The 72,089-nt window shown below is 40.0% G+C and overlaps 3 protein-coding genes across 4 annotated transcripts in view; all 3 read right to left on the reverse strand.

Annotated features, from left to right (window-relative positions):
• Positions 1-14,828: 14,828 nt before the first annotated feature.
• LOC149447847 (vomeronasal type-2 receptor 26-like) lies at positions 14,829-21,929 on the reverse strand. Its single transcript, XM_089651898.1, has 4 exons — positions 21,120-21,929; positions 18,520-18,573; positions 17,406-17,535; positions 14,829-15,730 (listed from the first exon to the last, which is right to left on the reverse strand). The coding sequence occupies exons 1-4, from the start codon at positions 21,927-21,929 to the stop codon at positions 14,829-14,831; spliced, it is 1,896 nt and encodes a 631-aa protein (XP_089508024.1).
• Positions 21,930-30,339: 8,410 nt separating this feature from the next.
• Positions 30,340-52,054, reverse strand: LOC149447848 (vomeronasal type-2 receptor 26-like). Its single transcript, XM_089651910.1, has 6 exons — positions 51,834-52,054; positions 51,411-51,702; positions 47,555-48,365; positions 43,830-43,891; positions 35,925-36,048; positions 30,340-33,173 (listed from the first exon to the last, which is right to left on the reverse strand). The coding sequence occupies exons 1-6, from the start codon at positions 52,052-52,054 to the stop codon at positions 32,272-32,274; spliced, it is 2,412 nt and encodes an 803-aa protein (XP_089508036.1). The 3' UTR covers positions 30,340-32,271.
• A 16,853-nt stretch (positions 52,055-68,907) lies between these two features.
• LOC149447849 (uncharacterized) overlaps positions 68,908-72,089 on the reverse strand; it is a 25,698-nt gene continuing 22,516 nt past the window's right edge. For both annotated transcript variants that reach the window (XM_089651954.1, XM_089651953.1), the window contains exon 8: positions 68,908-71,446. In XM_089651954.1, coding sequence (XP_089508080.1) covers positions 70,581-71,446 — 866 coding nt within the window. In that variant the 3' untranslated portion in view covers positions 68,908-70,580. The remainder of the gene's footprint in view (positions 71,447-72,089) is intronic.

A 72,089-nucleotide genomic window follows, 5' to 3' on the forward strand; every position in this document is an offset into this window, starting at 1 on the left:
CTTCGGGTGCGCGAATCGGATTTTTCCCGATCAGCCGGCAAAAGTGTCCCTGCAGAGAGCTCCGCTATTTCTGACAGTTCTCTGACAGTTCCTTCACATGTACAGCGGTTGAAACATTGTATCTATTTGTTTCCATTTAGGATACAGATGTTTTTATTCGGAAATAGATACAATGTTTCAACCGCTGTAAATGTGAAGGAACTGTCAGAGAACTGTCAGAAATAGCGGAGCTCTCTGCAGATACACTTTTTGCTGTACTGGAATACTTCTTCTTTTCATTCTTCTTTTCATTCTTCTTCTCATTCTTCTTTTCATTCTTCTTCTTCTTTTCATTCTTCTCATTCTTCTTTTCTTCTTCATGAGAAGAAGAATGAAAAGAAGAATGAAAAGAAGAAGAAGAATGAAAAGAAGAAGAAGAAGAATGAAAAGAAGAATGAGAAGAAGAATGAAAAGAAGAAGAATGAAAAGAAGAAGAAGAATCTTTTCATTCTTCTCATTCTTCTTTTCATTCTTCTCATTCTTCTTTTCATTCTTCTCATTCTTCTTTTCATTCTTCTTCTTCTTTTCATTCTTCTTCTTCTTTTCATTCTTCTTCTTCTTTTCATCTTTTCATTCTTCTTCTTCTTCTTTTCATTCTTCTTCTTCTTTTCATTCTTCTTTTCATTCTTCTTTTCATTCTTCTTCTTCTTCTTTTCATTCTTCTTCTTCTTCTTTTCATTATTCTCATTCTTCTTTTCATTCTTCTTCCTCTTTTCATTCTTCTTCTTCTTCTTTTCATTATTCTCATTCTTCTTTTCATTCTTCTTCTTTCTTTTCATTCTTCTTCTTTCTTTTCATTCTTCTTCTTTCTTTTCATTCTTCTTTTCATTCTTCTTCTTCTTCTTTTCATTCTTCTTCTTCTTCTTTTCATTCTTCTTCTTCTTCTTCTTCTTTTCATTGTTCTTTTCATTCTTCTTCTTCTTTTCATTGTTCTTTTCATTCTTCTTCTCATTCTTCTTCTCATTGTTCTTTTCATTCTTCTTTTCATTCTTCTCATTCTTCTTTTCTTCTTCATGAAAAGAAGAATGAAAAGAAGAATGAAAAAAAGAATGAAGAGAAGAAGAAGAAGAATCTTTTCATTCTTCTCATTCTTCTTTTCATTCTTCTTTTCATTCTTCTTCTTCTTTTCATTCTTCTTCTTCTTTTCATTCTTCTTTTCCTTCTTCTTCTTCTTTTCATTCTTCTTCTGAGGATGAAGAAGAAGAAGAAGAAGAAGAAGAAGTAGGATGAAAATAAGAAGACTTCCAAGCCGGCAAAAAGTGTATCTGCAGAGCTCCTCTATTTCTGACAGTTCTCTGACATTCACATTTACAGCGGTTGAAACATTGTATCTATTTGTTTCCATTTAGGATACAGATGTTTTTATTCGGAAATAGATACAATGTTTCAACCGCTGTATGGAGTGAATGTCAGAGAACTGTCAGAAATAGCGGAGCTCTGCAGATACACTTAGCGGAGCTCTGCAGATACACTATTTGCCGGCTTGGAATTCTTCTTATTTTCATCCTACTTCTTCTTCTTCTTCATCCTCATCCTCAGAAGAAGAAGATGAGGATGAGGATGAAGAAGAAGAAGAAGAGGAAGAAGAAGTAGGATGAAAATAAGAATTCCAAGCCGGCAAAAAGTGTATCTGCAGAGCTCCGCTAAGTGTATCTGCAGAGCTCTGCTAAGAAATAGCGGAGCTCTGCAGATACACTTTTTGCCGGCTTGGAATTCTCCTTCTTCTCATCCTTCTCCTTCTTCTCATCCTTCTCCTTCTTCTTCTCATCCTTCTCCTTCTTCTTCTCATCCTTCTCCTTCTTCTTCTCATCCTTCTCCTTCTTCTTCTCATCCTTCTCCTTCTTCTTCTCATCCTTCTCCTTCTTCTTCTCATCCTTCTCCTTCTTCTTCTCATCCTTCTCCTTCTTCTTCTCATCCTTCTCCTTCTTCTTCTCATCCTTCTCCTTCTTCTTCTCATCCTTCTCCTTCTTCTTCTCATCCTTCTCCTCATCCTTCTTCTCATCCTTCTCCTCATCCTTCTTCTCATCCTTCTCCTCATCCTTCTCCTCATCCTTCTTCTCATCCTTCTTCTCATCCTTCTTCTCATCCTTCTTCTCATCCTTCTTCTCATCCTTCTTCTCATCCTTCTTCTCATCCTTCTTCTCATCCTTCTTCTCATCCTTCTTCTCATCCTTCTTCTCATCCTTCTTCTCCTTCTCATCCTTCTTCTCATCCTTCTTCTCCTTCTCATCCTTCTTCTCATCCTTCTTCTCCTTCTCATCCTTCTTCTCATCCTTCTTCTCCTTCTCATCCTTCTTCTCATCCTTCTTCTCCTTCTCATCCTTCTTCTCATCCTTCTTCTCCTTCTCATCCTTCTTCTCATCCTTCTTCTCCTTCTCATCCTTCTTCTCATCCTTCTTCTCCTTCTCATCCTTCTTCTCATCCTTCTCCTTCTTCTCATCCTTCTTCTCATCCTTCTCCTTCTTCTCATCCTTCTCCTTCTTCTCATCCTTCTCCTTCTTCTCATCCTTCTCCTTCTTCTCATCCTTCTCATCCTTCTCCTTCTTCTCATCCTTCTCATCCTTCTCCTTCTTCTCATCCTTCTCATCCTTCTCCTTCTTCTCATCCTTCTCATCCTTCTCCTTCTTCTCATCCTTCTCATCCTTCTCCTTCTTCTCATCCTTCTCATCCTTCTCCTTCTTCTCATCCTTCTCATCCTTCTCCTTCTTCTCATCCTTCTCATCCTTCTCCTTCTTCTCATCCTTCTCATCCTTCTCCTTCTTCTCATCCTTCTCATCCTTCTCCTTCTTCTCATCCTTCTCATCCTTCTCCTTCTTCTCCTTCTTCTCATCCTTCTCATCCTTCTCCTTCTTCTCATCCTTCTCCTTCCTCATCTCCAAGGGCATTTAAATTAAAGGTACAGTGTTCTGCACTAATATAAAGGCTCTCTGAAGCCTAGAAACCCTTTTTATAAGTTAAATTCGCAGCGAATAAATTCGCATCGAATCGAATTTCTTCCTCAAATTCGGCGAATCAGCCGAATCGAATTTTTGAATAATTCGCTCATCTCTAGCTGTGACCATAAACCTCTATATTGGCCTCGTCACTCCAGATTACAGTGGTGCTAGAAGCTGTGAGGAGTGTCAAGGTGTTGTCAGGCATATTGTAACCATGCTTTTTTGTGGCATTGGTGTACTAAAGACTTCTTTCTGGCAACTCAACCATGCAGCTAATTTTTGTTCAAGTATCTTCATTGTAAGGCAATTCCAGTAGGGCGACTGGTGCATAGATGTGCATATGCGCATAGCATCTCTCATAGAATTGAGCATAGGTGCATGCATGCATGAGCACAGGGATGCACGTGCACGTTGGAGCATGTCCACAGTTCCTGGCGCCAGATGGGCTATTTAAGGGATGCTGTTCTCACTGTCCGTGCTGACTGGCCTTTAGCTTTTCCTGTGTCTTGAGTGTATCCTGTATCTGATTTCCGTTGATAACCCAGCCTGTTACTGACCTGATCCTGGATTCTGCTTGTACCTCTGCCTGCCTGTTCCTGACCCCGCTTTTGCCTATAATTCTGTACTGACCGTCTGCTACTGACCTTGGCTACCTTTGTGACCTTGCTCCTGTCTCTTACCTGGCTTCATACTACTGCTGAGTGCCTGCTTCCTGTTATCCTATTATCAGCTCCAGTCATCGCAGTATGTTACTGCCTAAACCCTGCTGAGAGCCTCACCACGCCACATATCCAGAACCTGTAGTACATGCAGAGTAGCCCTTTAACCTTGGCTTATCAAGCTTGCATCACCTGTGCTTCTGGCCTGATGTCCTGCCTGACCTCTCTAGCTTGCATCTCCTTCTGCAAGTTCTGCTATCAGTTCCTGCCAACACTCGTGTTCCTCTTATCCCTTGTCACCAGTTATTACGCCTTCAATGAGGCCTGGGCTGGAGATACAAAAGAGGCCAACCTCATCAATTCAGTCTCGTACCAAGTATGTGATATTCTGCTCCTTGAAACAACCACCGCATCTTTTCCAGAGCCTGTATTTCTCTCTTGTTTACCTGTGAGTTTTTCTTTGCATCCTAAACAATTATTCTGGCTGTTGCAACTGCGATCTTTTTCGGTCTACCTAACCTTGGCTTGGTATTAAGAGATCCCCAAATTTTCCGCTTCTTAATAAGTGATTGATCAGTACTGACTGGCATATTCAAAGCTTTGGATATCTTTTTATATCATTTTCCGTCTTTATAAAGCTCCATTACCTTGTTATGCAGGTCTTTTGACAATTCTTTTCTGCTCCCTATGGCTCAGTATTTAGCCTGCTCTGTGCATCCACGTGACAGCTAACAAACTCATTGACTATTTATACACTGACACTAATTGAAATTTAAAAAGTCACAGATGTGGGAAATTAACCTTTAAGTGCCATTTTACCTTTTTGTATGCCTTCAAAATCCCAATTAGTGCTTAAAATAAAAAAACTAGGGAAATTTCCACTAACTTTTTATCCCATTGACAATGGTTTCACTAGACAGGAAGCAAGTGAGAAATCTGCAATGGGCATAGACACAAACTTAACAGGGGTTCTGGTTTTCCTCTGCTAAAATAAAGCATTTTTATACTTCCTTTATCTATGTTGATGTTTGAGAGTTCTTCCCACAGTCTGTCTGGTAAAAAGCTGGCAGGAGGAACGGAAGTAAGGGTATATCTCTCTAATCCCCAGGTAGCACTAAAAACGGGTTTGCAAGAAAAAGTTTGGGCTGGACATACAGTTAAAAAGAAGTGGTGCTGATTTTTTATGCATTTGTGAGACTCTCAGTGGTGGCACAGTAATTAAAGTACATTTTGTGGCTACAAGGACTGTGGTCTATGTGTACTATGTATACAGCAAATAGGCTATGGTTCCAATTAACATATTTAGTGGGTATAAGTGTAGGGATCTGCAGCCCTCTACTGTTGGCTGCTAATATCACAGTGTTATGTAGGATTCTGTATTAGCACTTCCTGTCTCCGGGGTTTTTCTTCATCTGTGAGACTCTCACTGGTGGCACAGTAATTAACCACGTGACCTCCGGGCAGTTTTACCCCCTTCATGACCAGACCAGGGCATTTTTTTCTATTCAACACTGTTTTACTTTAAATGGCCATTGTGTGGTCATGCAATCCTGTACCCAAATGAAATTTATATCATTTTTTTTCACACAAATAGAGCTTTATTTTGGTGGTATTTGATCACCACCTTTATTCTATTACATAAATGGAAAAAGGCTGAAAATTTAAAAAAAATACAGTATTTTCTACATATCCCCCCAAAAAATAAAACAACATTTCTTCAAAAATGTATTTGGTAAAAAAAATCCCAATCTGTGTATATTAAACAGTTTCCCTGAAAGTTATAGCATCCGCAAACTATGGTATATATATTTGAAAATTGATCAGTCCTGATGTACTGAAGGTCTATCTCATTTCTTGAGACTCTAAAATGCCAGGACAATACTATACCCCCTAAATGACCCCTTTTTGGAAAGAAGACAGTCCAAGGTATTTAGTAAGAGACATGGCAAATTTTTTGAAGTTGTAATTTTTTTGTCACAACTTTTTGGAAAAAGAAATTAAATAAAATGTGGGGGTTTTTTTCACAATTTATTTTACATACTGCTAGTACCAGTGCAATAAAGCTACTTTATATGACTGGTGTGGCAGTTATCAGGGATACTGACTGGCGAGAGTATGTAAAAAAAAAATTAACACATTTTTTATTTAATTATTTAAAAACCTTATTTTAACATTATTTTTTTTTCTTATTACTATATTTTTTACATCATAGTGACACTGTACAAATCTGGGGTGATTAGGGATTTTTATTTTTTACACTGTTTACACTGAAGTTCACTATTACAAGGAAATGTTTTATCTGTCATTAATGGGTTAGTATTCATGACAGTTTAGTTGTTGACATGCTGTGGTACCATGTGATAGCAGTGAGCCAATCACAGCATCACAACACTAATCAAGTAGTCATGAATGGAAACCATTCATGTCTGTTTGTTTGCATTGCAATCATGCGATCGCTATGACCAACCCTAACAATCACATGATACCCAGTACCCAGTTACCAGTAATTGTAATCAGCTGTGTCTGGTGTTAACAGTGACAGTGGTCACAAGAGTGGCATGCTGTGCACCCTAACCCTGAACAGGCTGGATGACATACATGTAAATGTCCTGTGGGTGGGCGGCAACTGGTTAAAGTACATCTTGTGGCTACAAGGACTGTGGACTATGTGTGCTATGTATAGAGCAAGTAGGCTGTGGTGCCAATTCAAGTGGTTGCAAAGACTCAAGGTTTTTTACCTTCATGCATTTTTTGCATGAAGGTAAAAAATTTTCTGTGTACAGCAGCCCCATTGCAATCTAGCGATGTGCACAAGGACTCTCTCTCCTCATTGACTGAGACAGCAGTGGAAGCCGTTGGATTCCTCTGTGGTTAATCACACCCAGTAAGCCAATGAGGAGAGAGAGGGGGCAGAGCCAAGCTATGGCTCTGTGTGTGAATAGACATGCAGAGCAGCAGCTCAGGAGCAAGCCATCTCAGGTGTCCCCATAGCAATCTTCTTTTTTTGCGTTATGGCACTGCGTTACTTTAACTGACAATTGCGCAGTCATGCATTGCTGCACCCAAATGAAATTTACGTCCTTTTTTTCCCATGAATTGAGCTTTCTTTCAGTGGTAATTGATCGTCTGTGCGTTTTTTTTATTTTTTGCGCTATAAAAAAAAAGACTGACAATTTTGAGAAAAAAAACAATATTTTTTACTTTTTGCTAGTAAATATGTCCAGTAAAAAAATGTTTTAAAAATCTAATTTCATCATAAATTCACGCAAAAATGTATTCTGCTACATGTCTGCTAAAAAAAATCCCAATATTTGTAAATTGGTTTTTGTGAAAGTTATAATATTTACAAATGGTGGTATAGATACTGGAATTTTTCTTTTCTTACTAATAATAGCAGCGATCAGCAACTTATAGCCGGACTGTGGTGAACATTTTGACACTGGGGGGAACTGACTTAGTGTCACTGACATCCCCAGTGACACTAATACAGTGATCAGTGCTGAAAAAAAGCACTCACTGACACTGTATTAATGGCACTGGGCAAGAAGGGGTTAACATGAGGGGCGATCAAAGGGTTAACTGTGTGCAGAGTGTGTTTTATTAGGGGGCTGTGTCTGTGTGCTTCACTGTAAGCACACTGCTCTGGATGGCTGTGCTGTGTCTTATCAACATTAAACCTCATTTGCCACATCGTTGCCCAACGATGCTTGTAAATTGGAGATATCCTGTAAGGACGTTATTCCACTGCACAGCTTGGTGTCATCTGCAAATACTGAAATGGTATTTATAATCCCAGACCCTATATTGTTTATAAATATTTTAAAAAGTAAGTGTCCCCACACTGAACCTTGGGGTACACCACTCACAACCCTAGAGAATTCAGAGTATGAATCATTAACCACTACTCTCTGAATACGATCTTTTACCCAGTTTTCTATCCATTTACATATGGATTTTTCCTTGCCTGTAGACTTTACCTTACACATTAGCCGTGTGTGGGGGAACTGTGTCAAACGCTTTTGCAAAATCCAAGTATACTACGTCCACCGTCACCCTTCTGTCCAAGGTTTTTCTCACCTCCTCATAAAAAGAAATCCGATTTGTTGGACAACTTCTGTCTTTCATGAATCCATGCTGTCTGTTGCTTAAAATATTTTTTTCCAGCAAGAAGTCATCTATGTGATCTTTTAATACACTCTCCAGCATCTTCCCAACTATAGAACTTAAACTAACAGGTCTATAATTACTTGGTAAAGATTTTGTTCCTTTTTTAAATATTGGCACCACATTGGCCTTACGCCAATCCAGTGGTACTATGCCAGTCATTAAAGAGTCCCTAAAAATTAGAAACAATGGCTTAGAAATGACAGAGCTCAATCGTTTAAGGATCCGTGGGTGTATGCCATCTGGTCCAGGTGCTTTATTCACCTTTATTCTGTCTAAATATTTTTGGATCATATCAGTTGTGAGCCAATGTAGATCATCTTGAGCTGTCTTAATACCATACCCATTATGGACAAGAGCTCCCCCATGCTCCTTTGTATACACAGAGCTGAAGAAGGTATTTAATACATTTGCCTTCTCTTTGTCCCCAGTCACTCACTCTAGATTATTTTGTAAAGGGCCTACATGCTCGGACCAGACCTTTTTATTATTAATATATTTGAAGAATTTTTGGGGGTTGGTCCTGCTATCTTTTGCAATCTGTCGTTCATTTTCAATTTTTGGGGCCTTGATTTCTTTGTTACATATTCCGTTATATTCTTTGTAATGCTTAAATGATGATTGCGTTCCTTCATTTTTATATTTAATAAAAGATCTTTTTTTATTATTTATAGTGTTTTTAACTTTGGTCGTAAGCCACATAGGTCTGATTTTTAGCCTTTTAATCTTGTGCCCATGGGAATATATTTTTCAGAGTGTTCACATACAGTCTTTTTGAAGAACTCCCATTTCTGTGTTTCACTGCTGACAGAAAGGGGTGAAGGGAGTCAATCAAGGATACTCAGCAGGTGCCTGATGCCCTCTTTCTTAATCAATGACATGATTGTTTAATAGAACTCTGACAGCCTGACTACACAGTGCCCAAGGTTGTAATGTTGCACAATGAAAACCTGTGGCTTTGTGTAACTAAAAAGCAGGCTTGATCCACCCGCTGGCTTGTACACAATTTTTGGGCAATTTGGGGCAATTTTTAAGCTTTTTGCCAAAGACATGCCTAGGCACACTGCTTGAAAAAAGTCTGTCCCTATTATTTATATATACCCAGGTATATGTGCACAGTTCCACCAGGACTCCTATCAGGCACTTTGCTGAGAATATCTGTTTGAATATTCGATATATGTACTAATATTAAAGTGGTTGTAACGGCTCAAGGCTTTTTGCCGTCATGCAAAGAATGCATGATGGCAAAAAAACCTTCTGTGTACAGCAGTGCCCCTCAATACTTACCTGAGCCCCATTGCAATCAGTGATGCGCATGACTGCCCGGGTCTCTGCCTTCTCAATGGCTGAGACAGCAAGCGGGAACCATTGGCTCCTGCTGCTGTCAATCACATCCAGTCAACCAATGAGGAGAGGAAAGGGGAGGGGCCAACCAACGGCTCCGTGCATGAGTGGACACACAGAGCAGCTGGCTATGGGGGCATCCGGGAGAAAGGCGGAGCCAAGAGAGCCTGTGGGGGACCTGAGAAGAAGAGGATCCAGGTTGCCCTGTGCAAAACCAATGCACACAGCAGGGAAGTATAACATGTTTGTTATTTTACAAAAAAAAATGAACCTTTAGTATTGCTTTAATCTTTTCTTATATAAAGCTTGTGTTAGTTCCATGCTGGTGTGAATCTATATACAGTACTTATGATTAATGTTATTTGCTGCTTGCAGTAGTTCTTCTGCTCCCAATTGCTTTGTTTAGATTACTGGATAATTTCCCAGGAAGAGAACCCCCTCTGTTCACACATGTCCTGTCCAGAGTGGAGGCACTGACAACTTTTTTTTATCAAACCCACTTAGTGCAATATCCTGTTTGCGGAGGGTCATTTTCATAATGCCCAACATTATAACTCGAGAATGAGGAATAATTCAGGGGGATGGTGACCTGTGGCACACATAGCATGCTGCGGCAAAACAAGGGTATGACCAAAATGTTAACAGTAAGGGGCATGGTTAAATAAAACCTTGCATTCCTTGTACCCTTAAAATATGCTTTGACTGTTGTGCCAAAAGCAAAATTCTCACAGATACATTAATAAACCCCAGCAGAATCATAAATTTAAAAAAAGCAATGCTCTCATTACAGTGTAGTGTAGGTTTTGTGTACACTGAAAATAAACTAACACTTTGAAAACAAGTGGGCTAAAAGAACGCAGAGAAAAGTGGTTACTTTACAGAACCATGCAGTTTTACAAAATGTTCATTTATCATGAATCAGTACGAAAAGATGTATAAAACAACTCCACCTTTTCACCAATTAAAAGATGAGAACATTTGGGTGTTTCGATTGCGGCGGAGGATTGGCGTAGGGCCTAGGGGATGGTGGCGAAATGTTCATTCAATACAGTCACTCTTGAGGCAGCCTACAAAGTTCTACTGCGGTGGTGCTGGGTCCCGGCTCGGACTGCTCACTTTAATCCGACTGGCGGAGACAGGTGTTTCCGCAACTGTGGTCTACGCGGGGACGGTTTGCACATTTGGTGGTCGTGCCCGCGATTGTTAGGCTTCTGGTCTAGGGTTTTTGGTTTGCTACAAATGCTATTTCATATTACGGCCCATAGGGATGCAAAGGTGGCCCTCCTGCCTTGCCCAATTTTGGGTCTGTCTAGGTCTCAGCAGATATTGGCATCCTACCTATTCATTTCGGCCAAACGTGCTATAGCTCAAGCTTGGAGAACCCCTTCGGTAGCCTTCCAGGGGGTGAAGACCCCGATGAATGCTATGTTGTTCAATGAACAGATGTCTAGCATTCTTCATGATTCTCATCCGAGATTCCTTAGGGTTTGGGAACCTTGTATACGTTATTCCTTACCATCCCTGCCTCCTACTATTTATGGCCTCCTATAGTCGCCTGTGATAGCCCCGGATCCGTGATCCCTCTAGTTTCCCTTCTTTCATGTTTTCTTTCTGATTCTCTTTTGTTTTATTTTCTTTTTCTTTTCTTCTAACCTTTCTTCTTTTCCTTTTTTTCCGATATTATGTTGGATTACTGCTGCTATTTGGCTCAGTTTTTTGCTGTCCCTTCTTGATGTCATTGGACATTTCGTTATTTGACTAATACAAGTCAGCAGAATGTCTCTGTTTATATGTTATTGTTCTGCTCTTCCCCAGCGAGGGCGTATTTTGAGCTGGTTATATTCTTAAAAACAAAACTTTCCTAATAAAAATATTGAAACCGAAAAGATGACAACATTGTCATATGCGCTGGAAGCAGCTGCTTGTCAGACCGCCTAACGTACATGTATGTTGCCAGATACAGGCATCGTCCTGATATTGTTTTTGTCAGGAGGCAGACAGCTTTTTTGTAAAAGCCATCCTAGCGCCTAATTAACTGCTGGATTACAATTACAGGTGGCGGGAGGGGTCGCCCCTCCCACCGCCTGCCAGTGCCTCTCCACGTTCTCTGTTCCGCTGTAGAACCTGGAACTTAAGCCTACGGTACCATAGTGCTTTCTGAGAGCCAGAAGGTCCCCGATCAGCATTATGGTATAAGAAATTGGAAGCAACTAGTATTTTGTCACTTCCATTTTTCCTGAATGTAAACAGCGCCATTTTTAAATTGGGAAAGTATCTGATCATACTGATCTTGATGTGATTAGATGCTTTTGAGGGCAGAGGAAACATCTGGGGTCTAATAGGCCCCAAATCTCTCTTTAAAGAGTACCTGTCATTACCTGTTGCTGTCACAAGGGAAAAAAAGAAATAAAATAAAATTTTAAATAATAATAAAAAAATAATTAAAGAAAAAAAAATTAAAGCACCCGTCTTCCCATGCTTGCATGCAAAGGCGAAAGCACTTCTTCGTTCCACGTGCATATGTGATCTGTAATTGCACCGCACATCTGAGATATTGCCCCAAATGTCAGAGTGGGAACAATATTTCTAGCACCAGACCTCCTGTGTAAATATAAACTGGTAACCTGTAAAGGCTTTTAAACCATTGCCTGTTGAGATTTTTAAATACTGTAGTTTGATGCCATTCCGCGAGTGTGCAATTTTAAAGCATGACATGTTAGATACCTATTTACTTGACTTAACAGCATCTTTTATGTTTTACCAAAAAATTAACTATTATATTGTGTTTGTGTGCATTAAAAAAGTTTGTGTTTATTAAAGTATATTTTTTCCAAATAATTTGCGTTAAAAAAACTGCTGCTCAAATACTGAGTGACATAAAAAATTGCAAAAGTCACCATTCATACTCCAGGGCCTCTGCTAAAAAATATGATGTTTGGGGGTTCTAACAAATTTTCTACTGATTTTTACATGAAAGCAAACAGAGGGAGATTAACTAAAACTAGTGCACTTTGAATCTGGTGCAGCTGTACATGCTAGCCAATCAGCTTCTAACTTCAGCTTGTTCTATTTAGCTTTGACAATAAAATCTAGAAGCTGACTGGTTACTCTGCACAGCTGTGTGCACCAATTTTAGTAAATTTCCAAAATGTCAGAAAAGGCCTGGTCTTAAAGTGGTTATTTCGTGAAAAGGTGGAGGTGGTTTATATATCTTTTTGAACTGATTCCTAAACTTTGGAAAATATGTAGTTTGTCAAATTGCATGGTCCTGTGAAGTAACCACTTTCTTTTGAGCTCTTTTTAGCTCGTTTTGTTTTGTAATATATTTTATAAGTTACATGGACTGCACCAGCACATTCTGGTGAGTCAGTGGGAATATGAATGTGGTAAGGTTTTCGAAGTATACCCCTTTACCATTAATAAGAAGGCCCCTATATTTTTATTATTGTTTAATTTGTAACACTTTGTCTGAGCTTACCTTAAAAAGAGCTTCATTAAAATCGTCTAGGTGGGGCAGGTGTCCTGGGTGCTCTTACCAGCTGGGATCTGTCCTGGAACTGGGCTATGAGACCTCAGCCTGGATTTGTGGACTGCTGAGATTTAGTTGAAATCTCAGGATGGTCCCACCAAATCCAGGACAGTTGGGAGGCAGGCCCCTCCCTGTGCACACTGCCCTCTCCTGCATGTATTACCTCCCTCTCAGTGCACACTGCCCACCCCAGTGCACATTACCCACTCTCCTTGTACTCAATGCCACCTCCTATGCACATTACCCTCCTTTCATGTACACACTGCCCCTCCTGTGCACATTAAACCCCTCCATGCGCACACTGCCCACCCCTGTGCACATGACCCTATTCCCTGTACACACTGCCCCCTCCTGCGCACATTGCCCCACTCCCTGTACACACTGCCCCCTCTATGCACATTACTCCCTTTCCTGTAGATACTTCTCCTCCTGCGAACATTACCCTCTCCATATACACACTGCCCCCTCCTTTGCACATTAACCACCTCCCTGTACACACTGCCCCCTCCTGCGCACATTACCTCCCTCCCTATACACATTGGCTCCCATCACCCTCCACAATGCTATTCTTTCTCCTGTCCCTGGAAATCTGAGACATCTTATTGCTGAGACGCTGCACTAATTATTGCTCAGCCTGGCAAGGATTAAAGCTGATGCTAAGAGACAGCTAAGAAAGCTCTAATTCTAAGAAATCTCTATTTCAGCTACTCTCTGCTCGCATTCCTAAGATTGAAGACCAACCTACCAACCTGTCCCACTGCAGCTCCCGGAGTACACACCCAGGACACAAGAGCAGTTGCAGTGTCACCTAGTTCGAAAGAACAGCTGATTGGCTGCGGCAAGCTAGTCTCATTGGAAGCTTCCTGGACAGTAGTCTATGGTATACGTGGGGCAGTTGACATTCACAGAGGGAGCAATTGTGCTTCTGTTCCACAGAGCGGCAGCAGGTCTAGTATAAAGTATTTGTATTGGATTTGCACCTGCTGCCCATGTGACATGCTGAAATGTGGGACAAAGCCCAGATCTGGGGGACACTAAGAATATGTTTCAATTTTGAGACAGTCCCATCAAGACCGCGGCCTGAGTTGGATCCAGAGCGCTGAGGTCAGGGGTGCTGACAGCCAGAGTCACCTGGGTGAAGAGCAAAGAGTGGACTAATCACTGTGTGCTGCTGTGGGGATTTATTATTTGCTGCTAGAGAGATTGAGCCTTTTAGGAACTGACCATACAGCCATCTAGTATACTTATTGTTGCCTGCAAGGTTGACTTTTCTAACATGCACTAACAGTACAACTGGGCCCCAATGCTAGCTGGCAGAAGAGTTAGGACTAAAAACTGTCCTTTTATAGCTTCTACACAGAGACCTTCACCTTTTGCTTATGCTAAGTAGTACCTCTCAGGGGACATTGCACCATATCCTAGCCATCCTCCTAGAATGCACTCTAGACTAGTTATAGTATTATTATTCCCACTGCAGTAAATGCTTATATGCATTGTTTATTGTTGACTTCTCTGATTCCTGAGTTAATCCTAGTCTAATGGTACAGAACTCTATTTTAAGTTACCTTGGCATAGTGATTACACTGTCTAGATGACTGTGTTTGAACCTACCTGTGTGTTCATTTATGATCAAACTACCATTTATTCTAACCCATACAATACATTGAGGTCATTTACCACTAAACAGTTTTGTATATATTTCCTGGTTCTAATTCACAGAGTTAAAGCTATCTATACTATTGTTCATATAAGTGCTATCAGTAACTTCCATTCAAACAGGTGTATCAGAGGAGCTGAGGTTGTTCTTGGAGTTGTTCTTGGAGTCAAGGCACAGAACAGAGAACCCAAATTACAAAGCCGTTCATGCGGGGGTAGTGCTACACTAAAATGTGCTGGTCTGTATCACAATGGTATCTGCACTGGTGGAACAACAGTAGGTCTGGCATAACACCACTGTCATGAGAATCGCTTTGTTGTCTTCATTGTTAGCAAGGAAGCAAGACAAGATTTTATTGTCAGAGAGATGATCAGTGAGGTCATGTTTAAAACAATTCAGTTTTTCAATGGGCAATGAGGTCACATATTGCAGTTTTATCAATTATAATATTTATTAGGTTTCTTGATTATTTATTACGTTTCTTAACAATTATAATCACACTATAGTGATCCTTTCAGTACAAAGTTTTTCATGTTTTTCTGAGGTTTTATTAAAATTATATAACATTTAGGAACAAATATGGAGCCCAACATGCCAGAACTCGAGGCCAAGATGGCAAATACCTCAACTGCCACTGTAGAGGTCCCTTTGGCGCTGAGGTATGTTGGGATGAAGAATACCCAAACAGTAAAGAAGACCAGCATACTAAAAGTAATCAGTTTAGTGTCATTAAAAGTGTCAGGTAATTTTCTTGCAAAAAATGCAACAACAAAGCATACAGAAGCCAAAATACCCAAATATCCCAGTATCACATAGAAAGCAATAGCTGATCCTTTATCACATTCTAGGATGATCTTTGTAATTTCTGACTGTGTATTGTATGAGGTTGAGGGAGGGGCTAAAAGGATCCACAAAATGCAAATAAACACCTGAATAACAGAACAAAAGAAAACAATACATTTAGGAACTTTAGCCCCCACCCACTTTCTTAAGTTTTTCCCAGGCTTAGTTGCATTAAAAGCTATTACCACAATGAATGTTTTTCCTAAAAGAGAAGATACAGAAATGGAAAAGGTGATTCCAAAAATTGCTTGGCGTAAAAAACAGGTCAGTTGTTCTGGTTTTTCAATAAAAATAAGACAGCAAAGACAGGAGAGAGTGAGGGATGCTAAGATTAAGTAGCTGAGATCTCGATTGTTGGCTTTGACAATTGGTGTCTTTTGATACTTAATAAAGATTCCCAGAACAACAGAAGCCATCAGTGAAAATAAAATGGCTATAAAAGCCAGGACAATTCCTATTGGGTCTTCATAGGATAAGAAGGTGATAGCTTTCTTGATACATTCTGTCTTTTGTACATTGGGCCATTGGTCTTCTGGACACTTTATGCACACATCTAGATCTGGAAAAATGAAGCAAATAGTGCTTACAATATTTTCTTTCATGCTATTTTTCTTCCTTATGCATTCTAGCTTTTTATCTGAAATAAAGTATCAACTTTTCATCAAACTTTACCAATGGTCGTTTTAAGTAAAAAATGCAAGAAGCAAAGTGCTATCAGCAAAGCCCAGAACCCCTCAGCAACCAATCAGAATTCCCTTTAATGAAGTCAGACTAATGCCCGATAGTTTATTGGAAATAAATGAACCAGTAGTTAGTCCTCTTTGGTAGATACAACTAAAAAAGCAATTTCCTTGTAGGAAGTGGTCTATGTATGACATAGAATGTAGGATATACCCAGATATGGTGATCATCTATAAATGTGTCTTGTTAAGAACTGACTGAAGGAGAATTGGATTTGTGGTTTTGGCCAGGACTTAACACCTGGGAGTCTAAGGGGACCCCTGCCACCAAAAGATAACAAATTAGCTCTGCTCCCTCTGTTTCCAGTTTCTCTCATTTGTTAAAAATAAGAAGTGAACTTGTACCTATGTGTAGTAGTGTGCTCCCTGTATTTTGCTCATAATAAAATTTCAGTGAATGGCTTTCCTGGACCATGGGCTCCTAGGTCATTCCCTGCTGCGAACAGGGTCACGTGGGCCAAACTAAAGCCTTACAGAAGCCTATACAAACAAAAGGGTTGGCTACACTCTAACAACATTAGCAGAAGTAAACTTTATTGTTTAGCACAAGAAATTTAGAAGTTCTGCCCAGACCTTCCCCAGGCTTAGACAAGGCTTACTCGTAGAGATGCACCGCTTAAAACTAAGCCCTGCTTAGGTGAAATGCATCATAGTGGGGAAGGTCTGTGCTGACCCTCTTTGTTTCTTGAGCATTAAGGTGTATTCCTGGTTGATGTAATTGGAATGTGACTGGACATTTTGTTGGTATATGCATGGGAGTGTGGACAAGTTCCACTTGGCCGCATAATTTCTCATAGATATGGGAAAAACAGGAAGTGGGAGCAGTAGTGTTTTTTTATAATTGGAAATATACAGTACTACTATAGCTGGGAATATATGGGAAATAAATAGGGATGCACTGATACCAATACCAGTATCAGTGATTTTCATGAGCACTCAGTCGTGAAAATACTCCCAATACCTTAACCGATATTTTGTGGTGCAATTTGCGTTAATGAACGTAAATTGCACCATAAAGATTAGCATGCGTTTTGAACAGGAATGCAATTCCTGTCCAAATCGCATGCGGTTTCCCCACTGCTCCTGTGTGAACCCAGGCGTGTCATAGCCTGAGTTCACACAGGAGCGGTACGGGAAACCTCCCTGCAGGCGTCCCATGCTGAGTGTCCATGGTAGGAGAGGAGAGAAAGCAGCGGGGATTTCAAATCCGTGCTACTTTCTCTCCTCTCCTTGCAGGGATGACAGTTCGGGCTAGAAGGCATCTGATTGGTCAGCTGCTGACCAATCAGATACTGTCTAGCCTGAACTGTCATCGCTGCAAGGAGAGGAAAGAGAGCTTTGGGGATTTCAAATTCCATTAAAGTCCGATTGCGTACATTAAATATCAGTGAGTACTTGACCGAAAATATCAGTACTCATACACACCGATAAAAAAACAGTATTGGTGCATTCCTAGAAATAAATAAATAGGTATATATAGAAATCAAGACAAACCTGTCTGATTGGAAAACTGTCCTTCTGGACATGGTAGGCAATCATAACAACAAACTGGCTGTCCTTCCCGGACAGATTTCCTGTATCCTGGCAGACACTTCTCACTGCACACTGATCGAGGAATCATTAGCTGCCAAAATATACATAAAATATTTATATAGAATGTCATATGTTTTATTAATGTTGCTGAAACTGTTATATTTCAGGCTTGATAAATGAGGTACTGCAAAAATGATATGTTGATGTGCAAAAAGCAATGACCCATAGCAACTAACATTTAATTTTTTATAAGGTTTGAGTAAAATTTTTCAATGTATAATGAAAGGAAGCCTAATTGTTATTCAAAAATATATAGGTGGCCAAAATGTGGGAACTAATTGCAACAAAAAAAATACTATACTACCCACACATCTCACCCACTGGGGCCTAAATTGTACCTTTTATTTCTAAAATAAAACATTCTGTTGTTTAAATTAGCTGATAGATTCAAACACCAACATGACTTTTTACTACTAACAGGGGAAGCAAGAAATCTATCCCAATAGGGTATTATTTAGAGTAAAGTAAAATAAAGATTATTTTACTTTATTTCACTTACACTTTATCACCTTTATCACTTTTTTACCGCAATACATTCTCTGCATTAAGGTAAAAAAACCTTCTGTGCAACAGGATCCCCTCAGCCCCTCCTTTATAATTACTGAGCCGGATCTCAATCCAGCGTTGTGCCTGAGAGCAGTGGCTCTCTCTATCCGCACAAGGCAGATTTATAGAAGCAGGAGACATTGGCTTCTGCAGCTGTCAATCAAATCCTGTGTTGAGGGAGTAGGGGCGGGGCCAGGTCACACTGTCTATGTCTATAGACACAGGCAGCATGACTTGGGATCGAGCCCACACAAGTGCCCCCATAGGAAGAGGTTTCCCATGGGGGCACTCACCGAAGAGGAGAAGCCAGGACCTCATTATATCGGGGTATCGGGCTGCTCTGTGCAAAACCATTACACAGAGCAGGTAAGTATACATGTTAATATTATTATATATATTATAATATTGCATATTATTTTGAAAAAATAAAAAATGAAGGTTTATAATCACTTTAACGAAGGGGACTAACCTTAGCAAACTTCTTTTCCCAGACTATCGAATCTTTATTTATAATTATTTGTCTCTCAGATGAAGCATGCAAGTCAAAACTTCCAACTTTTTGCAAATTTGTAGTCCAGTTTGGGTAATTGATTGGATTATAAATATCATACCCAATAGATATTTCTTCATCGTTAAAATAGATGTCTTGTCCCAATGTGTTTGTAAAATTAACTCTTTTTATATATTTATGTAGCTGTAAATGACAAATAATGTCCAGTGCAGTGGAATCACATACAAATAACAACATATCGAAAAAAATTATTCAAAGTAATAGTTTCTGTCTTTGGACAATTAATACATTTAAAACAGCATCCACATTTGTGCTTTAATATAGTAACCTACCCATCACAGAGTTACCAAACACCCCTATACTGTCAAAATATAAAACATTTGGATTTTATAAGAAAAGAAGGTGTTATTAATTTCCCATCCTCATATCATATCACTGACGTATCCTACAATATTTGAGTCCATTATCATCACACTATGACTTCACCTGCCTCAGTTGAACATCTAGGTAATATTGCACGTTTTAGTATCCAAACACACAAAGCAAAAACTCCTGGCACATAAGGCCCAAGTAAAACTTCTACACATGAAACCAGTTTTGCAAGGCTTAAAGCTGCACCACAATGAAATAAAAAAAACGTCACTAATCTCCATCCTCCAGAGTATGGTGACCTTGTTCATCTAAGCTTGGTTACATTTTAATACTCCTCCTCCTCCTGTTAAAAGAGATCATTACTCTCTCAGATTGTACTGTATAGAGAGTACTCAAATATATCTCAGACACTAAAGTTGAGTTGCCAGGGATGTGGTGTTTTGGACAACCTCTACTGTGTAAGCATATTGTCTAGTGCAGCCTTTCTCAAAGAGAGTGCCCAGGCACCCTGGGGTGCCTTGAAGTTTCTTCAGGGGTGCCTTGGCAAAATGTCTATAAATTGCCCAAAATTTGTATACAAGCCAGCAGGTGGAACAAGACTGCCATTTAGCTACATAAAGTCACAGGTTTTCATTGTGCACCATTATGACCTTCTAGCCCAGGGGTCTGCAACCTTTAAGACATAAAGAGCCACTTGGACCCGTTTCCGAGAGGGAAAAAAAGACTGGGAGCCGCAAAACCATTGCAACATTTAAAACAAATCCGACACTGCATATATTGCGAAAAGCGCTCTGGTCATGAAGGGGGTTTAAGGGCCCAGTAAGCAAAGGGTTAACCAGGGCCACAGTGTATCGTCATAATCACAATCATAGCCTTAGGTCAGTGGTGGGCAACCTTTTTTTTCAACTGAGCCAAATCTCGCCAAAACCACGATTGAAATTTATTTTGAGAGAAACATTTTTAAAACTGAAAATACATCCCCCATATAGTAATTCATCCCCCATATAGTAATTCATCCCCCCATAGTAATTCATCCCCCATATAGCAATTCATCCCCCCTATAGTAATTCATCCCCCATATAGTAATTCATCCCCCCTATAGTAATTCATCCCCCCTGTGTCAATTCACTTACCTTTGCTCCGCGCGTTCCTCTAGCTGTGTTCCCGCGCCGTTCTGGTCTTCAGGGCGGACTGTGAGAGGAGAGGAGTTCGTCACGCTGCCCCGCCTACATCCTGACAGCCAATGTTTGGAGGAGGGAGGGGAGCGGGCGCCCGGCACATAGAAGAGCTGCATTAAAAGAGCCGCGGCTTGCCGACCCTATTGCCTGTCACCTGGTGGGCAGTTTGCTCCGGAGCCGCAGGAAAGGTGAAAAAGAGCCGCATGCGGCTCCGGAGCCGCGGGTTGCCGACACCCATTCTAGCCGCTGACATCCTGACAACCAATGACATCATCAGTTGATAAGGAGGATGTCAGCTGCCTGCACAGCATCCTAGTTTGACCCTCCCCTGCTCCTCTCCATCAGTGTTGGGGTCACATTAGCTCAGTGATGAAGAAAAACTGAGGGAGAAGAGAAACCCTGGAATACTAGTCAGTACCAGTGTGCAAAAGTGTATTTGCTTTGGAAGAATAAATCACCTCTAATGTTGGGTGTCCTACATGTGTGGATGTTGCTGCGTTATATAAAACTATTAGAATCGTTTTTCACCCTGTATAATGGGGTGCGCTTTTAAAATTATGGACAGTCTTGAGGCATCCCATTTTAGAATGGGGTGCCTCAAGACTGTCCATAATTTTAAATGTTGCCTCGGGACTGTCTATAATCTTAAAGGGTGTCTTGACTGAAAAAAGGTTGAGAAACACTGGTCTAGTTTCAAAACACTGACTTTTTAGTGGATAAAGTTGTATGTTGTTAAGAGAGGCTTTTAATATCTTCGGTATCCTATATCCCATCATTTTAGAGTTCATCCCAAAATGCTGAAAAATCAAAAGGTAAGAAAATTCCCTTTTAGATTCTGGTAATTTTTTGTTATAGTATCTACATGGACCTCCTATTAAATGTTTGACAAGGAAGTTCTGAAAGGGGAGAAAGGTATTGCTGAAACCCTTCAACTAAATGTCACTGTAATGTTTTGGAAAAAAGAAATAGTTTGTACAAGGCTTTGACAGATAGATAATATCAAATTACTTTTTTTCTTACCTTCCAACCTTTCAAATCTTGAAATGTTAATTTATTTTTATCCTGCAATCTTTCACTTAATGGTGTTTCTTGATACATTTGATGTAATGCATAAGCTACAGCATAGACAGAGTTGTAAACAACATAACTCATACCAGTGAACTTAAGGTTACAGTGTGAGTATATGATTTGCCTTCCACTCTCCACCCCTGTGCAGTTTCGGTTTCTTGGATTGAAAGGACATCGGTTTTCACAAAGTTCATCCCACCATGTTGTAAAGGTCCGACCTGATGGGAATCGACTTGGTTTAACCTCCTTGACAAATTTTATGAATGCAGGGTTTTCATTTTTTTGCATGATAAATCTTAAAGATCCATTGACAACTGTGTCATTGATCACGTTGAATATTCGGAAGCTGGACTCAGCAGTATGTATCCAGACTTTCCCTGGTATGCTAGTAACATGAACATTTAATTCCAGGTAGTACACATTATTTTTTGAGCCATACAAAATAATAGCATTTGCAGTTGACTGTGCAACAGTTTGCTCTATGTCTTTGATTCTTTCTGGGCTGTAGTCATTAATAGAAGGTACTAGTTTAATAAATTCAATGCATCCCCCACTTTCTACAATCATGTTTTTAATAATCTTTATAGCATTTATACTGCTATCATCATCAGCATATATAATACCAACCCACATCCAACCAAAGTGCTTCAGTAAGGCTATAATGGCAGCATACAGAGCCTTCTCACTGGGTATTGTACGGTAGAAATTTGGGAAGTTCCGTTTGTTGCTCTGAAGAGGTTCTTGGGACATGAAACTTATCTAAAAAATATGTGAGTGTGATCATTATTGGTTTCCTAAAATACAACATACTGATTATATGTAAAGTAACTCATCCCCCAAAAAATCCTCAGCAGAATTGTCCCTGCAATAATATACACAATAATAGACACTGTAGGTGGCAAGTCTCCTCTGTATAAGCAATACAGCATCCCGCAATGTATTCACATTCAGCGTACTTCCAGGTGTGCCTGGTGCCTGGTTTATTGTTGCGTCCCATGTCCCATGTCCTGTAGTGACGTAGGAGTCAGTGGGAGGAACCACTGCTCATGGCGGGGGAACGTAGGGATTGGACACTTCCAGAAGATTTGAAAACCAAAGATTTTGTTGGGAGCTGTATCATTTGTATACATTGGAGTTCAGACTTGCCACTTAGTAGTAGTAGTAGTAAAATAGTAGTAGTAAAAAAGTAGTAAAATAAAGCATTTAATGCAACCTTTATTCAATTTTGTGGGGTCTTCCATTTGGTTACCCAATAATTTCAATCCTGCTTCTACAAATGGGTATTACAGTATAACACTCTGGTACACCAGGAAACTACACATAGCAACACGTGATATTTATTACAGGTACTTATATAGTGCTGTCAATTTACGCAACACTTTACATATATATTGTACATTCACATCAGTCCCTAAACCCTCAAGGGGCGTACAATCTAAGGTCCCTAACTCACATTCATACACTCACATACTAGGGCCAATTTGGACAGGATCCAATTAACCTACCAGCATGTCTTTGGAGGTAATTGGAGTACCCAGAGAAAACCCACGCAGGCAGAACATGCAAACTCCAGGCAGGTGGTGCTGTGGTTGGGATTTGAACCAACGACCCTAGTACTGCCAGGTGGAAGTGCTAACCATTTAGCCACTGTGCTGCCCCTATAAGACAAGACTAAAGGAAGTCATACCTGTGGGTATTTGTACATTCCAAATATATTGGCATACTGTATTGAAAAGCTAGATGACATCCCTTCAATGATAGCAGCAAGAACACCATATTTGTCACAGTTGTAATTAGGATATTGCTTCGTGTTCCCTGAATAAATGCGAACAGCACCTTGGACAGTTCTGAAGAGGTCAACATAGGAATCATATACATTATAGCCCAGGGTTACATTTGGCAATATGTTAGGATTGATGTTGATTTCATCCACAGCGAATACTAAACTTAGGAAGTTGTAAAAGTCATCAAGCAGCATACTGAAATGAAAAATATAATAAAAATAAAATTAACTTAAAAACACATACTAGAAGTAATGAAATGAGAAAATTGATGGCCACTATTTACATCTTAGTATTTTATTTATTTAGGGATGTTAATTTAAATTTCATTAATTTATTATGTTATAGTATGTTTTTAGAGGAATATTTTAACATTAAAATAAATGTAAATGGTAACTCAGTTACATTTAGTTTGCTAAAGCACTCTGCATCATACATAAATGTCATTTGAGTTCATAAAAACTTGCTGTTTTCATATTTTCCATCATTAGTTTTATCCAACACTCTAAATCTTCAGTAGCCTCTTTGCAACTAGTTTCTGTCTACATGCACTCAATTGATGGCTACATGTCATTTCTCATGGAAGGTTTCCTAATGGGGACAACAGTGTACAATAATATAAAATGGCTATTTGTTGCTTTTGTTTAACCACTTGCCCTCTGGAAGGTTTTACCCCCTTCATGACCAAGGCATTTTTTTTTTGCTATTCAGCACTGCACTACACAGTCCAGATTTATTGACGGCCTATTTCATTTCTTGAGGCCCTAAGATGCCAGGACAGTACAAATGCCCCCCAAATAACCCCTTTTTGGAAAGTGAACAGTCTAAAGTATTTAGTAAGAAGCATGGGGAGTATTTTGAAGTTGTAATTTTTTTGTCACTTTTTTTGGAAAGTAAGGAAATTAGATAAAATTTGGGGGGTTTTTCACAATTTTTTTTACATACTGTCACCAGTGCAGTACAGTATCATCATATGGCTGGGGTGGTGGTGATTAGGGATACTGACTGATGAAAGTATGTAAAAAAAATATTAAATTCTAATTTGTTTTAAATTTCATTCTTTTGTTTAACATTTCTTTTCTGTTTTTACAATTTTTTTAACATCTTGTTAACAGAGTAGCTCAGTGTCACCATAGTGACACTGGCTTTTTTTCCCCCACTGTTATTGCTTATACAGAGATGATGACTACCCTCTTGAGGGCCACTGTCTTTCTAGGTTCCCCTAATCTTAGCACAGCCAGGCAACATGCATTTTCCACGTTTGCTTCCGCAGTCAGTGAACAGTCCATGAGATTGTTTTTTTTGTTATTTCATTAGGGGAAATAATTTGGATAGGGAAATAGGGATTATGGGATGCCCTTATTGACTGAATCAATGCACAGGGACAACTTCCTTCCTATATACAGAAACAGATCCTGGACTGCTCTTCTCCTTGAATGCAGTCAGTCTTTACAGATCAGTAGCAAAAGCCACTTGTGGGCTAAAGACTCTCAGTCCCTCTGAAAGTCAGCACAAACTGTTGCAAACTGCATGAAGAAGTATCTCCTCTCCTCTGTGGAACTGCTCTCAGCTCCACAGCCAGCAGACACTACCAACCCTCCTGACTGCTCTGAAGATTTCCCAGGACAAGGATAAAGGATTAAGCATAGCGCTGTCCTTTGAAAGCTTGCTACATGTGGCAGTCTCTCCCCTTGTAAACCCTGGGTGTGCTGATGTATTCACTCTGTCCTCATTGCTCCCACTGCTCCCAGGCATCAATCCTGTTCATACCGTAATGCTGAATGGATCCTCCTGAGCTAGCCCAAGTCTAGCCTGGAGCCCAGCCCCCCTTAGACCTAGGGGACTCTTCCCAGGCCTCCAACTTTGCTATGGCTCTCTCATATTTATGAGTTAGCCTAACACACTACCTGGGCCTCCAAACCTGGGATTGGTCAGACCCACAAACATGCAGATTTAGGTCTCCACCCCTTCTGTCCACTGGCTTCTGGAAGCTTCCATAGTCCTCCAGAACCAGGTAGAGGCAATAGAGTCCCAACCTGCTAAGTCACTCAACCTGACCTGCAGTAACTTGACCTAATTACAGACTCACACAGTTACCATGAGTCATACCATAAAAAAATGTACTTACATTAACACTACTAGCATACTAGAGGGTGCTACAAAAGCAATAGTTTTATTTGTCATGAATGGGTTTCCCATTCATTGACAACTTGTTTATGGTCATGAATTGTGATTGGCTACAGCTAATCACAAGGTACAGGTAGCCAGGTACTATGTGATTGCTGTGGGCCAATCACAGATCACAACAGTAAGCAAGATGTTCATGAATGGAAATCCCTTCATGACAGGTTGTTTACATTGTTATCATGCGATCACTATGACTAATCATACCGATCACATGTTACTAGTAACAGTAGTCCATTGTTTCCGGTGGACACAGCGGTCACAGGAGGGGTGCACTGAACATTCCTAGCCCAGAGCAGGCTGATGACTTACATATATGTTATCCTGGCTGTTCATGCCAATAAATATAAAAAATGTATTATGATCACTAAATATACAGTTCAAAAACCATAATTCAGTGTATTTATCCACTTCTGTGACAGTGAAAAAAGTGTAAAAAAAATATATATTAATAGTCCACCATTTTCTTCCACCTCAGTATAAGTTCATGAACAAACATGCACATGTGAATATTAAAACGAATCACCACCACAAAAGTGCCTCTTCCACCTTCCAACCAGGCAGCTTACCTCAGATTTTGAACTACTAAAGGTCAATATGTGCCTTGCCCTTTAAAAAAGCTTTGTCTCCATGCAACTTTAATCTGTGTCTTTACCAGCCAGGGGCGGACTGACAACTCATGGGGCGCCCGGGCAATAGGGGATCATGGGGCCCTTGTGTCCTTTCCCACACTCAAAGCACACCCAAAAAAGCCTATAAAAAGGTACCAAGGGCATCTCATGGGGCCCTCTACTGACCCCGGGCCCTCGGGCGCTGCCCGAGTGTTCAAATGGTCAGTCCGCCCCTGTTACCAGCATGTAAACACCATTATGTATCTCAAAGGAACAAACGGAACTTCATTGCGCAGTATATAAGCCTACCAAGTATATTTATAAAAACAAAGGGTTAAAACCTCAATCATAAAATAAGTGCATACCTAGAAATGATTGGCTCTTTAAACAAGCATTTCCCCCAATCATGACTGCTTCGGAAGGAACTCCTTTCTAAAGCAGTCATGATTAGATGACTAAATTCGTCAAGGGTGTGGCCAGATGATGTCATTACGCTGGACAGAACTAGAAGTTGGCCATCTTGGATAGGTATCTGAAGCCAAAGTCTAACCTTCATGGGGAAATGCTTGTTTATAGAGGCAATCATTTTTATGTGCACTGGTTGAAATGCATCTATTTTGTGAGTGAGATTTTAACCCTTTGTTTTCCTTTGAGCTACACAAGGAGGAATGGTGTTTACAGGCAGATAAAGACACAGATTACAGTTGCATGGAGACAGAGCCCTTTTAACGGGTAAGGTACTTATTGACTTTTTAGTAGGTCAAAATCTGAGGTAAGCTGCCTGGTTGGAAAGCGGAAGAGGCACTTTACTGGTGGTGATTTGTTTGAATATTCACATTGCATGTTTGTTCATGGACTTATACTGAAGCGAAAGAAAATGGCGGACTAATAATATATATTTTTTTACACCTTTTTCACTGTCAAAGAAGTGGATAAATACAGTGGTCAGAGGTGCCCCAGCCAGAAGCCACGAGACATAGGGTCTTACAGAGGGGTCAGAGGTGCCCCAGTCAAAGGCCAAGAGACAGAGGGTCTCACCGATGGGTCAGAGATGCCCCAGTCAGAAGCCAAGAGACAGAGGTTCTCACAGAGGGGTCAGAGGTGGCCCTGCTAGAAGCTAAGAGACAGCTGGTCTCGTTCCAGGAGTCAGGTGGGCTCCTATCAGGGTATCAGGAGAACCCCAATCCATAGGCCAGAGGTAGCCCATGAAGTGACGTGCTTCAGCTAAAGGCTAGGGAGCCAAATGTTCCAGAAGAACTGGACAACACAGTTAATACGACTGGTGAGAGAAACCCCTGCGTGGGAAACTGATGTACATGTGAACTTTCCATTTGAATTTAAATAAACGTGGGCTGCCATGCCCTGAAATATAGTTTTGGACTAATGCAACCCATTGTAAACACACCTATTGCTTGAGTTTAAACACCCCAATCCCAAACAGGTCAAATATTGGTATATTCGGCAGCACTCAAAGCTACTTTTGATTTAATCAATTTTTTTACCTCTACTTTATATCCAGCATTAGTTCATAGACAACTACACAATAAAACCAAAACAGCAAAAATAAGAGTTTATTTTATTCTTTATTGTTCTGAAAATATTTGTTTTCTATGCAAACTTACTAATCCTTTATATTTACTGTCCTTACCAAGTTAAAGGCTTTAGCAAATTAGGCAAATAGCCTGTCTAGAGCACAAACATAGCATGTATTTTAGTTATGTACAGCAGGAATATATGGTAGTGACTCAGCATTATGGCACTAGGTGGTGCACATTTTTCTCTATTTTAAATATAGATACAATATTGCATTGAAGATGATCCTAATCAATTTTTAAAGGCCTAAATGCACGAATAAATGAATTAAAATGCATACAACAATGGCATATACTGTATAGACACCAACAATAAATATGTAGAAAATATAATTGGTAATATTGGACTAAAAATGACACAGTTCTAAGATTTGCCTCTGAAAACTGAAATGCAATGAAAAAGGTACTGTACGTTATCAAAACTATAATAAAAGTTAAAAAATATGTAGATTTAGATGCCTGCATATGCAAATCAGATAGATATAATAGGCTCAAATTGATGAAACTTTACACAAAGATAAAGACAGCAACACAGTGACTTAGTGGTTAGTGCTTCTGCCTTGCAGCACTGGGATCCCGGTTGGGATCCTGGCTAGGACACTACCTGCATGGAGTTTGCATATTCTTCATATGCTTGCACAAGTGTACTCTGGTTTCCGCACACTATATATAGTACCCACAATTTAAGCAGCACTTTACACACTGTATGTGAGGTACTGCTTGGATTGTTGCTCTATAAATATCTGTCATAAATAAAGCTTTCGATTTAACCACGTGGTGGTAATTTTGAAATCTCATTGAACTCAAATACTAAAAATAACTGTCACATTTTTTCCAAAAATAAGGGCCCTTATCCTTTGTGTTTTGTGAATTAAGTCTATTTTTGTATAAGTTTATATGGGTGTACAAATGACAGTTGTATCATACTGTTATTTTTCCATTAGTTTTTATGTAATTTATGTGATTGCTAATATAATTAAAGTATTCATAAAGCTAAATAATTAAAACATTTTGAAAGAAATTTGGATTACTCTAAATCCTAATTTATAGTAATTTATAAATCTTTTTACTTTTCAGAACTACTTTTAAATATTGATATGCACAAGTATTTTCATGCAGATATGAAAGACATAAAAAGAAAACCATACTAACCTTATTTTTCGTGCCTGAAGGTGTGGAGGACTGGAAAAATTAAAGGCTTCTGTTTTATAATAAATATGTATATCAAACAGCCCTCCTATAAGGACATCTCCACTCATGTAGAAGGGCCTTTGTGGATAGGGTGTGCCAGGTCTGCAGCCAAATTTTACAGTCTGACACACACTTTCACAAAATAATAACAGAATCACTGTGTTTCTAAACATTGTAATACCTAACACCCCATTTGTAACAAACACACAAAGTTAGAGTTCCTAATTAACCTATAACAATTTACAGATTACTAGTTCAGGACAGACTGATTGAATTTTGTTCAAATTCTAATTTCATGGAATCTACTATATAGCAGTGAGCCGTCCATGTCTCAGAAGTATTTATAAGACTTGAGTCATATATTACCATGTCCTTGTGGGAATACTGCTTGGTTACTGTAGAGTTCAAATTGTCACCTTCCAAAAGAAATGATTATGACTTCCAAGTAAAAATTATTAGTCAGCACAAGATGTTTAATCAAATCCCAAGGAGTTATAGATTATAGATACACTTTTATTTAAAAAATTTCAAGTGCATTGTAGAAAATATCAATTATTTTATGAGTATTTGCATGCTAATTTAAAAAACATCTCAAAGGATCCCATAACAGAGACTTACAGTAAGCAACTTACTGTTCTAAAACTTGAAAAAAATAATTGTATCCATACTTAAAAACACAGCTGCATCTAAACTTGGTTTTCTGTAGTGTCCAAATTTGAATAGCTGGTTAGATCATCTGCTGTGGGTTGCCAGCTAACTGTAAACTTGTGAAGCCCCCTATGGACCTTGTACCAGTCCATTTCCATATGTTGCACACTCTCATGGTGTGTAGATCACCCTCCATGGGTCCTCTAGCCTGTCTTACAGACCTCTGGTCAATAAGCACAAGGGATATCTCAAATTATTAAAATGATTCAGTGCACAGACTCGTTTTACAGCTTGCTGTGTTACCCCACCTCCCTAAATACTTGAGTCCTCAATTGATCCAGTGCTGTCCATGGCTGCATCTCTCATCTCCTCTCTCCCTCTACTCACATGGGCTGTGGCAGCAGTGGGAGCCATTGACTACTGCTGCTGTCAATCAAAGGCTGTCAGTAGGGACCCGGAGGTGGGGGGGGCGGTCCCGGCTTGGAATCGAGCCTGCTTGTCTGCCCCCATACCAAGCAACCAAGCTATGGGCGCAGATGGGGAAGAGGAGGAACCAATAACGCAAATGGGGGACCCCAGAACATGGCGTTTGGGGCCGCTCTGTGCAATACCAATAAGGTAAGTATACCATAATATATCATCATAATTTAAAAAAATTGATTGTTGAAACGCTTGAATTTAATTCAAAGGAGAAAAAGTAAAGGGGAGAGTTCTATTCACAGCGGTCACTGTGATAGCCATTCAAAGGTTATAACAGTGATCATGTGATCAGAAGTCAGTTCTCTCAACACCGATCATTAGTTTGAGACTAGGACTTGTTGGTGAAAGCTTGCTTGCCATGCTGGAGGCATGTGATTAGGCACACTTCTAGCAAAAACGCTATTTACATCTAAGGTTACATATATCAATATACTCAGTGACAATGGATTAATAACAACAGTCACAAAATCATTTAAGTTTCCTTAACTTTATTAAATGTTTTATTTGCTGTTGTCTTATGGCTGGATGAACTGCAGTGTTCCTTATATTGTTGTTGTACAGCTATAATCAATTTTTAGATGTGTATTTTTGTAACGGATCCCAAATGCAGTTATCCAGCAGTGATGACCACATCAGTGGACTACACTTTAAGAAATCAGTAAACCAGACCAAGTATGATTAAACAAAGTTTATTAATATAAATAACACCCTTCCAAAGTGCAGCAAACCCAGAACAACAACTTAACACACGCTATGTACAAAAATGGAGGGAGCTTGCATGAACAGGGCAAAACAGAACTGACACTGGCAACAAAGGCAGCGGAGCAAGATACAGGGTACTGGATGCAGGATATTGGATACTGGGTGCAGGCTACAGGGTACTGGAAGTAGGTCACAGGAAACAAGGCACAGGATACAGAATCAGGCAGGGATATGGCTCACAGGCACAACACAATGATGTTGAGTGAGGTAATGATATCCATTAAGGGAGGGATATTCATTAAGAGAGGGATTATATACCTTCCCAGTAGCCAGTGTCAGGAGGAGCCTAATTACTAGAATAAGCTGGCTGCTGGCAGACAGCTGCTGGTGGCCACTGGAACTGCGCCCTTCAGCTCTGGGAACACCAGCACCACCAAAAAGTGATCCAAGTCCTAACACACGTTCTGACAATTTTATTTTATTAAACACCAAATCCAGTTACTGTGTGATGCACATGGTTCACCAAGTAAACAAAAAACTCCATTTACCCCCCTGACTGAGCCAAAGCCAGACACTTCAGATCACAGTCGGAGGGATTCAGCAACTGAGATACTGCTTTCAATTCAGAAAGTAGTGGGCAGGACTAGGGATGGACAAGTGCTGACTGACAAGTTAGAGGCTTGTGCAATGACAATACTAACTAGAAAAGCTACAATTTTGTGAAGTGTTCTTGCCTCCACCAGTAGTCTACAACTCACACGCTTTTTCACTCTGCTGCCTGATGACACACCTGGGTTACTATGGTAACTCACTCTACAGCAAGGGCAAAGAAGAGTGGTTAAAAACAAACTGCTCCTACTTGCTCACTTCACTGGCGGTGGCCATCTTCAAACGGTTGTAGTTTAAAAATTATAAATCCTACACTGAAGAGCTTTATATTGTGAGAATCACAAGACCCAGACCTACATTTTGATGCATAGTATGTCTCTGCAATATTAAAAATGAAGGCACAGTCGCAGTTTAGAAATTGCCCTTCAAATTTGAGGTGGCTAGAGTGGAGTTTCAATGAATGTCAATGGGCGGCGTGAGTTGCAAACAAATGGTCATATTGTGAAAACTATCAGGACTATGGCTTAGCCATAGACATTTTTAGTGGCAGCAGGGATAGCTGAACGTTTTGATACAAGATTTGTGTAGGTGGCCTTGAAAATGAGGTAGTGATGGCAGTTTAGAAATCATGTCCTGATTTTACAGCTCACACCCTAGCTTTTGTCAGCTCCCACTCTAGTTTTGAAGATTCCGCCATTCATTCCTATGGGACCAATTTCACCACAAAATCGCCGCTATTTCGTGACCCATTTGGTGAAACGTTCCACAAAGTAATAGCACACCAATCGGGAACAATCCGCACGTTTTGGTATATTACTGTCTATGTAGTGTAAAAACTGTGGGAGGAGTTAGGGTGGTAAATTTGGCTATAATAATAAGAATATATATGTGAGATAACAGTAAGTGGTCTTGCCATGCAAGAACACTTAATAACCACGCCCCCCATGTAGGCTGCAAGCAGGCACAACCTACATGAGAGTGCCAACTTTGCTCTAAATCTAGGAGCAGTGCAGCATCATTGCCACACCAAAATGGGAAGCTGCATTAGGTGAAGATACGGGGAGAGAGCTCAGCTGCACTGAGGATGGTATGTCTGTTTCAAACAGGTTCATAAATCTGTCACCTACACTGGCATTTGCTGTGCGGAGGCACAATGGAATTCTAAGAAGTGTCATAGACACTCTGAATTTTTACTTTATGAGCAAGGATATCCATGTGGAGAAATAAATTACAATATTATTTATTAGTGTTGAATTTTGACTTGACTTTTTTTTTTTTCGAATCAATTGCCCACCTATAGAGTGCCTTTCAAGACAAAGCTTTTTCTGTTTTTCTGAGGTTTTATTAAAATGATGTAACATTTTGGAGCAAATATTGAACCCAGCATTCCAGAGCATGAGGCCAAAATTGCAAATACCTCAACTGCCGCTGTGGCCATCCCTTTAGCACTGAGATAAGTAGGGATAAAGAATATCCAGACGGTGATGAAGATCAGCATACTGAAGGTAATCAATTTAGCATCATTAAAAGCATCAGGTAGTTTTCTTGAAAAAAATGCAACAATAAAACAAATAGATGCCAAAATACCCAAATATCCCAATATGATATAGAAAGCAATGGCTGTTGCCTTATCACATTCCACAATGATCTTTGCTGTTTCAGCTTGCATGTTATTATAAGCAGAAGGAGGAGCTATAAACAACCACAATAAACAAATTAACACTTGAATAAATGAGCTAATGAAAACAATGTATTTAGGAACTTTGGGCCCCACCCACTTTCTTAAGCTATTCCCAGGTTTGGTGGCATTGAAAGCTATCACTACAATCACTGTTTTTGCTAAAAGGGAGGACACTGACACCGAAAATGTGATCCCAAATATTGATTGCCGCAAAAAGCAGGATATTCGCTCTGGCCTCTCAATAAAAAGGAGACTGCAAATGGAAGTGAGCATAAGTGATGTTAAAATTAGGTAGCTGAGATCTCGATTATTGGCTTTGACAACTGGAGTGTCCTGATACTTAATAAATACCCCAAGAACAACTGCAGCTGTAACAAAGGACAAGATAGCAATAAAAGTCAAGACGATGCCAATGGGATCTTCATAAGTCAAGAATGTTATAAGTTTCTGAACACAAGCAGTCTTCTCTTCGTTGGGCCATTCATCTTCTGGACAATCTATACATACAACTGCATCTGGAAAAATGTGCAACATTATATAAACAACAGTTTTGTTTTTTTTTAATGTACAGCTTTAGAAATCTCAAAAGTGCAGCTGAAAGCTATAAGGGCATTGGAAAATATAAGATGGGTCATATTCACAACACGTGAAAAAAAGGTTGATTGTCATTGAATACAGTTTTTGCTCTTTCAGTCATAAAAGGCCTTCTAGTAACACAACATATTTTAGTAAGGGAGGGGGGAAAGGGGGTTAAGAGGAAAGTGAAATGAGGATTTGAGTAAATCACATTGGGATGGAGAAAGATTGATGGGCATAGCCATCGACTTTGAGAGGTTAACTGTAATACCTGAAATAGTTTTGAATTTTTGTAGGATAGATACCAAGTTCATTGATGATATAACCAGTTTGGAGAGAAACAGCATAAAGCCATCTGCATTAATGCATAGTTTGAATTTATTGCTGCTCTTTGTATACCCCCTAAAATGTCTCTGTTCAAACCTATTGCAGTTGGCAAGGGTTCTATGGTGAGTGCAAAGAGCAATGGGGAAAGGCATCCCTGATGAGTACCTCCACCCAATTATTGTAAAGAAGTCAGAATTGCAGCCGGGAAGTTTTATTCTAATTTTGGGAGAATGATATAGAACTTGGAATCCATGAAGAAATTTGCTTTGAAATCCATATCATTGTAACAAGGCCAAGAAGTATGGCCAGGTAACGTTATCAATTATTTGTGAATGTCTAAATTTTAAAAGTAGTACCTTGCGTGACTGCAGATTGACATCATGAATTATACTGACCACCAGATTTATATTGTCAGTAATTTGTCAATTAGGGATGAAGCCTCATTGATCTGGGAAGATCAGGATCGGATAATGGAGGCAAGTCTATCTGCTAGAAGTCTGCTGAAAAATGTAAGATCATTATTGGCAACAGATACAAGCTTGTAATTTTGAGGTAAAGTATGGTCCTTTTTGGGTTGGGGTATTAGTGACATATTTGCTAGTAGAATTTCCTCTGTAACTGTACCCCCTGTACCCTGAGTTTGTCACGCCTCTTTCGATTGTCTAGGTTTTCCAACTGGGACTGAAGCTAACTGAAAGCAATGATGAGATTTTCATGTTCATGCTGAGATCACTGTAGGCAAAGCTGAGTTCATCATATTTCATGGCAAATTTATCAGTTCGGCTCCCTAAGGCTGCTGATTCCTTTGAGAGAGTATTTGTTTTCGTGTAATTCTGTCTTGAACTTATTGGCTAGTTTGGCATACATAGCCTGAAGACTATCTTCTAAGTCTGTCTTGTAAGTTGAGCGGAGTACTCTTGGTCAGACTGTTGTTTTGGAGAGGCAACCCTCTGTGTCTGCAAAACAGGAGAAGCACTTGGAGCCCGAAGCACCATCTTGAGCCATGCCATAGTGTTCCCATGCTCTAAGCAGATATGTTATTAGGGACTTTTGAATGCTGCTACAGTTTATATCCTTGGAGGATGGCATGCACAAGGCATTCAGGTAGGGTGGATACCAAAAATAGCTGCAGACAGTGACCATTGGCCCTTTGGTGCAATTGTCCTGGAGGAGATCAGAGCTAGATTCTCATGCTGTCCCCATGTCATGCTGTGCATAATCATAAATATTTTAGTACAGATATTTTTTAAATGTAAGTAGTGTCAGTACCTGAATCTAAACTGGTATCGATCTCTTTCAATCTCTTTACAGTAGAGCCCAGAGTTGAAGAAAGAAAGACGCAGCACAAGGTTAATAGGAGTTTAATATGTTAAATAGCAATACATTTTATTTCTAAAAAAAAAGGAAGTATAGATGCACTTTTAATTAAGTTCAGGAGCACATATTTTTTATTAATTGGAGGCCATAGTTCTACTTTAGGAATGACATTCTCTCATACAGAACTAACATTACTTATCTGACCAGTGCTCAGGAAGGTGACAATACAAAAAAGTCACATTCTGCAATTGGGATAATAGATCTGCTGGGGGTGTGAAGAGTTTTGTAAAGAAAAATACACTGATCTTGCCCCCTGCCTCAGTTACACCTCATAGAGGTGATTAGAAAGAAAATTGCACAAAATTTGTACTAAATTACTTTTTGCCTTTATACAATACATATACTGTACACTCACTGGCCACTTTATTAGGTACACCTGTTCACTTGCTTGGTAACACAAATTGCTAATCAGCCAATCACATGGCAGCAACTCAAAATGCATTTAGGCATCTAGATGTGGTGAAGACGACTTGCTGAAGTTCAAACTGAGCATCTGAATGAGGAACAAAGGGCATTTAAGTGACTTTGAATGTGGTATGATTGTTGGTGCCAGACGGGCTGGTCTGAGTATTTCAAAAACCGCTCATCTACTGGGATTTTCATGTACAACTATCTCTAAGGTTTACAGAGAATGGTCCAAAAAATAGAAAATATCCAGTGAGCGGAAGTTGTGTGGACCAAAATGCCTTGTTGAGGTCAAATGATAATGGGCAAACTGGCTCGAGATGATAGAAAGGCAACAGTAGCTCAAATAACCACTCGTTACAACCAAGGTATGCAGAATACCATGTTTTGTATCAACAGTTCAGGCTGGGGGTGGTGTAATGGTGTGGGGGAAGTTTTCTTGGTACTAGCAAGGTGTACCTAATAAAGTGGCCGGTGAGTGTATATCTTTCTAAACAGAAACAGAAAAACATTACCATTACCTTTAATATTAACCTTATTATATGAAGCATGACCAAAGCCAATTGCAATGCAAGACTAACCTGTCTTATTGGAAAATTGTCCTTCTGGACAAGGAAGGCAGTAATAGCAGCAAACAGGCTGTCCTTCCCAGATAGATTTTCTGCCTCCAGGCTTACAACTCTCACTGCACATTGACCGAGGAAGCTATATTTTACATGAACATATACAGTATTTAGATCTCTGTTTTTATGGTGAATTAACTCATGTCATCAGGCTTTCAAATTCATAATAAATGTATATTTTACCAGCAAAGTTAGCAAGAATTGAAAACAATTAATAATTGAGTAATTAGTGAAGTTGCTATCAAGCCAAACTCTAGCTTATTTTTCTTTAAAGTGTTACTAAACCCATATCCCTGCATTCACTATATCTGGTCTCCCACAGTACACAGAACATGGAAATGCAATTATTTTAGCAAATTTAAACTGCTAAATACCTTTTCTCATCAGCAGTTAGAGCAGTCTTGTGACTTCTATCAGTGTCCAGCAGAACTCTGGTAAAAGATTGTAGGAGGAGTTTTCATTCTCCCCTGATTGTCCTATAAGGCTGCATAACCCCTGAACCTCTCTCTGGACAGCGCTGATTGGCCCTGTGCTGATTACATGCACTCTCCCAAGAAAAAACACTCTCTAGAAATACACACCAAACTGAGCATATGCAGCTTGCCCCCAAGGCTCTGTTTTGTCAGCAGATGGATTGGGGACTGTGGAAGAAGGGGAGGATCAGAGAAGACAGGATCAGTCTTTTTCCACAATGTGAAGGATTAACCCCTTGGGTTCCACAGTGAATATAACAAGCATGCTTTACTGCTTATACAGACTGATTTTACTGTTGTTGATTTAGTAACACTTTAAGTTCAAGTCCGGGCTCCTGTTAAATTTCTCTATACGTTTTTTTTTTTTTTTTGCTTTAAATCAAACAGCTATAGGGATATTATGTAATATTCCCTAGAAAGGACACTTTTTTTATGAAGTCTGATGGTGAAACAAATTTAACAGTAGATTTTTTTCGTATTTTGTTCAGCCCTGTGCATATTAAATACAAAAGCATTTGAACATCTTTGAGTATTTTTGTATTGTAGATCTTGGATTAAAATGTAAGGTCCATTTATATGCTAGTCCTGTTCACCCCAAATAAAAACTGTAAAGTGAAACCTAAAAAAAACCTCAAAAATACTGTGGGGGGGGACATAAGTACCTTACACTCTGGCTTCTATTGCCTAGGCATGAGTGATATCACTCAACACTGCGCAGGAGAACATTCTTGCGGGATTTGGGATCCTGACTTTTCTCAGGATCCTGCAAGAAGGCCCAGTGATATGCTGGAAGCCAGCATGTGAGGTATTTTGATTTTTTCTTTAAATGTTTCTTTTCTGTCTCAATAATTTTTATTGAAAAAATAATAAAGACATAAATTGTTATGCACTGTTTGTACAGGATTTGTCACAATAAAGGTATCAAAGGTAACAATCAAAATATCAAAGGGTTTGTTTACTAAAGGAAAATATGCTGTTCACTTTTCAAGAGAAGTTGCACTTTGCAATGGAATTTGCCCCAGGGCTTAGTGAATGAGGTGAACCACTGCTGACTTCCGCCATCCAATAATGTGCAAACAAAAAATGCTGGTTTTTTTTATTTCTCTTGCGTATGATTGAGTAATCTTTGCAGCTTCACCACATTCACTCCAGGAAATTCACCTTGCAAGGCAAGTTGCAAATTAAACGTCCTATTTGTCTTTAGTTTATTAACTGCCAAGACAGACCTAGATTGCATAATAGAATGTTATAGCTCCCTAAATCCTCTTGTTTGGGTAAAAATGATCATGTTTCCCAAATAGCACAGCTGATGAAATATTACACGACATGAGAAATACCTCTATGGGTTGCTTTGGAAGCAACAAGTATCGACCCAATAAAAATCAGTAAGTTGGATCTTGCCCAATGACAGACCCTAATTATATAACCCCTATAATGAATTCATCTAAAACCTGGGACAATATTAAAGTGGTAGTAAACCCAAAATAAACCATTTATTATATTGTAGCTTACCAGTTCTTAGATGCAATGGCTCCGTTAGTTTTCTTTTTTTTTTTTCATTTATTTTCACCTGGTGGTCCAACTAGTAAGTCTGTTATTTTTCAAGAGAATAGGCAGTTCTGCAGATGTACAGTAGCAGTTAGAGCAGTGGTTCTCAACCTTTCTAACGCCGCGACCCCTTAATACAGTTCCTCATGTTGTGGTGACCCCCAACCATAAAATTATTTTCGTTGCTACTTCATAACTGTAATTTTGCAGTAGGAGGAATAGTGCCACGTCATTGGTGTCAGTGGGAGGAATAGTGCCCCGTCATTGGTATCAGTGGGAGGAATAGTGCCCCGTCATTGGTGTCAGTGGGAGGAATAGTGCCCCGTCATTGGTGTCAGTGGGAGGAATAGTGCCCCGTCATTGGTGTAAGTGGGAGGAATAGTGCCCCGTCATTGGTGTCAGTGGGAGGAATAGTGCCCCGTCATTGGTGTCAGTGGGAGGAATAGTGCCCTGTCATTGGTGTCAGTGGGAGGAATAGTGCCCCGTCATTGGTGTCAGTGGGAGGAATAGTGCCCCGTCATTGGTGTCAGTGGGAGGAATAGTGCCTCGTCATTGGTGTCAGTGGGAGGAATAGTGCCCCGTCATTGGTATCAGTGGGAGGAATAGTGCCCCATCATTGGTGTCAGTGTAAGGAATAGTGCCCCATCATTGGTGTCAGTGGGAGGAATAGTGTCCCATCATTGGTATCAGTGGGAGGAATAGTGTCCCATCATTGGTATCAGTGGGAGGAATAGTGTCCCATCATTGGTATCAGTGGGAGGAATAGTGCCCCATCATTGGTGTCAGTGGGAGGAATAGTGCCCCATCATTGGTATCAGTGGGGGGGAATAGTGTCCCATCATTGGTATCAGTGGGAGGAATAGTGCCCCATCATTGGTGTCAGTGGGAGGAATAGTGCCCCATCATTGGTATCAGTGGGAGGAATAGTGCCCCATCATTGGTATCAGTGGGGGGGAATAGTGTCCCATCATTGGTATCAGTGGGAGGAATAGTGCCCCATCATTGGTGTCAGTGGGAGGAATAGTGCCCCATCATTGATGTCAGTGGGAGGAATAGTGCCCCATCATTGGTATAAGTGGGAGGAGGAATAGTGCCCCATCCTTGGTGTCAGTGGGGGGAGGAATAGTGCCCCATCCTTGGTGTCAGTGGGGGGAGGAATAGTGCCCCATCCTTGGTGTCAGTGGGGGGAGGAATAGTGCCCCATCCTTGGTGTCAGTGGGGGGAGGAATAGTGCCCCATCCTTGGTGTCAGTGGGGGGAGGAATAGTGCCCCATCCTTGGTGTCAGTGGGGGGAGGAATAGTGCCCCATCCTTGGTGTCAGTGGGGGGAGGAATACTGCCCCATCCTTGGTGTCAGTGGGGGGAGGAATTGTGCCCCATCCTTGGTGTCAGTGGGGGGAGGAATTGTGCCCCATCGTTGGTGTCAGTGGGGGGAGGAATCATGCCCCATCGTTGGTGTCATTTGGGGGAGGAATCGTGCCTCATCGTTGGTGTCAGTGGGGGGAATAGTGTCCCATCGTTGGTGTCAGTGGGAGGAATAGTGCCCCATCGTTGGTGTCAGTGGGAGGAATAGTGTCCCATCGTTGGTGTCAGTGGGAGGAATAGTGCCCCATCATTGGTGTCAGTGGGAGGAATAGTGCCCCATCATTGGTATCAGTGGGAGGAATAGTATCCCATCGTTGGTGTCAGTAGGAGGAATAGTGCCCCATCATTGGTATCAGTGGGAGGAATAGTGCCCCATCATTGGTGTCAGTAGGAGGAATAGTGCCCCATCATTGGTATCAGTGGGGGGAATAGTGCCCCATCATTGGTGTCAGTGGAAGGAATAGTGCCCCATCATTGGTATCAGTGGGAGGAATAGTGTCCCATCGTTGGTGTCAGTGGGAGGAATAGTGCCCCATCATTGATGTCAGTGGGAGGAATAGTTCCCCATCATTGGTATCAGTGGGAGGAATAGTGTCCCATCGTTGGTGTCAGTGGGAGGAATAGTGCCCCATCGTTGGTGTCAGTGGGAGGAATAGTTCCCCATCATTGGTGTCAGTGGGAGGAATAGTGTCCCATCGTTGGTGTCAGTGGGAGGAATAGTGCCCCATCATTGGTATTAGTGACACCAATGATGGGGCACTATTCCCACTGACACCAATGATACTTACCTTGCAGACCCCTGCTCCAGCCTGGGCTCGCTCGCTCCCTCCCTCTCCCATGGTACCAACACTTACCTGTCAGATGTCTTCCTTCTCCGGCCGCTCTCCTCCTCTTCACTCGCTCGATCTTCGCGGTGCCGCTCGGCTCCTCCTCTCCAAGCTCCACCTCTTTGCCGGTGATTGGCCGCCTGTGTGCCTCTCCTGAGCTACAGTGCCGGCGGCCAATCACAGGCGAGGATTGATCTCGAGGTGTGTCCAGATGACAGGGGCGGCATGTCATCCCGCCCACATCTGGAGACGGCGGTGGCGGCGGCGAGGAGCGGTGTCTCGGTTCCTAAGACCATCGGAAATATGGGTTTTCCGATGGTCTTAGGCGACCCCTGTGGAAGCGTCGTTCGACCCCCAAAGGGGTCGCGACCCCCAGGTTGAGAACCGCTGAGTTAGAGGGTCGACACAAACCATTTGCCACTGACCATGGTCAGCATTTATTTATTTATGTAAAACCTTTATCCCAAAAGGAAAAAGGAAACTGTTGTTGTAACTGCTTAACAAGTGTCAACTGGAGTTTGGCTTCAAACTTGTTCAGTGTATTCAAATCTGCTAGTACATCTAACACCCCCTCCCCTGCTTCTGATGTCTAAAGGTGTCACTATTGTTCCTTCATGCATAGTGTAGGCACTCTAATACAGAAATGATATTACTGGCCAGACCACCAGGTGGAAATAGAGGGGAAAAGACTAAGAAAAAAAAGTAAGCCATCTAAGGATTAGTAAACTGTAAAATATTACATTTTTAGTTTTGCTTTTAACCACTTGCCGTCCGCCCGCCATTTCTAGCTGTGCGCGCTCCCTGGGAGCGGCAGCACCGCGATCCGGTGCCCGCTGTGTCCTCCGGACACAGTGAAACACAGATCGTCGGACGGGACTTCTGTACGAGTCCCGATCATGTGATCACTGATTGGCCATTCAGTGATCACATGCAAAGTAGTAAGCAAGATGTCACTTGTGACATCATTGCTTACTACGTGTGAAATCTGTGAATGATCACAGAGGTCACATGGTACAAGGCTATTCACAACAGCCTTGTACCATGTGACAAGCTGTGACCAATCACAGCTCACTCAGTAGTTCTCAATGGCTGCAAGAATGCAGACAGAGAGAAAGAGAAATGATTGCTTTTACATCGTATATGGGTGTAAAAGCAATCACTGTAAAAAAAAAAAAATCTTCATCACCCCCCACAAGTAGTACAGTGTCACCATGGTGACACTGTACTGCTAGGGTGACAGTATGTAAAAAAAAAAAAAACATAAATAATAATATAAAAAAATAAAATAAAAATGTAAAAAAAATGTTTAAAAATTATAATTTTTGGTTATAAACTAATTTGGCTTATTTTTTTTTACTAATAATATAACGGAATACATTTTGGCCAAGATTTATGATGAAAGATTATTTATTTGCAAAATTTTATAAGAAAAACCCTTTTTTTCAAAATTTTTGGATGTTTTTATTTACATAGAAAAAAAAATAAAAATTCCAGTGGTGAATAAATACCACCAAAATAAAGCTTTATCTGTCTCAAAAAAATGTTAAAAAATTCATATGGGTACAGTATTGCATGACCGCGCAATTGTCATTCAAAGTGTGACAGTGCTGAAAGCTGAAAACTGCCCTGGTCAGGAAGGGGGTAAAAGTGTCTGGACAGGAAGTGGTTAATAGTGCTTTAGGTTTTATGGAAAACTAGTTACACCACATGCCTATTATTATTCTTTTGCAATGCCTCCTTCCTCCGTGGCTGGAAAGATCCATGCAATTTAAATTTTTTAGTTAGATTGGTCGCAGGATCAAATGACTGCACAAATTGTACACTGACACTTGAATAAAACCTTTTACCTATTTTCACCTACTATATGCTGAAATGTTTTAGTACTAGCAAGTAAAAATAAACTATATTCTAAATACTATTCACTTGCTCATCTGTCCTTAACTCATTTAGAATCTGAATGCATGAATGACCACAGCTCACCTAGCCTTGCCCACCTCTACTTTCATCCTTAGATATATTTCCTCAATCCCTCCTTACAGTAGAAAAAATAACTGAAAACACTGAAATTGAATTGAGTAAAATTTGGTAAACCAATAAATTGTGTTCTATGATTGTGTATGCTCTGGAAAGAATACTATGAAATACATTTCCAGGCATGTTTTGTGCCTTCCCAAGAGCAAAATTTAGCATGTCCTTGTCCCCCCTGCTTTAGAAGCTATAGTGAACCAGTTACCTTTCTATACATCTGGTGTCTGCTGATTGTGCCCAACTGTTCACAGACTGTTGAATCAAATATGCCGAATGATTCAAAAACTCCTAGATCATCCCCTTAGACAAGATCCCTGCAGAGCCCTCTTTAATAAGGCACCTTTAGACGTGACCATGCAGTGCAGGTTTCTTATATATTTGCAAATGTGTACAACTAAATCCTCGGTTGTTAACAAAAATTGTTAGATAATATCAATTTTTTTCAGCCCAGCTGGTAAGTGTGCTAGGAATTTTCTGTTTGTTTGTATTGTGCAGTGCCATTCCCTGTACACCTTACTTGAAAAGCTATTTATAAATTGGGGTTGCCATTCTTGTATATTTAAAGCACTTTTTACCCAGAGATTCAAATTGCTATCTACAAAGTCTCTGAGTACAAGGTCATATTCAGAGAATGTTAGAATTATAGAGAATGCAAAGAATTTCCATGGTCACTCTCTCCTATACCTCTCCCCTTCTACTACTCTTTTCACCAATGCCCCCCATTCCTCTCTATTTTCTTCTTTTTGTGCATATAATGAAAACTGTGTTTGCTTTTTTGGGTGGTGGGAGCTAACAAATAGGCAGACCTTGCTTTTTTATGTAAAGTCTACATTAATGGCAATTTGTAGTACATTTTTTTCTTTTTATTATAAATATATATACCTGCTTAGTTTTATATGTATTAGGCAAGAGAAATTAGGAGCATATATAATGAAAACTGTGTTTTCTTAGTGAAGTGAGAAAAAGCCTGAAAGATACAGTAGTTAAGTGAAAGAGAAGGAAGAAAATTAAATTGTGGGGAGGGTGGAAGTGAGCAAAGGGTAGGGGAGGTGGGTAGATGGGTAGAAAACCTGGCCTGGATGTGAAATCCTATGGCAGTATTTAGATGGTTAGAAACATTTGGTCAAAGTTGTGGAGTATATAGTGTTAAAACCCAGGATGACTATATGAGATAGCATTTGTTTACTTATCATGGCTATTGGCAACTTCTAAACATTTGCTAATTTTAACTGTTTTCTGTTTAACTTTTTCTTAACAGGTTTTTTTTTTGGGTGGTGGAAGCTAACAAATAGGCAGACCTTGCTTTTTTATGTAAAGTCTGCATTAATGGCAATTTGTAGTACATTTTTTTCTTTTTATTATAAATATATATACCTGCTTAAACAATATATAAAAGGAAGAAAAGTAGATAAGATGATTGATTACACTTTTTCTTTGTATATAAAGTAATGTGGTGACTTTCAGTATGAGTGCCTGCAGCTATACTTAGGTATCATGACTTCCTGGCTCCTGGCACAATTTTACTCTTTGTACCACTCTAAATCATCCATAGAAGGGTTCTAGATGCAGATATGTTGAATACATTTAAATAGATACAGAAATCATTGTAATTTATTAACTAACCTTGGTAAAATTGCTTTCCCAGATGATTGCCTCTGTATCAATGGTGAGTTGTTTCCCAGGTGCTTTGTGATAGTTAAAATTTCCAACATTTCTTGATAAAATTGTGTAATTTTGTAAATAAACTGCATTATAAATGTCATACCATGTTGATATTTCATCACCAGCAAAGTAGATCTGTGTTCCCATTGTGTTTGTGAAATTGACCATTTTTAGAATTCTGTGTAACTGCAAGGTACAGGCAACAATATTGATTTTTTTTTTTAAGAATAAAAATGTATTAATTTTCAAATATGAAAGCACAGACAGTACAGAAGAAAGGCCTCATCAAGGTGTTTCCAAGAAGGGTCTGAGTACAATAATTAATGTACAAATCCAGTCCATAGGGACTTGAGGCCTTGAGGAATAGAGCAGTGGGAGAGAAACAACCGAAGGCTAGGGGTACAATATATTGACAACTGACAAAATACATGAACAAAAACAATACAATAAAAATAATAAAATATTATATACAACCATTACACTCCAAAAAAGGAGGACATAAACAAAATAGGTTGGCAGATTTTATCAGCAGGTGTGTCATGGAGGTCACAGTGAAAGGTAGACCTAGTAGACATCAGCCGTTATGGATCATATGTAAAAAAAAGATGGTTCTCTAAGATACAAAATAAAAAAATAAAAACTACATCAAGGCAGAGAGTCAATAGACACTCAACACCTTCAACAATGTGAATTTAATGGTGCTATTACTTTACTAAATTAGTAGTTAGTGTGTTGTATTTTTGCTATTATGTGTAATTGGTATTGTGCTAATAATAATAATAAAAATAATTGTAATAATAATATTAATAATAATGAAAACTTGCAGGGCCATCTCAACCAGACATGAGGTCTACAATAATTAAGGCCACAAGTGAGGTCGAACATGGTTTAAAAAAAATACAGCAAATAAATTAAACCCTTTTGTTTCCATGAACTCTATCTAGCTGCAACCTTTATTATTATGACTTTCAATTGTTGATCATCACTTGAATCCAAGTATACAATATGACATGTTTGGAATGACACTGGGTGATCATTTGTTGCAAAAATAGAACTAAATTCATGTGGGAGAGAAGTTATGCTCTGGTAAGGTGTGTCACCCCAGAAGATGTGCAAGGGAATTGTTAGCTGTGATAGAAGTAGGGAACAGCCCACTTGTGAGTGCAGGTTGGCCCTGTCAATCATTTGTAATGATTGCTTGCAAGTCTAATAATAAAGTAGATCCTGTACGTTTCGTGTTTCAGTTTGAGTACAACTTACTCATGTTTCTAATAAAGAGAATGTTGGACAATAACAACATCAAAATGTTTTAAATGACTTTGACTTGCATGTATTTATTGTTTGTATGTATGTATTGTATTTATTGTATTGGAGGGGGGCAGACTGGGCTTCTATTTGTTAGAATTCTTAAGAATACAGTAAATGTATTTACTAGTTATCAGCAAGTGGTTATGTGTTCTTCATTAATAATTTACAGTTAACCTGCATTCTGTAACCGTAGCAAGAAAACAGTGCTGGCCTTATTGAAAATAAAGACTTTTGGAGGCATTGCTATATTAATGTTAGGTACTTGATGTTTTCATGGCCTAAGAAGCTGCCTTGGTTACCATATTTTGAGGGAAGGATAGATAGCATCTGATCCCAATAGAGAAAAATAGTGTTTTGGCTGTCTTGTATGTTATCTCTGACCCTTTACAGGGGACTTTTCAATCTCTTCTGGCTCCCTTGGCCTAGTGATATTATTGCCCCCATTAAGAAAATTCCATAGTGCTCTAAACTACTGGGGAAATACCTTCTCTGGCTGAAAGCAAACCTACAGCCATCTACAGTATATTTGTCTCAATTACGGCTGAATCACCCAAAATTCAAGCTGTGCACCACCCAACTCCATAAAAACTTACTGAAAATTCAAAGGAGTTGGGTGGAAAAGGTTTAACTGAACTGCAACTGCCACCAGTCACATACAGGCACTGTTTGGGTATGCATATTCTGCAGTTGTCTGAATACAATAGCTGCTAGCAATATTTCCCCCTCATCCATACTGTTTAGCATGGATAAGGTATCAAGTATTTTCTCTCATTCAGCCTGCAGGTCCACAAAGGCTAGCCATTGTGGCAGTGTGAGGCCCTGTCAAAAAGTAAGAGAAAGTGACACAGGGTTTTCACATATGAAGAGTACATGGCACCAGAATGTCAGTTCTAAATGAAGAAAGGTGGTTTATCATCTTTCTCCGGGTTTTGTAGTTCCCGAATCAAAAGCTAGAGCTCGTATACTCCAAAGTGCTTTGGGAGGGAAGGAGTCTCCAACTCAGTGTCTGGGTCTTGCCAATACCCATCAGGCTGAGTGGGCAGATGTTCACAGCCCTTATTATCTTAAAGTTGACTGGAGCTCAGGGCTCCACCAGAGGGACAAAAGGTCTCTGTATAGGGTAAGGAGGCCCCAATCCTTCCCCAGGAGTCAGAGAGGCTGCACAGGACAACCAGTGCATGTATGTCTGCACAGTGCAGGAGCAGATGGTGACAGAGCAGCAAGGAGCTGGAAGAGAGCTGAGGTATAGAGTGTGTACAGGTGCACTGAGGTGCTGTGTTTGATTTCCTGGAGGACCAGGGCAATATCAGTACTGCTAGAGAGAGCCATAAGGCTGAATGTTGATTATGTTCATGTTGATGGTGGAAACCCCTGTGTGGGAAACTGATTTTCTGTTTGAACTGCTTCACGTTTTTTAATAAATTGTCCTTAAACAAGATTTCTGGAGTTGGCTGAACTCACTGAGAAGCACTTCCATTGAGCTAACAACCCCCAAACCATCACATCATCCATTGATTGCTACATTTCAACTAAGGCTAGTTCCAGCTGAGGCTAGCCATACAAATTTAACTGGGTATTGATAGCCTCAGTCCAGAGGTGGAAGCAGATGGCATTTGATTCAATCAACCAGCATCTTTCAGGTAAAGAAATATTACTTTTTTTCTGGCCTTATTTTTCAATTTAAACTCTTTTATCCACCTAGCTGCCAAAGAGATCTTAGCCTCCATTTAGATTTTCAGTTACCATGGTACTGCAAGCATGACCAGCTATGACACCAGCCATTTGAGGGTTTGAAAGATTGGTTTAAAGTTGACATAAATATGCTAGCAACTGTGACGGTTATCACCAGAGGCACCAAAGTGGTGTTTGATTAAGGATTTATTACTATCTAGTTCCACTTTTAAAAATAATTAGTCTATCCAATCATGATCTTTTACTCATGGACAGATGCTTTTTTTTTTTCATTTGAGTCCATTGAAACTTGAAAATTACAGTATAGCTGAAAATAGAGTGCCTTAGATCAGTGCAAAAGCTTTGTGAACTGAGCCCTATATATCTTTACTGAAAGAAAAGATCAGGGAGAGTAAGGCCATTATACCATCCTTAGCGGATTGGTGAGACTGGTAAACAAAATTGCTAATCTCTCTCTCTCTCCAAACAAAAGTCAGCAAGAGATATGCAAAGCGAGTGGGTAATATAACCTGTTGACATTAATTCAGAGGCAAAATATTGGTTTTGATTAGATTGACCAGTTAATGTCATTGCTTTTCTCCACCAATCAGCACTAGAGATGAACACATTCAGATTTACTTGAAAAGGATTATTGATAATTGCAATGTAGAATTACACTTAAGAAGAGGATTTCATTTACTTTTCACTTACCTTCCAAGAATTTAAATCTTGAAACTTCAGTTTATATTGGTTATTTAGCCTTTCATTTATAGGTATCTCGTGATACAATTTTTGTAATGCATAGGCCAAGATATAAACAGAATTGTAGACAACATCACTCATGCCTGTGAATCTTAGGTTACAATGTGAATATACAATAGGTCTGCCATTCTCCACCCCTGTGCAGTTTCTCCTTCTTGTGTTTAATGGGCATCGGTTAGCACAAAGTTCATCCCACCACGTTGTAAACGTCCTTCCTGATGGGAATCTACTCGGTTTAACTTCTTTGATGAATTTAATGAAATTTGGATTTTCTTTTTTGTTTATTAGAAATCTCAGAGAACCATTGACCACCGTATCATTTTCCTGTGTGAACATTCGGAAACTGGAGTCAGCAGTATGGATCCAGATTTTCTTTGGTATGTTGGTAATATGAACATTCAGTTCCAGGTAATACACATCATTTTTAGATCCATACACTAGTATGACATTTGCTGTTGACCTAGCAATCGTAGACTTTATCTTCTGTATCCTACCTGGGCTATAATCATTGATGGCAGGTACAATTAAAGTGAAATCAATACATACCCCAATTTCTGTCAGCATGTTTTTTATTACTTTTATAGCATTGATGCTACTGTCTGAATCTGGATATATAATGCCTATCCATTTCCAGCCAAATTGTTTTAATAAGGCTACTACTCCAGCATATAAAGTGTTTTCACTTGGAACAGCTCGGTAGAAATAAGGGAACTTCTGTTTGTCTCCCTGCAAAGGATCTTGAGAGACAAAACTTATCTGGCAACAGAATAAAATGTTGTGACATTTAAAATATATGAAAAATTTTAAAGAAAAATAAATTGCAGCTGGTCAAGAAAATGACTTGCATCATAGTGAATTAAAAGTGAAACAATATCATACATTGTGATGAATGAAGTAAAAGGCAACATAAGCTGGGAACCTTCTAACCAAAAATCAATGATGTTTATATAGATGGAGTCAACAGAGGATAAAGATAGCACCATCATAATCTTTTTCACATTAGTGTAGTTGGTTAACTTCTTCACGCCGAGTGCACACAAATGTGCGGCCTCTTGTCGTCTGGGCCGCACAATTGCGTGAACTTAAAAACAAATATGTGCTGAGAACGTGCACTCTGCACGCTCCCAGCACACATGCCTGGTACTCACGGAAAGGTCCCGATCTCCTCTTGTGATCAGGAATCACGGCGGTCACATGACCCTAAAACACCGCCCACCTCTGGGCTTCTGAAAACCTTAAAGGGCCTAAATAAATATGCAGTTGAATGCCCATTTTTCTTATGTCTTCCAATATCAAGATTTCAGCTAAGCTAATGGCGGGTCAACTTTCTGAGATCATATCTTCAGAAATCCACCCAGTCCAGGCTATCTTTATCCCCCACAAATCTACACCATTTAACACTGTAGCTTATTCATTAAAATGCAGACACCCCCTACCACTCAGGCACTAGGGCTTTGCTGTCACGTGATGGTGCATGAGAGTTTCCATTTTGGGACAGCTTTCATTGCATGGATAAGACTCTTCTGTGCAAATCTAGTGTCTGAAATACATTAAGGGGTAGATTTTATCACCCTTTGCCCTGAATAGAAGTACCTGACAAGCGTGGCCTCTTTTGCCATTATTATTTGCCTTGGCCATAGAGCCACTACCTTACTTCTCCCATTACTCCTTTAAGCTCCACACCACTTATGGATTCTTTCAGCTATATGAGTATTTAAATTACTTTGCACCTCACAAAGTAGGCCAGATTAACATTTATCCCCTTCTTATGAGATTCTGAAACAAATCCAAGTGTGCACTGAGATCCCATTTTCTTTTATAGGGAGAGCAAATCTCATAAACATGATTTTAATGCAAGAACTGCTTTACTTTCTGTGACTCAAAGGACTCAACTGTATATTGTATTAATAGACAGAGTTCTTTACACCCGTTAAAGTTGTTCCAAATGGATATAGAATAGCCACACTGACTTGTAATTAAATGTAAAATGGATCATGGGAGTCCTATCCAGATGATTTGGAAATGTCCAAAATGAAATAGATACTGGCACTCTGTATTTACTACTCATAATACAATTTTTAAATTAACTATACCTAAAGTATGTCTTTTAGGCCACATGGCTGATCTGTGTACAGATTATGTTACTAAGACAGTTATAATGAGATCCATGTTTCAAGTTAGAAAGTTTATTCTAAAACACTGTAAGTCTGAAAATACTACATTTATGAAGGAGTGTACATAATACATGAATAGCACATTCAGGCTGGAATGTTTTGTTTTTCAACAAAGAGGCTTTAGAGCCAAATTTTAAAGGATATGGGGACGATGGCTAGATACCCCAGTATGTGCTCACTAGGTATAATCCCTCCACTGGCTTTCGATTGCCCAATGGATACAATTTAAAATGCTAACATTGACTTACAAAGCTGTTCATAATACTGCCCCAAACTACATCACTGATCTGGTATCCAAATACCACCCAAAACGTACTCTCCGCTCCTCACAAGACCTCCTGCTCTCTAGTTCCCTGGTCTCCTCCTCCCATGCCCGTCTCCAGGACTTCTCCAGGGCTTCCCCCATCCTCTGGAACTCCCTACCCCCAATCCATCAGACTATCACCTACTCTCCTCACCTTTAGGCGCACTCTGAAAACCTACCTCTTCAGGGAAGCCTACCCTGCCCTCAGCTAATTACCGATCTCCTCCACTCTTCCTACCACTCCATCCCCCACAGCTATTTCCTCCTGTACCACTATCCTCGCCCTCCTAGATTGTAAGCTCCAAGGAGCAGGGACCTCAAACCCCGCGTATATTGAATTGTATTGTTACTGTACTGTCTCGTGTACTGTCTACCATTATAATGTACAGCGCTGAGCAAACTGTTGGCGTTATATAAATCCTGTATAATAATAATAAAATAATAGGATTCTTCAACTATAAACCTCATTGTGTCTCTATCTACACACTGACCTATGAACCTACAGTATGCCATTTTTGGGTACCTGGAGGTGGTCACATTGAAATGATTTTTTGTAGTTGGTTTTGTATAACCTTGAGATGCAGTACTGACGGGATGTACTTTTGCCTCTCATCTCTCGGTGAATAACAGAACCCCTTTCCTCTGTGTTATGGACAAGAGGAGAGGAAGGTGATTTGAGGTGCTAACGCATTTGATGACTTAAGGTGACAACAATTCTTCCCCATAGATGTGGTGAGTCAGAGCTGTCACCCTAGGACAGGAAGTGTGTTCTTGGCAGAATACCCAGATGAAAAACAAGCATGAATAAAGAAAATGAATGCAGCCACCACATCTAAGGTCTGGCAAGATGCCATTTATTACATTTCTTTTTTGAGTTTAGGTACACTTTACTATAGACCTGATCCCTCCCTTCTGTCCTGGCTATTTTCTTTAACAACAAAAAAATGTTTCAAATAATCAGCTCAGGTAAAAATTGTAGGAACTATTTATTTATATAGTGTTGATACATCATAGAGTTTTACACTTGTATATACAACCATTTGCATCAGTCACAACAGGAGTTTACAAGCTAATGTCTCAGCCACACTCTATGGTCAATGTAGTTTGGTGATGATTAACCTTCAGGTATGTGTTTTGGAGAAAAGTGGGGCACATAGAGGAAACCCATAAAAAAACAATAGGAAAACAAACTACATGAATGTAGCATCACCATGCAGCACTAAAAACAGAGTGTATCTATCTATTTATCGATTGATTTATCGCTAAACAGCTCACTATTATGCATGCATGATGACATATTTTTTAATTTATTTAAATTTTTACCTGGGGATACTTATAGATTCTAAATATATTAGCATACTGTATAGAAAAGCTAGATGACATCCCTTCAATGACAGCAGCAAGAACTCCATATTGATCACAGTTATAGTTAGGATATTGTGAAGTGTTTCCTGAATAGATACGAACAGCACCTTGGATGGTTCTGAAGAGGTCAACATAGGAATCATATACATTATAGCCCAGGGTTACATTTGGCAATATGTTAGGGTTGCAGTTGATCTCATCCACAGCGAATACTAAACTTAAAAAGTTGTAGAAGTCTTCAAGCAGCATGCTGAAAGTGATTAACATTTTCATGTTTAATTGAGTCTTAATATATTATAGAAAAACAAATCTTGCTAACGTGATTTTCTTTTAAATTGTCATAAAAATAACAATAACATGAGCACTATCAATAATACTGACCTTATCTTCCTTGGTTGGAGATGTGGAGGGCTTGAATAGTTAAAAGCTTCTGTTTTGTAGTACAGGTGTATGTCGAACAGTCCTCCTACAAGAATGTCTCCACTCATGTAGAAGGGTCTTTGAGGATAAGGTGTACCTGGTCTGCAGCCATACTGTATAGACTGACATGTACCACCACAGATAAACAACAATATCATTGCATTCTTTTTCATATACGTCATGGCTGCATGCCCTTTTTTATGTAACTTTTAGTATGTCAATATTTTTTAAAATTCAGGAATTCAAAATGTCAGAATTTATTTGATGAACTAATATACATAAATATTCAGTAAAAAAATTCACAAGTTTTAAGACTATGTTCTGCTCACATTATGTTTTAGTGTTCTAGCATTTATATAAGAACATTTATATACGTGAATTGCCCAGAGGGAATAGTGATTGGATAGCGTGAAGATGAAATTGCTACCTTACGAATAAAGACTATAATTTTGGAGATGCAGTCATTACTAAGCATAAATGGCTAAGTCCCAGAGTCATTAAGAAAATGAACAGAATAAACATGTAAAAAATTATACAAGAAGTATAAAAGTAAATTCAAATCATTTATTTAAGGGGAACCTTTCAAAGCATGGACAATTGAGCCCTGTAAAACGGAACTTAAAAACAATCAGTGGATCTAGAGATATGGAAAGGTTAAGTTACAGTACTTGCCTCCTCCAGCCTCCCTTTTGGTGTTTGATTAAATAAAAACCATTATTATTTCACATACATTTTATTTAAAACAACACACAAACCTTTTTGACTAAAAGTTGTATAAAATAATAAAAATGTAAATTAAAAATTACAATTACCCAATATTAAAAACAAAATTGTAGACAGTACCAAAAGATGAACTTTATTTTTTATTTTTATACAGAAATATGTCTACAGTCAGTGTTAGATTATACTTTGTAAAATGTCTGATTGAATATGAACATTGTGTAGCAAGTATGCTCTCATTGGTCAGCAGCAGTTGGCCCCAGCTCTATGTTATTTAAACCATACTGGTGACTTCCCTGGCCAGTCTCCTGTTCTGAAGACGCCCATTTGGGGGAAACACGTCAAGGTAGAGCGGCTTAGTGACATCATTACACACAGCAGCAGGTCCCACAGCTGTGCTGTATGTGTTTATTTGCTCATCCCATCTTTGCCTGTAAGTGTATCTGCCTTTTAATAAAAGGTAATAGCGTTTACTGCAATATGAGGCTTCTCCTGTGTTCTGTTTGGGTTTGTTTGGCTGTGGATGACATCTGAATGCTGGCAGTGAACCATTCCTGTGAAGGCTGAGTTCCTGGGCCCAGGCTGGGGAGTTATAATATGATGTATAACAACTAAAGCGTTTGTTGATCTCTATCACCTGAGATAATCTCCATAAGGTAAGAGGCTGTGCATGAGGACTGACACTGAACACTGTAACACTTTATTACTGATGGAAAGTGCATTCAGTGTTTCAAACAATCACTGGGAAGTCCATATGGAACTTTTTATAGGCACCATATGAATTGACTATATATACACTATATTGCCAAAAGTATTGGGACGCCTGCCTGTACACGCACATGAACTTTAATGGCATCCCAGTCTTAGTCCGTAGGGTTCAATATTGAGTTGGCCCACCCACTGCATCTATAACAGCTTCAACTCTTCTGGGAAGGCTGTACTGAAAGTTTAGGAGTGTGTCTATGGAAATGTTTGACCATTCTTCCAGAAGTGCATTTGTGAGGTCAGGCACCGATCCGGATTAGAAGGCTTGTCTCCCAGTCTCCACTCTAATTCATCCCAAAGGTGTTCTATCGAATTGAGGTCAGGCGTCTGAGCAGGCCAGTCAAGTTCCTGCACCCCAAACTCGCTCATTCTTTATGTCTTTATGGACCTGCACTGGTGCTCAGTCATGTTGGAACAGGAAAGGGCCATCCCCAAACTGTTCCCACAATGTTGGGAGCATGAAATTGTCCAAAATGCCTTGGTATGCTGACACCTTAAGAGTTTCCTTCACTGGAAATAAGAGGCCAAGCCAAACCCCTGAAAAACAACCCCACACCACAATCCCCCCTCCACCAAACTTTACACTTGGTACAATGCAGTCATGCAAGTACTGTTCTCCTGGCAACTCCCAAAATCAGACATGTCCATTGGATTGCCAGAGAAGCGTGATTCATCACCCAAGAGAACACGTCTCCACCGCTCTAGAATCCAGTGTCGGTGTGCTTTACACCACTGCATCTGATGCTTTGCATTGCACTTGGTGATGTAAGGCTTGGATGCAGCTGCTCGGCCATGGAAACCCATTCCATGAAGTTCTCTACGCACGGTTGTTGTGCTAATCTGAAGGTCACATGAAGTTTGGAGGTCTTTAGCTATGCACTCTGCAGACAGTTGGCGACTTCCTCACACTGTGCGCTTCAGCATGTGCTGACCCCACTCTGTCATTTTACATGGCCTACCACTTCGTGGCTGAGTTGCTGTTGTTCCCAGTTGATTCCACTTTGGTATAATACCTCTAACAGTTGACTGTGGAATATTTAGTAGCAAGGAAATTTCACGGATGGACTTATTGCACAGATGACAACCTATCACGGTACCACGCTTGAATTCACTGAGCTCCTGAGAGTGATCAATTCTTTTACAAATGTTTGTAGAAGCAGCCTGCATGCCTAGGTGCTTGATTTTATACACTTGGGTCCATGGGGGTGACTGGAACACCTGCATTCAATGATTTGGAAGGGTGTCCCAATACTTTTGTCAATATAGTCTGAATATATATATATATACAGTCATGGCCGAAATTGTTGGCACCCTTGATATTTTTCCTGAAAATCAAGTATTTCACACAAAAAAGGTATTGCATTAACACATGTTTTGCTATACACATGTTTATTCCCTTTGTATGTATTGGAACAAATATAAAACAGAGGCAGAAAAGCAAATATGACATAATGTCACACAAAACCCCAAAAATGGGCTGGACAAAAGTATTGGCACCCTTAACTTAATATTTGGTTGCACACCCTTTGGAAAACATAACTGAAATCAGTCGCTTCCTATAACCATCAATAAGCTTCTGACACCTCTCACCCGGAATTTTGGACCACTCTTCCTTTGCAAACAGCTCCAGGTCTCTCTTATTGGAAGGACACCTTTTCCCAACAGCAATTTTAAGATCTCTCCACAGGTGTTCAATGGGATTTAGATCTGGGCTCATTGCTGGCCACTTCAGAACTCTCCAGCGCTTCTTTGCCATCCATTTCTGAGTGCTTTTTGACGTATGTTTGGGGTCATTGTCCTGCTGGAAGACCCAGGATCTTGGACGCAAACCCAGCTTTCTGACACTGGGCCCTACAGTGCGACCCAAAATCCTTTGGTAATCCTCAGATTTCATGATGCCTTGCACACAGTCAAGGCACCCAGTGCCAGAGGCAGCAAAACAACCCCAAAACATCATTGAACCTCCACCATATTTTACCGTAGGTACTGTGTTTTGTTCTTTGTAGGCCTCATTCCGTTTTCGGTAAACAGTAGAATGATGTGCTTTACCGAAAAGCTCTATCTTGGTCTCATCTGTCCACAAGACGTTTTCCCAGAAGGCTTTTGGCTTACTCAAGTACATTTTGGCAAACTGTAGTCTTGCTTTTTTATGTCTCTGTGTCAGCAGTGGGGTCCTCCTGGGTCTCCTGCCATAGCGTTTCATTTCATTTAAATGTCGACGGATAGTTCGCGCTGACACTGATGCTCCCTGAGCCTGCAGGACAGCTTGAATGTCTTTGGAACATGTTTGGGGCTGCTTATCCACCATCCGGACTATTCTGCGTTGCAATCTTTCATCAATTTTCCTCATCCGTCCACGACCAGGGAGATTAGCTACAGTGCCATGGGTTGCAAACTTCTTGATAATGTTGCGCACTGTGGACAAAGGCAAATCTAGTTCTCTGGAGATGGACTTGTAACCTTGAGATTGTTGATATTTTGCCACAATTTTGGTTCTCAGGTCCTCAGACAGTTCTCGTCTCCTCTTTCTGTTGTCCATGCTTAGTGTGGCACAGACAGACACACAATGCAAAGGTTAAGTGAACGTCTCTCCTTTTTATCTGCTTTCAGGTGTGATTTCTATATTGCCCACACCTGTTACTTGCCCCAGGTGAGTTTACAGGAGCATCACATGCTTGTAACATTCTTATTTATCCGCAGTTGTGAAAGGGTGCCAATACTTTTGTCCAGCCCATTTTTGGAGGTTTGTGTGACATTATGTCGAATTTGCTTTCTTTCCTCCCTTTTTTTGTTTTGTCCCAATACACACAAAGGGAATAAACATGTGTATAGCAAAACATGTGTTAATGCAATACGTTTCGTGAGAAATACATGATTTCCTGGAGAAATATCAAGGGTGCCAACAATTTCGGCCATGACTGTATATATATATATATATATAGTATATATATATAACCCTCTTATAATGCAAATTGCAGGATGTTAATAGAGACACATGATGGCAGTGTCCTGCAATTCAGTGGCACTTACACTCTGTAGAACAGCCCCAGGGACCTTGTATGCTGAACCGCATGGCTTTGCTGAGAAGCAGTGTACCAGAGCACTACATTTCCCAGAGAAGCTGGTGTTTGGCCAGGGGCATTTATATACAGAAGCCCAGGAGACTGGACAGGAAGTGAGAGGGCAGAGAGCTGAGGAGCAGAAGTAAAGAGAAAGTTGTGCTGACTGCCAGGGAACCGGACCAGGCCACAGAGCTAGAGAGAGGAGAGGCAAGGAGAAGTCGCTCACTGCTAACCTTGCCACCCTGATCAGTGAGACAATCTGCCAGCAGGTTACTCGGATCATGGTGACCGGACATAACGCTGCAAGTGAGACCTGAGAACCTGTGGGGGCCCCCATCTGTTGAGAGAGAGAGAGAGACAACCAGGACCTGCTGGAAGCCACCGATCAGGTGAGAGAGTCCCATACACCAGCCAAACAAGTGAACACTGACATTCTTCTCGTATCTGCCACTTTCCCTGCACAAAGTTGCGGACAAGGCATATAGTTAACGTGTTGTGGCCTAGTTCCCCCAGCCGCTACTTTTGGAACACAGTTGCAGCACAGTCCAATTATCAGAGCTCCCTTAACCAATGGCCTACCCTCTTAAAGGAACCTCTACCACCATTGTCATTGGTTAGTGCAGCCCAGAGTGCATGATGTTGCCCATGATGCTTTCCAATTCTTGTGGCCTTGCTTGCAAATTCCTGCTTCATTTAACCTTGGCACAGCCACAAATGAAAGATTTAACAGCATGGCTTAGTAAAGTTTTCACAACACCTTGATTTTTATGTAGGATCTGCAAACTCTTTGGATTTTATTTTGTCAGTGACATGATAGTTTGAAAGCACAATGGTTGTAGTCATTCCAGTGCAACCTAAATGTGAAAATTGATTGTGAGAAGTGGGATTTGAACCCATGCCTCCATTTGGAGACCAGAACACACATGAAATGTGAAGAAATAACTTTTGAGTCTGGTACCTTAGACCACTTGGCCAACTCGACAAGACATGTAGAAATTTTTTGACTGCCTGTGAAAATATCCTCTATTTATGGGACTCTATTGATCAGTTACCATTGTCAAAGAGCTGTATTAATGCTCTGCAGCTAGGCCCTTTTGCAAATCCAATTCTTAAAGCATGATCTTGGCAGCAAGTCATACTTTTCAGATCTTTTCTACCAAATCTGCTTGAGCAAACCAACTAGAGGAATATGTCAGAAGTCATGTTCAACCTTACACCACAAACAAGAAAAGCAGCTTGTGATAAAATGTGTGGACTAATTGATAAGGTGTCCAACTTCAGATCAAAAGATTGAAGGTTTAATTCCCTTCTTGGTTGTTGTCCATACTGCTCATCAGCTCCTGTTGCCCACCATGCTTTTTCTCCCAAAGGAGTTTGCAATCTGCTTGCTTTATGCCTGCAAATCCTTTGCCTAGTCCTGCTTTCACTTCCCACAGCACATATTATATTTTACCTCCACTGTTGATATCACACTTCATATCACGCTGTGAAGCTTTTGGTTAAATCAATTTTTTACCAGTCGTAGAGTTTTTAATTATGTTTCCACTCACGCTTGAGAAAAATGATTGGTGGAATAGTGAATTTAATTAACTCCTCAGCCTGGATCATCTAGTGAAACGCAGTTTGAGAACCAATATTTTGTGACTTTTTGGCCAAACTTTATATTACAGCCTGAGGAACTCTGATACGTGATACAATATTTAACCATTTGGCTTCTGGCACATTGCTAGCCCCAACGCATAAGATGCCTTAATTAGCTGGCAACAAGTGAGGTTTACAGTAGAAAATCCAAGAAATCCAGATAGCTGCACCAAAAATCATCCATATAGTTGCATAGTTAATCTGGCTGAAAAAAGACAAAAGTCCATCCAGTTCAACCATAAAGCAAAAAAAAAAAAAAGTTATAATCCTATACCCACAGTTGATCCAGAGGAAAAAAAACAGCAAAGCATGATCCAATTTGCTCCTGCTGGGAAAAACATTCCTTCCTGATTCCCCGAGAGGCAATCGTATATTCCCTGGATCAACTTTACCTATAAATGTTAGTATCCAGGCCTCTTTTGAAGCAATCCACTGAGCTAGCCAGAACCATCTCTTGAGGGAGTTTATTCCACATTTTCACAGTTCTCACTGTAAAGGAACCTTTCCATGTTTGGAGATTAATCTTTATTAATGTAAAAGCACCATAATACAGCAAAAAGATAATGTGAGGACAGGAGAAAGTTGACACATTTCGTGTTTTATCAGCGCTTTCTCATGACTCATGAAAAAGCGCTGCTAGAGCACAAAACACATCGACTTTTCTCTATCCCCACAGTATCTTCTTGCTGAAAGCAAAAAGCTGCTCCACCTGGAGCAGCAACATATCTTTCATTATACAGGTTTCCTGTAGGTCATGGTTAATTCAAAAGATGCCAATCAGCATCTGCAAATATTTTTTTTATTTAATCTTGGCACAACCACGAACGAAACATTTAAAAGCATGACCCAGAAGAAATTTCATAATCTGTTGATCTTTATGTAAGATTTTCTAACTCTTTAAACTTTTTCTTTTTTGATATGGTTTCACAAAAATACAATAGTTGTGGTGATAAATGTGAAAACTGGTCGCCAGAAGGAATTTGTGTATTTTTTCTGGTCTTCAAATGAACACATGGATTCAAAGTGAAAAATTACCCTTGAATCTCGTGCCTCAGACCCTTGGGTGTCAACCTTATTGAAACCAGTGACCATTACATTTTTCAAAAACGTTATCCCCAATGAAAAATAAAATAGTTTATACTCACAAAATGAAAGTATAAGAATATAGAATATTAAAAGGGTGGATGAAACTGGGTGTTATGGTGGTGGGATGGGGGTTCTGGAAAGAGTTAGGGGATTCCACAGCAGACTTGGTAGCCCTGTAGAGGATGAGATTCATGGAAGGAATCAGGCAGAACTGTGAGTAATGCGGTTTCTCCTGCAGACTTTGCAGGGACACTGTGGGACTAGGGGACTCCGATGGAGATTGTGTTGCAGTCAGGGGTCAGGCACAATAGGTAGAGGGTGGCTATAGCAGGGAAAAGTTCACCCAGAAACCAGCAGAATAAATACATAAGAAAGTCCCTCTGGCGGGAGACATGGGCCCACTCGAGGCGCAAGGTCTAAGCACTAGCCGGTCTTCACTATGGCTCTTAATGGTGAAGATGAGTTTTGCTGCGTACCAGTACCAGGAGGTGAGCACCAGGAGGTGAGCAAGCCAGGGTGTAATAGAAGAAGTAGCAGGTAGGGATCAAGCTGTAGCATAGTCAGTAAACAAGCCAAATGTCATAACAAGTGATTGCAGGTTCGGATCAAGTAGAAGTGTAGTCAGTAAACAAGCCAAAGTCATAACAAGTGATTGCAGGTTGGGATCAAGCGGGATCAAGCATAGTCAAAGTACAAGCCAAAGGTCAGTAACGAGTGGTAGTGGAGATGCAGACGGCAGCAGGAACAAAATATTGGCTGGAGAAGAGCACAATAATCTGGCAAACAGGAAGTACACAGGCATGACTTAAATAGGAAGGTATTAGGAGGAGCAAGGCGTTCAGAGTTCAACAGAAACAAGATAGTACGGTTGTCAAAGGGATCAGGCAGGAAGTTGTCCGGCATCTCAGGTAGTTCAGCAAGAAGAGCAAATGGCAAATACAACAAAGGTCATCTTCAGATCCAGGTCCTGACAGTTTATGGGCATTATGGGGGGGATTGAGGCTCTTTGGCATACTAGGTGGGAATTTAAGGAGTGCTGCGTGCAATTTTTCGTGGCACGCTGGGAAGGTTAGAGGATGTGCAGCTGCATGGAAGCAGGGAGCCTGTGGTCTAGTGTTTGAGAACCAATGCCTTAGATCACTTAGCCATCCTGACAAGGCCTGTTGAAGGTTCAGGCTTTCCTTTTGAAACTTCCTTTGCTCATGAGTCTCTCTTTATCAATGACCATTTCAAAAAGCTATATTAGTGCTCATTAGCTATGCTCTGTTGGAAATGCACAAATTAAAGCATGACCTTGGTAGAAAGTCATCATTTTCAGATCCTTTCTATACAATCCACTTGAGTAAACCAAGTAGAGGAAGATGTCATCATTGTCAGATCCTTTCTATACAATCCACTTGAGTAAACCAAGTAGAGGAAGATGTCAAAAGTTACTACACCACAAACAGAATATGTAACGTGGTTTTTAACATGTGCCTCAATGAATCTGACTTTTGAGAAGAGGGTTGTTGTACCTGATGCTTATCAGCTCCTGAGGCCATGTCTATGCTTTACCTGCCAAAGAAATCTACAAACCATTTGCTTTAAAGAGTATCAACCCCCCAAAAAAACTTTTAAATATTGCATATATTCACAGCTTGGTCTGTTAAAAGATGGTAAAAATGGACAGATCACCAAGTGGAAAATAGCAAGAAAACAACCTAAATACAGCCACCATACTTTGAGTTTAAAGAAGAAGTTCACCTTTGGGAAACTGTTATGTTTGACCATTTTTTTAGGGTGCAACATGTTCCCATTCCTGGAGCAGCTGCCTGCTCCGCTGCATCTAGTGACAGCTAGCGGGGGCTTCTTCTCCCCCCTTGCTAGCTGTCACTAATTTTTTTTAAAAAACTCAAGTCCTGACAGCCTTTGTGGCCATCGGCTTGTAGTTCTTAATGAACTACCGCAGTGCTGTTGAATGCTGTGGTAGTTCATTGTCTCTTCCTGTCAGTGTGTACCTGCCTGATCATACAAGGTGCGAGCAGACAGATACACTGACAAGTCTGCAGGAGTGTTGCATGGCACCCGCAATCTACTGATCGTGGGTGCAATGCTTTCTAGGGTCCAAGTAAAAAAAAAAAAATAAATGCACATTTGTTTTACGTGCAAAAAGATGTGCATTTATAATTTTTTTCAGAAAGGTGAACTTATCCTTTAACTAAGCTTCAAGTCGTGAAATACTCTATCCAGCTGTCATTTCATCTTCCAGAGCACAGATGTGAGAACTGATCAACTCCTGCTACTTCTTGCTCCATTTAACTTTAGCACAACAACAAATGAAGCATTTAATAGCATGACCCAGCAGAAACTTCAGGACAAATAGGGACATTGAGAGCATTGCATATAAGCATTTCTTTAAATGTTATGAAGTTTTGATAGACGTGAACTAACGCAAGTAGTTTTTCTTTCCAGTTTTACAGCTTTAAGTTACATGCCAGTAGCCTTCTGTTTTTTTTTTAATGTGTTGCGCCACCCCTGAAGGATCTGCTTGGTAACTCTGGGTTGTCTGTTCTGTGCCTCGACTCCAATACCAACCTTGGACCCTCTGACACACCTGGGTGACTAAAAATCACTCCAAGCACGGATAAGTAGACAAATGTAAAATAAATTTGACCTGGCTGTGGGTTACTACCAGTAGATAGACCTACACCTGTTTAGTGGCAAATGCTCTTAATCTATTGATGGAATAAATGGCAAATTGAACATAAATGAGCACACAGCTGATTGATTGTAATACTAACTATGTTAAATTGGCAAAAAAATGATTTTATACCTCTAACTAGGATCAGAAGGGTGAGTTAGTAAATCGGTAATAAGCAATCTTAGTAGATGTTAAATGCAAAAAAATGTAGATAAATAGAAATGAAAGTCCCTGTTGCTGCCAGTACATTTCTTTCTATGCTATTGTGATCATTGAATATCATTGTATATGCCATCGGGAAGTGTCAGAGTGGATTTTTCTGCTTACCTAAAGGAGTTTTATTTATCAAATGCTTTTTTTATTCTCATAAAATGTGAGTGCAATATGGGCATTAATTTTTTATAATAAAGGATTTATACAGTATCATGCTATTTGGTTCCCCCCCTTTTTGTTTTGTTTGGGAAGATTTCATGTCCATTTAAACTTGTGATCAATATTTTAAATGTGAGTGGAATGATGAACATTAGTTCTGTTTTTTAGTTTATGCAGTATTACATGATCTGTTTTTTCTTTTACTTTTTTTATCAACCTGAGAGGGATTGTTCAGGAAGATATTGAAGATATGCTTAGTGATATACAACTGTGAAGATCCCATCCCACTTCCAATATGTGTTTTTTTATTCCTAAAGTTATTATCAACCTGGGAAATCACCTGATTGGGTTAGTGTGGATGAAAATGTGAACAACTACAGATGTGAGCACGTTGGGAATCACAATTTTTGTAGAAAGATTTTTTTTTAAAAAAACGACTCTTATTTGGGACTTATTTGGACTTTCTTTTTTATATATTTGTTTGTGCTGCCTTTCATTTCTATTTTTATGGGTTTTTTTTCATCTTTTGAGCAGCAGCATTCTTTGATTGTGTTTTTTTTCTTTTGCGAAGGTTTTTTCACATTTCATAAATGTAGATAACACTACACTCGGTTAGAGGGATTGGCTGGGATGCAGCATCTCTTAAAAGGTACTTCTTACAAAAAACAAGCCCTCAGGGCAGCAACTGTAAGGGGCAATCTTTAGTCCTGACTCTTTAGCCTGCTAAACACTGGAGCCTATTGGCACACATTAAGGCAGCAGATAACGCCTGCAGGCAGTATCAGATGCATGGAGTAACTGGAAGGTACTGGAGCTGCTAATGGCTCAGTCACTAACGGTGGTGACAAACAGCGGTCACAAGGCCCTCTGACCAGACCCAGAAACACAGTAGCAGTGGTCTTTCCGGTTGGGTATCAGCTTATTCTGGGTTGCTCATGACAACTCTGGTAGGTAGTTTCATCCCTCAGTACTTGGGTCATGATTTGTACCCTCTGGCAGTCCTTCACATGGCTGCGGGCTCCACTGGCCAGGCTCTTTCTCTCTTAGGTGGAATTTTATTGACACAATGTTATCGCTCTCCTGTCACGCTCTGAGCAAAATCCTTTATTTCGGCTACAATTGTTTTTTCTTAAAATAAAATCGGAGAAACTTGGTCCCATTCCTAAAAAGAGGCAGACTTTAGACTTTCTATCTCAGGCACAGAGGGCTATATGTGAAGGCTGGTATATTTGGAAAAAAGCAAATTGATATGGGTATGTGGTCTACATGATCCAATAATACAAGAAAAACAGCATAATGAGCTTGCAGATTTACTAATGCCTGCCAATATAGTTTCTAAAAGCAGAATTGGTAACCACACTTTTGTATGCTATACAATATCTATGCTAATGCATATATCTATATTTACATTTAAGAAATCAAATTTTTTGTGCCTTAAGACAGTCTTGACTAGAGAAGAGATCAGAGTGACAACCTCATCAGTGTCCTTCTGTTTATTTCTTGTCCAGTTACAGGCTGAGGCAACTCCTAGACCAGGTTGACATGCTCAAATGCAGTATAGTTTTGGGATTTAAAGAGGAGGCAGCACCTAGCTACACTCTCTAGAAGGGGGCTTGGATCATAAAGAGAGGCTAAACAAAATTACAAGTCACTTGGCAGGTAAGACTTTTCTTATGCATATATCTAAACTAGACTGTATACTGTTTATCTGCAGCTCAGCTTCAACACTGAGCAGTGTATGTATGTTTGCTTGTTTGATATTGTTGGTGAACTGTACAGCATATACTGCTATGAACAGATTTTGATCCAATTTTCAGTACGATTATGTAGTGCAACTGAGATGTGGCTTGCATGTGGGTCAAAATGGCACTGGAATCGCACCAAAGTAGTACAGGAAACGTTTACAAACTCACTGCATGCTGAGTTGCATTGATGTGACTGGACATCATTGAAAACAATGTGATTTCCATTGTCATGTGTGACTCAAGTTGCATCTGAAATTGCACTAATATGAACAGTGCCTTAAAGTGGAACTTCACACAAAAGGGGAAGTTCCGCTTTTCTTCCCCCTCCCTCCCACTTTTGGACACATTTATGGGGGTGTAGCTAGTTTCAATAGATACCAGCTTCCACTTTTGCTCGGATTGCCTAGACAATCTGAATGGCAGTTCATCCCTCCTCTTTTTGCCTGCAGTCTTCTAGGACACATCACAGGTCTCTGAAGGCTGCAGGACCAAGCAAAAAGCACAGCGTGGTTCACACATGTGCAGTGGGAAGCTGGAAGTGCAGCCAAAGGGAGTCACAGCCGGATTCCCTAAGTAAACATGGCGGCACGGGAGACCTGAAGACCAGCAAAGAACCAGCCCAGATGAGGACGGAACTGGATCCCTAGAGAGGCAAATGTCCTTTTATTAAAAGTCAGCAGCTTTATATTAATTTTTTTGGGGGGGAGGAACTGAAGATCCACTTTAATGTCTACATGTATACATTTTGATGTGTCACACTTAACAGAAGCAGTATAATTTTTCAGACAAACTGTACCTTTCATTTATTTGAGAGCAGTCCTTCAACACTATGCAAGTGGCTGTGTCAAGGTTGAGATTTTAAGTTTGGGAAAATTAGGTCAACAATCTACTATAGTGGAGTTGGCACAGTAGTTTCACATACATACTTTGATCCCCGACTCTATAGGGAGTCACAAGGTGACTGGTCTGTACTAGACATTTGCAGAACAGACTGCTGCACAGGCACCAGGATTTATGTGTAAAGGATTTGAACCCAGGAAATAGATGCTGACCCTGGATGCTACTAGAACATTCATGGTCTCAGCCTTCTGTGCGTAAAATAATAAAAATGTATTGTCAAGAAGACTGTGATCTTATTGAGAAATAATGAATGCCTTAAAATGTATATAAATCCTAACAATGAATTTCTATTATTAGCTACCCTTTGGCCTGTTTAATATACCACTGAATGTGTTTTTTTTTAACCACTGAAAAGCAGCCTTCATTAGACCTTTCTTGATGCTTCTTCCTTTAGTGGAGACTGGTCAATGTAGCTAGTATCCTCAGAGTGAGCAAATGGTCTCCTGCCCACCCCGTTAATAGGGGTTTGTGCTGTGGTTGCTGCAGGCATTCTTCTAAACATACAGAGGAAACCTCATCCAATCCATGCTTTGCTTGTGTGACTGGCATGTGTGCAGCTAAGCAATCAATACCCTTGCATATATCTCTTGGTAAAATGTACAGTATGTAAACCAGCACAATGAACTTCTCTTTTCTTCTTTTTTCAGTCTGGCAAATATACAGTTTTAAGAATTCTTAAATCTATTTGATATGTGCAAAAATGTTGACTCTAACAGAAATCTGGTCATCTTGTAAGTTTCTGTATACTCTGCAGTGTTATTGGCTCTGCCAGAATCCCCCCCCCCACCCTCCACTACTCCTCCATACATAGTGTACAATGAGTCAGCGCTGTCACCATAGTACAAGTGTGTTGCTGGCAGGATCACCATACTTAAAGCCCACTTTAAAGCAGAATTCCACCCACAAGTTCTGCTCGCATGCCTCCTCCCACCTCCACATTTTTGGGGGGAAGTACCCGCTCCCACTTCCAGGTCAGATCACCATGGCGATCTGAGCTGGAAGTTTAAAACCCTACCCCCCCCACCCCCTCCTTCCCCCGCAGCCTTCTGAGGCACTTCACAGGTCCCAGAAGACTATGGCCCATTCACAAAGTGGTGATTGAAGAATCGGCTCTGGTGAGGACATCGCTGGACCCCTGGGACAGGTAAGTGACCTTATATTAAATGTCAACAGCTGTAGTATTTGTAGCTGCTGAGATTAAATTTTTGGGGGGATCCTGGAGCTCCATTTTAGGCAGAAATGAAGAAGACTCTCTCAATGATTGTTATCATTTGGGAAAAAGGAGGTGTATAGTACTATTTGCCTTATTAGCATCTTTCATTTTGGCACCTGGAATGCAATGGTATATTTTTGTGTATTTAGTGCCGGTTTACACCACATGTAGTCCAGTGCTTTTTTTTTCTGCATCAAAAACACATGGATAGTAGGTTATATGATTTCCAATGGCATAGTTCACACCAGCGTGGTCAGTTCCAATGCATTCCAGTTCCAGAAAAAAAAAGTAGAACATGCTGCATTCTTTTGCAGCGAACTGTACTGGATTGAGCTAAAAAGCATCCAACATAATTTAACTCACTGTTAATACCATTGACGGGAACCAGGTTTTTCCCACCCAGAAATGATAATATTTCAGGGAAATGGATAATTGATAGAAATGCACGTTTCAAAGATATTGTGGATAGAGGGGGTTTATGTTCTTTTCACGATTTGAAGAATAGGAAGGCAATATTTTCTACACTGGATGAGTGTCCCAAAATACAGCAGTTTTGGAAGGAGATAACACAATATATACAAGAGATTCAGAAGACTAGGGTACCGAGAGATGGGTTTGCCTATTTCATAAATCAGAGCTGTCGGTGAAGCAATATAAAAATATGATACTGTTCCATATTTTAAACGTGGCCAAAAGCCTTATTCTTAAATAATGACAAACCCCAGAGCCTCCAAAAATAAAAGATTGGATGGAAAGAGTAGAGTACATACATAGAATGGAAGAATTATATCATATAGATGAGGATAAAACGGAAAAATTTAAGAAGGCCTGGAAAGGATGGTATCAGGGGTGGACTGACCATTTGGAAACTCGGGCACTGCCCGAGGGCCTGGGGTCAGTAGGGGGCCCCATGAGATGCCCCTGGTACCTTTTTCATAGGCTTTTTTGAGTTTGGGCAAGGACACAGGGGCCCCATGATCCCCTATTACCCGGGGCCCCATGAGTTGTCAGTCTGCCCCTGGATGGTATAATTTAAAAAAAATTAAAAAGATTTTTGGAAGTGGTTGAAGTGTAAGAGGGAAAAAGAGAGGAAGAGGAAAGGAAGGAAAAGGGAAGGAGAAAGAAGAAAAAAGAGAAGACAAGCTCAGAAATGATTGGAAGAAAGAGGAAAAGATTAGGAGAGGAAACAGTAAGATAGAATAATAAACGAAGAACAAGAAGTAAAGGGAGGAAACAAGAAAATAAAGAGAGGGAGGGAGGTGGGTGAGGGTGGGAGGGTAAATATGGGGACGGTGTATGAAATTAAATATGGATTTTTGTACAGTATAATGTTGGTTTTAAATGGATTTGTACAATAAAAATTAAGATATAATAATATTTTTAAAAAAGCATCTAAAATGCACAAAAAACACACCGGGATGCACATGTTCGTATTTAGAAAACAAAATGGGGAAAAATTCACCGGAACGCATAAAAAACAAGTCAAAAACAGGTAATGCATTCGGAACACATGCAGACTGTGTTTATATGGGTGAATCGGCAAGGCGGGGGGCAATTACTGGAACCAATCCCCTGTATGGCTCTCTCTGCAGCAGCTGAAAGCTGGCTTTTTCCCCTCTCCCTGGCATTCAGCTGCTGCACAAAGAGCCATACAGGGGATCAGTTCCAATAATTGCCCCCCCCCTCCCCGTACCCATCTCCCTTCCTGTGCAGTATACATTTCCCCCTGCTGCCCAGGTCCCCCTGTGTGCCACCACCCCCAGAGTGCTGTCAGCTTTCCTCCTTTCCTTCCCATCGGCATCTGTAAGCACGCAATAGGATCCTTCAGGATGGAGAGTGGGGGAAGGGTCCAGGAAATATGTCACATTTACCAGCCCCTTCCTTTCCTGAATGAACACAATGTTTGGTACCAATCACTCACTGTGTTCATTCATAAATGAAGCATAGTAAACTTTTTTTGGAGGGGAAGGGGGCCTGCCAGGTTGGCTGTATGGTGCCCCGTGGTTTCTAACAGCAGCCCTGGAACTGGCCCTTAAAGGAGACCTGAATTAAATATTATAGGGAATGTCAAGAAATTTTAATTGTGCTTAAGCATCACGCAGAAAACCTAACCCCTTGGCTTGAATTTTTCATGAAATGTGGCATTGACACATGACTGTGCCTAGGTACTCCTGTGCAAACTTCTCCTGAGGGAAATATGAAGGTTGTTTCTGAAAATGTAAACTTCCAACCTGTTCGTCAGTTCAAAAGTTCAGAGTCAGACTCAAAACAAATATGCATTAAATCAATGTCAGAAATGACTAGTTCTGGATCAGTAATTCAAAAAGTATTCAGACCAGAGCATCAAGATGGCAGCCAAGCAACTAGCTCTGAATGAGAGATCAGAATGGCAGTCTTCAAATATCTCTCCAGACAGGTGTACTTTAAAGTAGAACTACAGCCAAAATGTTTTTTTAATCATCTGCTGTGGAGAAGAGATAAAACCTCTGTAATGTTTTCTATCTGCCTGTTTTCATGCTTAGATTTCTCCCTCAGGTGGACATTGGGATAGAAACTTTTCCAACCAGGATCACAAGCAGTACTAAAGGACTGAAAGCAGAACTAACCTTTCTCCATTCTGCTAAAGTGTTTTTTCACTGCTGTCCTTGTCTTTATACGTGAGATTTCACCTACATTTCTGTCCAGGTGACCATATTCCACCAAGATGGGAACTGAAAGAAAAAAACCTCAAAGGGGACATACTGTAGACAGCAATAAAAACTTGACAGAGGTTCCAACCCATTTTGACTCTAAAACAAGAACGCTTTGGCTGGAGTTAATACTTACAAAAAGCATACAGAAATATATATAATTACTTTCATTAAGAAGGTTTTATATGGAATATAGCAGCCACATAAATCCACAATCCACTATTTTTAGAAAGTAGACAGGCCATAGACAATAAAGGCAATAATACATACAAATAGGTGCCAGAGGTACCATTTATGCAGGTTCCTGGTACTGAGTATTTTATTATCATTTTCCTTCTATCCTGTCTATGCATCAAAAGATGTCAACATTCACTATAACCTACAGACTGTATGTACAGTTGAAGCAGCTTTTGTATCTTTCTGATATTCTAATGTATACTTTCCAGTATGTAACACAGAGACATCTTGACTTGGGTGTCTTTAAAAAACATTAATAAACACGAGACTCTTTAGAGAAAAGTTGACACCAAACTTGTTGAATTTGTCTGTGGCTACTTTCACTCACCATAATGAAAGCCATCATTTTGAAGGCTGAACCAAAGGCTGATATAAGCTATCAATTCACAAAAGCCTTTGTGACATTTCTAAGGGTTCTGATAAACCAGGTGAATTACAGATGCAATAAAAACCATGATGGGGCATTTGTAGAACAGCTGGAGACTGTAGGAACTTAGAACATTTGTAAAAATATAGGAACAAATCAAAAGAAAATTAATCAGTAAATTTTAAGAGTCATATCTAACTTTCCAAAATGTCTACTGATAAGCTATTGTTGTGACCCACAGACTTTGGAGAGCTTGTATATTATTCATTTACAAGGTACAGAAGAGTTTAGCAAAAAGTATATTTCAAATGTCAGATTACTCTCAAGAAAAAGATTGTGAACTCCCTCGTACAGGTCATTTTAGCGCTGTCAATAGTTTGTTTTAAAGATATCATCATTTTAAGTATTCTGATCCCAGTGATTCAGGAATGCTGATTGGGTCATGCCAGAGTTCCTTTTGCTTAATCACAGTTTTAGCTGGGGGTACAATGCATCCAACATTCTCTTGGTCTGCATTCTTACTACACAATGTGTTCGTCACGGCTCCAGTGGAATTCTCAGTGGAGTTCTTATCTTCATAAGAGATTCAGACCACCCTAGCCGCCTCTTGTGACTGACTTCAAAGAAAAAGAGAATATGGAAATTTTATTGCTCCGCAGTACAGTTTTGGTCTGTTTGACTACTGTTTGGCCTTTCAACCTACATCCCGGAAACTTGATTAGCCAATGTGCCCAAAAAACATCTGCTGTCTGTATTTGTTGATCATTTGTTTTTGACGGTGGTAATACACATGCCCTGGCTCTTAGAAAATGTCTGCTGTCTTCTAGTTTGGATTGACCATCATTTACATTTTTAGCTGTATTTTTCCAAAAGCGGTAGACCCTAGGACAGTTAAAAACAAGCATATTTCACACCAAGAATAACAGGCAGAGAAAGATCTGTCTTCCTTTATTTGAGTTTTGTACAGCTGAAAACCACCATAAACAAAGAAGAAAAGGGGGCTCAGATGTGCTGAGTTTGTCAGTTAATCTGTGAATGTAATAATGGGCATTTCTGACCTTGGAGGCCCTCATTTTTTATTTGATGGTAACAAATCTAAGGTCCAATGAGGCTCAAGTCTGTCAGATTACTTTCTTTTTTTGTAATATGTAAGGCCATCTAAAAACTGAGTTAGCCTCCATAATGGCAGCCTCCGCTTTGTAAGTAACAGATCAAACTGTATTAGCAGTGTTATTTGCACTTTCCTCTTTGGTGTGTCCTCTGATGTGTAGTATAACTGTACTTAGAGTTGAAGTGCTTGCCACACTCTCTGCAGACGTAAGGCTTGTTCTCTGTGTGAGTGTTCTGGTGCTTGCGTAGGTTTGACTTGTCTGTGAAGCATTTTCCGCACTGCGGGCACATGTGGGGTCGCTCACCTGAGTGGATCCGCTGATGAATTATCAGATACGATTTATAGGCAAAGTTCTTCCCACAGAGGCTGCAGGTATGAGGCTTTTCTCCCGTATGAGTCCTTTGATGCATGGTAATCTGGGACTTGTATGTAAAGTGTTTTCCGCACTGGTCACACCGATGTGGTTTTCCACTCAGGTGAGTTCTCTTGTGGATAGTCAAATGTGATTTGGTGGCATAGCGCTTATCACACTCATCACATCCATATGGTTTTTCCCCTGTATGAGTTCTCTGGTGTCGGATGAGATTGGATTTGTAATCAAAGTATTTTCCACACTCTTCACAGTGGTGGGGTTTTTCCTCGACATGCAGGGTTTGATTACTGGTTTGAAATTGAGATCTGCTAACTCTTTCAGAAGTCTTTCCAACCTTCCTGGTTGCCAACTGCTTATCTCCCTTTGGTTCTTCATGATTTATATTAGTAAAGCTCTCATTCAGAAGCAGTGATCCTTGTTCACATTCTTCAGACACAGAAGTAAATGTGAGATTGCCTATCTCGTATGAAGGTGACTTTTCAGGTGAATTTTCTTCCTGAAGCCCATGGAAAAAGCTAAGGTCATCCTCTGCCAAACCATCCGGGGAGCAGTTCACACTGTAGGATTCTTCAGGAATAGTCCTGTCTATGAAATCAGTGAAAGTAGGATGCACTGGAAAGGAAATAGATTGCATGAATACTGAGAGCGAACCAATGGATAACACAAACATTTAAGGGACAAGTATCAAAAATGCAGATATTGCATGTTAAATGTAATATTTTTATACTAAATAATTGTAGCTTGAAAATAACAAAGAAGTTAAAGTATAATACAGAAAATACTAAAAGTTTATTTCCTCTTTCCTACACGGCTCAAGCTGATGTACTGGCTATACCAGAAAGCAATACCATTAGGCTGTGTTTTAGGTGTGGTAAGTTTAAAAAAAGTCCTGCTTGCTGCATCTTTGTTGTGCTTTCGTGAAAATGCAAGTTATATGGCATATTATATACATTCGATGGTAGTGCACCTAAAACACATATTATTATTATTATTATACAGGATTTATATAGTGCCAACAGCTTGCTCAGCGCTGTACAGTATACATATAACACACACCTAAAATGCAGCACACCTAAAAAGCACCGCACCCCTGTGAAACGGCTCTAACAGAATACTTCTTATATTGCCTAATAAGAAAAAGAGAGCTGTTTCCAAATACACATCATTAAAATATATATTTTTTTTATTATCAGTGGAGCATAAGAGAAAAAAAGTTTTATTTTGCAGATATTAATTTATTGTTACACCAAGGGGT

The sequence above is a fragment of the Staurois parvus genome, unplaced genomic scaffold, assembly GCF_062004578.1.
Source record: "Staurois parvus isolate SC_StPar_1 unplaced genomic scaffold, SC_StPar_1.0 ptg000668l, whole genome shotgun sequence".
Lineage (NCBI taxonomy): Eukaryota > Metazoa > Chordata > Amphibia > Anura > Ranidae > Staurois > Staurois parvus.

Bases quoted from the DNA above. Each gene is read 5' to 3' on its own strand.
- LOC149447847 (XM_089651898.1), bottom strand. From the start codon at position 21,929: ATGTCCCAAGAACCTCTTCAGAGCAACAAACGGAACTTCCCAAATTTC. The intron at 18,574-21,119 runs GTAATTTGATAT...GCTTCATCTGAG, and splicing joins GTTGGAAGGTAAGAAAAAAA to AGACAAATAATTATAAATAA. The intron at 17,536-18,519 runs GTTAGTCCCCTT...ATATTTTGGCAG, and splicing joins GGGAAAAGAAGTTTGCTAAG to CTAATGATTCCTCGATCAGT.
- LOC149447848 (XM_089651910.1), bottom strand. From the start codon at position 52,054: ATGACGTATATGAAAAAGAATGCAATGATATTGTTGTTTATCTGTGGT. The intron at 43,892-47,554 runs GTGAAAAGTAAA...ACTATCACAAAG, and splicing joins TTTAAATTCTTGGAAGGTAA to CACCTGGGAAACAACTCACC. The intron at 36,049-43,829 runs GTTAGTTAATAA...TGTAAAATATAG, and splicing joins GGGAAAGCAATTTTACCAAG to CTTCCTCGGTCAATGTGCAG.